Genomic DNA, 72,089 nt, shown 5'->3' with positions numbered 1-72,089 from the left:
CACTACGACAATATGACCAGAGGAGTAAACTGTGGAGGGGGGCACCGCACAAGGCTAAGAACAATTGAAGTGCTTTGGGGTGCCCCCTGCCCCCGTATATAAAGGAGGAGAGGGGAGGAGGCCGGCCCTAGGGTGCGCACCAAGTGGGGGGAAACCCACTAGGACTCCTAGTCCTAGTCAACCCCCCTTCCTTCTTTCGGAGGGGGAAAGGGGAAAGGAGAGGGAGAGGGAGAAGGAAAGGGGGGCCGCGCCCCCTCCCCTTGTCCAGTTCGGACTCCCCGTGGGGGGGGCACCACCCCCTTGCGGGCTGCCCTCCCTCTCCCCTATGGCCCATGTGGCCCATTACTTTCCTCGGGGGGTTCCGGTAACCTCCTGGTACTCCGATAAATATCCGAAACACTCCGGAACCATTCCGATGTCCGAATACTATCGTCCAATATATCAATCTTTACCTCTCGACCATTTCGAGACTCCTCGTCATGTCCGTGATCTCATCCGGGACTCCAAACAATCTTCGGTCACCAAAACACATAAGTCATAATATAAATCGTCATCAAACGTTATGCGTGCGGACCCTACGGGTTCGAGAACTATGTATACATGACCGGGACACCTCTCCAGTTAATAACCAATATCGTAACCTGGATTCTCATATTGGCTCCCACATATTCTACGAAGATCTTTATCGATCGAACCGTTATGACAACATACATTATTCCCTTTGTCATCGGTATGCTACTTGCCCGAGATTCGATCGTCGGTATCCTCATACCTAGTTCAATCCCGTTACCGGCAAGTCTCTTTACTCGTTCCGTAATGTATCATCCCGTAACTAACTCATTAGTCACATTGCTTGCAAGGCTTATTATGATGTGCATTACCGAGAGGGCCCAGAGATACCTCTCCGATACTTGGAGTGACCAATCCTAATCTCGATCTATGCCAACCCAACAAAACGCCTTCGGAGATACCCGTAGAGCATCTTTATAATCACCGTTTTACGTTGTGACGTTTGATAGCACACAAGGTATTCCTCCGGTATTCGGGAGTTGCATAATCTCATAGTCAAAGGAACATGTATAAGTCATGAAGAAAGCAATAGCAATAAAACTTAACAATCATTATGCTAAGCTAACGGATGGGTCTTGTCCATCACATCATTCTCCTAATGATGTGATCCCGTTCATCAAATGACAACACATGTCTATGGTTAGGAAACTTAACCATCTTTGATTAACGAGCTAGTCTAGTAGAGGCTTACTAGGGACACTGTTTTGTCTATGTATTCACACATGTATCAAGTTTTTGGTTAATACAATTCTAGCATGAATAATAGATATTTATCATGATATAAGGAAATATAAATAAAAACTTTATTATTGCCTCTAGGGCATATTTCCTTCAAAATGTATACTTGTGGCATTTGTTATGTTGGTGAAGTTGTTGAGACCATCGAGATGGTTTCGTCCGTGATCCAGAGCGATCACCTTGGCGTGATGATGTTCATGGTTACGAGGTAACCGAGATGGTAAGCGGGTCTGAAAGGCCCTGTTATGACCACTATCACTTCCTGAGTAGCATGCTAGTTCTTGCATTTAACCTGCTTAAATATCATGTTGTTGTTTTCCATTGTTGCTTTATTTGTGTGAGCTTGCGAGTACATTCAAAGCACTCACCTGGCATGTCATGCCAGTTTCAGGAGAAGTCATACCGGAGTTGGAGTTGCATCGTGCATCGCAGTCTAGACCGTGTCCACATCAGTGTCCCTGTGAGATGGAGTCCTTCTACGTCATCTTTCCGCTGCCACATAGCTTTGTCGTGATGTCGAGCCCCCTACTCATGTCTACTAAATAATGTACATATGTTCAACAGCACCGTGCACTACAAAAAAATACACTTCCGTGATGATACGTGTTTGTCACAGTAGGTCACGTTTTTTGTCATGCATGTACATCCTTGACGATTTTATGACAGAATCAAGATAGTCATACCTATGCTTTCGTAGAAGTGTTCCATGACAATACCAAAATTATCATCATGGAAGTGTCCACTTCCATGACGATAAATGTCGCGTCATGGAAGTGCTTTCGTCAAGGGTAACCGACACGTGGCATCCACCATAACGGGTCGCTGTTAAGCTATCGGGTTCCGGTTTGGATCCGACAACCCGTTAACAGCCCGGACCAATGGGGATTTTCCATGTGTAAAATCATCATTGGATGGAGGAAACACATGTCGGCTCCTCGGTGGGCCAGATGTCGTCCGTCCAATGGAGGAGACATGCCTATGATATGTCGACACATGGAAGGGCCCAACAGAGGCCCATATAGGTTAAAAAGGCTGGCCGAGTCAAAGGCCCATAGTATTTACTCAGGTACAAGTGGGCCAGCCCACCAATAATGGTCTGTTTAAACATGGCCCATTTACGGCCCAAAGCCAGATCTGGCCCGTTAATTGTTCGCCGAATATTTGGGCCCAATTACAGCCCAGTGACATTTCGGCCTGTTAGAGGCCCGATGGTGACATGGGCCCATTTCAGCCCGGTGTGTCTTTCGGCCTGGGAATGGCCTGTGCTGCCCATGGGCCATATATGGTCCGATGCAACATCCGACCCTTTAATGGTCCATGATAAAGGTGGCAATAGTTCAGCCCAACGTGACTTTGGGCCTGTTAATGGCCTTTCGTATAATTAGGCCCGTTGATGCCTCTACTAAGCTTTCAGCCTCTTAATGGCCCATGATATCAGTGGGCCAACTAAGGCCCGAGATATGTTTCGGCCTAGTAATGGCATGTCATATAACTGGGCCAAAAAAGGCCCGATCTAAATTTCAGCCTACTGAAGGCCCGTCGACGACTAGTGAAAATTGAGGCCCAACATGCATTTCGGCCTGCTAAAGGCCCATGGATTCTTCTGGGCCGTAACAGGCCAGCAGAATATTCAGCCTATTAATGGGCCAAAGCTACATGGGACCAACTAAGCGTTGGGTCCACTAAAGGCCCAACTAAACTTTGGGCCGAATATAGGCCCGTGTAAGTTGTGGGCTGATGTCTACTACGCAACTTTATTCTTGTAGACTCGTGTTGGGCCTCCAAGCGCAGAGTTTTGTAGGACAGTAGCAAGTTTCCCTCAAGTGGATGACCTAAGGTTTATCAATCCGTGGGAGGTGTAGGATGAAGATGGTCTCTCTCAAACAACCCTGCAACCAAATACAAGAAATCTCTTGTGTCCCCAACACACCCAATACAATGGCAAATTGTCTAGGTGCACTAGTTCAGCGAAGAGATGGTGATAAAAGTGTAATATGGATGGTAGAAATATATTGTTATAATATGAATAAATAAGAACAGCAAGGTAGCATATGATAAAACGGAGCGCAAAGGGTATTGCAATGCTTGAAAATGAGGCCTAGGGTCCATACTTTCGCTAGTGCAATCTCTCAGTAATGCTAATATAATTGGATCATATAACCATCCCTCAACGTGCGATGAAGAATCACTCCAAAGTTCCTATCTAGCGGAGAACATAAGAAGAAAATTTTTGTAGGGTATGAAACCACCTCAAAGCTATTCTTTCCGATCAATCTATCCTAGAGTTTGTACTAAAATAACACCAAGCTATTATTTCCTATCGATCTAACCAAGAGTTCATACTAAAATAACACCAAAGAAAATTCAGATTCATAATATTCAATCCAACACAAAGAATCTCAAAGAGTGCCCCAAGATTTCTACCGGAGAAACAAAGACAAGAACGTGCATCAACCCCTATGCATAGATTACCCCAATGTCACCTCGGGAATCCGTGAGTTGAGTGCCAAAATATATATCAAGTGAATCAATATGATACCCCATTTTCACCACGGGTATTCATAGCAAGACATACATCAAGTGTTCTCAAATCCATAAAATTATTCAATTCGATAAAACAAAATCTCAAAGGGAAAACTCAATTCACAACAAGATAGAGAGGGGAAAACACCATATGATCCGACTATATTAACAAAGCCCGCGATACATCAAGATCGTGACATCTCAAGAACACGAGAGAGAGAGAGATTAAACACATAGCTACTAGTACAAACCCTCAGCCTCGAGGATGGACTACTCCCTCCTCATCATGGTGGCCGCCCGGATGATGAAGATGGCCACCGGTGATGATCTCCCCCTCCGGCAGGGTGCCAGAATAGGGTCTAGATTGGTTTTCGTGGATGCAGAGGCTTGCGGCGGTGGAACTTCTGATCTAGGGTTCTCCCGAGGGTTTTTGGAGTATTTGGCAATTTATAGGGCGAAGAGGCGGTGCGGGAGGCCACCGAGGTGGGCATAACCCACCTGGCCACGCCCTAGTGGGTTGTGCCCCCCTCGGGGCTCCCCTCTGGCACTTCTTTGGCCCACTGGATGTCTTCTGGTCCAAAAAAGATCTCCAAAAAGTTTCGCTGCGTTTGGACTCCGTTTGGTATTGATTTCCCGCGATGTAAAAAACAAGCAAAAAACAACAACTGGCACTGGGCACTATGTCCATAGGTTAGTCCCAAAAAATTATATAAAGTTGCTATAAAATGATTGTAAAACATCCAAGAATGATAATATATCAGCATGAATACTTCATAAATTATAGATATGTTGGAGACGTATCATGGGCCTGGTACAAAGTCGAAGGCCCCAATGGCCTTTTAGGCCCAAGAAAGTTGTAGGCCGGCCCAATTGTGGCCCGCTAAAAAATAGGCCTCTTAGAGGCAAATGTTTCGGCCCGGTCAACTACATCAAAATTTCTCCATTTTTTCAGATAGCGAATGATGGCAGTAACTAGTAGGAATTAAGAACAAACCTACTCTATACAATAAATAAATTATGGCATAGTAACTTAGAATAAACCTACACTATACAATAAAGGATTTATGGTATATTACATCCACTGGGCATCGAAGTTCGCCACTAGTGATCATAAAGCGCAACAAAGAAGCTAATTACAAAAACTGGGCGCCATTGCAGCGTAACAAAATAATACCGAACCAAGACCACTTCCAAGATAGTTCAAGAAAGGTTAGCCTTGCGCGGGAAGTGCTGCGCAAGCTGCTGAGCAAGGCTGTGAGACCGGCCTAGCATGTCGGTCATAGCTTCCAGGTGTACTTGCTTAGCAATGAGGTTCTCATTGGTGTTCTCCGCAATCTTTCTTAGAGATAGGACTTCGTCGAAGTTGGGTTGCAGAATGGCTTTCTGTTAGAACTTGGGACTGAAGAAGTCGAACTAATTCAGACAACGAATTTTGTGAGCTTGTCTGACTGCTAGTCTCAAGTAACTTGAACACTGCATCAAGACAAGACTTTGGGGTTGTCTCGCTATCTTCAAGATGAATTGCCTCTTTGCTGCAATATATGTTGGGTCTGTCTCACAGCCTTCAGCAGACTTGTGCATGCCATCAGGCAAATCACCCTAAAACAAGCAGAGAGATGACAGGTTTTGCACGTGTATAAACAAAGATGGGTAACTGTGCTGTCAATTCCATCCAATTTCAAATTAGAAAATAAAGAGTAAGTTCAAAATATCAATAGCATAATTTGGCATTGTTCATAATGCGGGGAGCTTCACCACACTACTGGATTACCATGTCAACATAACAAGCATAGATGAAGGGCAAAGACGATCATTGTATCTATTTTGGTTAATGTGCATGGCATGTTGTTCATATCATCAGCCACATCAGTAAGATAAAACAGGAGATGACAAGGTGCAAACATGGGCTGCTTCACCACACACTGGATTATAGATCCACAAAAACAAGCATACATATAGGGAGTATTGAGTAATGTGTAGTATGAATAAGGAATTTGGTTTTACAAGTAAAACTTGGAACTTACGGTTGTTGCGAACATACATTTTGATAGAAACAGCAAACTAAACAGCAGTTAACGATAGGGAGTATGAGAAAATTAAACAACAGTTGAGGATAAAGGCTTTAGAAGGACTGACTTACATTAACAGTTAACACCGGCTTTATAATGCCCTTCTCCATGTCAAGGGAAGGATACCTCAAGAATTTCAGCACAGAATCTTCTTCATAAGCATTGCCTGTACTCTACATTTTGTAGAGAGTAATTATAGATATGATAATACTGGAAGGGATAGAGGATAATGAAGATAAGATGCAGATTGATGCTACATAATCAACTACCAATCCCTGGAAGTACAGGCGTTATAGGACAAAATGTACTGACAAGAGCAATGGGCTACACTTCTGCACTGGCATTGTCTGTGTATTCAACTTTTTGGTAAGATCAAATATAGATCTGATATTTTTTAGTAAATGGTAGGCGAGGGAGATAAGATGCAGAATGCTAGACAATGAACCAATTCCTCTTCCCATAATTTAAGAGTGTTTTGAACACTGGTGTACTGTACAAAATGTTCTTATATTATGGGACGGAGGGAGTAGCTGTTAATGTAAGTACAGTGATAGACGACGTTCAGTCCTTACAAGAGGACTGCAAAGCTAAACCTCTTCAAAAGTACTGGGTTGATTCTAAATTTATGTAAGAGTCCATACGGATCTTATAATGTCAACCAAATGGACGATAACGAGGCTAACATGTGCAGTGATGCTACATAATCAACCAGCTATGAAAATAAGTATGGTCATACAGGGCAAGAGGTACTCACAAGAGCAATGCAATCTGTAGTATAGTTGCGAGATTCTGTGGTCCCTTGAGAATGAATGTTCTTCTGCAAACAGTTTTCGTACAAGTGAGACGTTAAGGCACATGCAGAATGTAGTTCAAATTGTGATGTGATATCATAGACAGTACCTTACGCTACAGACGAGAGAAATGTGTAACAAGATTATTCCAGTCGCTGTCTGATAAATGTAGCACCGGAGACTTTACAGAAATTTCATTTAGAGGCTTGCCATCGAAGTGCGCTTGCCTCAGGTAGGAACGATACTTCATCAACGAGTGCTTGAAAAGAGCAACCAACCCTTGCTCGTCTTGACAATCCAGTTTGGTCCTCGCCTATTTAATAGAATGAAATTTTGTGTCTTCTGTCAGCAGAAACATATGCAGTAATTACCATGACTAACATTAGTACATTACTTACGCTAAGTTGCGGATGAAGATTGGAAATTGTTCTTTGTCTGTGGTATAATCTTTCCACGAGGGAAAGATGCGCACAAAGTTCCTGACAACAATATAAGCTTCGTCTTGTAAACTGGGAAGAAGTGGAACAGGAGTCCTATTTGCTGCAATTGGGGTTCTCTCTCGTTCGAAAAGGGATTTGGCAACTGGATTTGGTGTACTCTTTGCTGGAATGGGGGTTTTGCGTCGTAGAGCTGGTGCTATGTCAACTGGCATCATCATACTGTTTGTGGCAGTTGGGGTCTGGTGAGTTGGGGCATCAGAGATGGCCAGTGTAGTAGGGCTAGAGTCTGCTAGAGTTGTGGCCATGTTTTCTGGGTCTGGTGATATTGCAACTACACCTAATGGGCTATTTGATTTATCAGGTGTCACTACCTTTTCCAAATACTTTGTTCGTGCTCCTCCATGATCAGCAACCGCCCTCTACCTTTTGAACGTCTGATACACAAGAACAACATTTGAATGGATGAATATGGTATGATTACAGATGGAATATGTACTGAAAATGGATAGGCAGGGCGTATTCACATACACAATGTGTAAACTAAGCTAATGGCAGTGCAACAAAGTAGAAGCAATGCAAGCATCAGTTGCAAGATATGTGCGACCAATATAACCTTGGAAAGTTAGAGAAAGCACCTTCATGGGTGAATAAGATAGGGCATTTGCCTCTAACTCCTCCACTAGGGAGCTACATGGACTTAGGTCTCCCTCTAGCTCAGAATCACTGTTAGGATCATATTCTGAGCATGCATCTGTAGGTGGAGAGCGTTTGCATTGCATTGCATCCAGACTTGATTTCAGTCCCTTAATGCCAAGTTTGACAGCCATGGCATTGTTCTGCTTTATTCTTTTCATGCGCGCAAGCTCATAATCTTTATGATGCTGTTCAATATCTGAGATTCATGAAAACATAAAAAATAGTTAGATTATCTATGGAATGCATTGTGGATTCAACTCGAAGAGTGTCTCCCTATAAACCCCTGCATATGCAAAGTTCACCCCCAACCGTACTGACCAGACCACACACAGAAATACAAACCTCTTATGTCTCTATAACAGGCAGACACACATTTCAAAACTGAAGTAGGAACATTAGAATCATATCAAATTTGTATTTGAACAAATAAACTAAGGAATTATGAGCGGCATAATGTTTAGCTTCAAGGGTGGAGTGCTAGTAGTGCGACACAAAGCAAGTAGGCAGACTGTATTCCATGTAAAAGATCGTAGTCTATGTAAAAGGTGGAAATTACACTTTCTTTCTATACAATGCAGTGTTCATTGCCCACGCATGATGGAAGAGATCACACAGAGAAATACTATTCACTCATGTCTGTGGTTCCAGTATTTTGCAACAAGGTGGTCCACCCTAAAAGAATTTTGACAACAAATATGACAAGGCAAGCATAGATGTAGTGAATCAATCATTACTTGTAAGCTTACTAGGACAAGTATGCAGAATTGTAACTGCAGTAAGAGACCGTCCAAAATCTGAATCAAGAAGTTGGTCTAGCACTTATTGTTTGCAACTAATCAACGTAAATATTGGATATCATATCGAATGAGTAAGAAAGACAAGTAAAATTGTCAACAAACCTGGCCTGCAATAGTAATCTGGGTCAATGTCACTATGACCAACAATCCAAAATGACTAGTGTCTGTTCCTAGGGCCGGAATTTTGAAACCCTGTGTACTTTACAGGTACTAAAGATTACTGAAATACATCCGAACCATTAAGTGTAGGTAGCACTCAGTACACAACAAACCCTAATGACAGTCCTGTCTAATGAGTAATGTATCAATTAGAAAATGGGTGATGAGGAGTGGCTGCTGAGTGTTGAGGACGTACCTCAGGATAAATTGGGTTGGCTTAGTGGTTGTTGCACGCCTGAGCTCTGAACGGACTGGGAAGGTAGGCACGGCGGCGCGCCCGCGCAGTGGTGACGCTGTTGGGCGAGCGGCTCCTGACCTCCAGTTAGTCTGGCGTCTCCTCCTCGAGTCATGCCGTCCGGGGACAGCAAGTCGCCGGTGAGGCAGGCGGCTGGGGGCGAGTAGAGATCGAAAGCGCAGTAGAACAGAGGGAGAATCGGGGCCTGGGCTGACCCAAAATCCCAGGGTGGGCCGCGGCCCATAGTGGGCACCCTGTAGATACACACCCGAGCGGCGTACATGCATTTTCGAATCTAAATTAGGAACATTTAGCTGACCAATTAAACGACTCTGTTTTAATAATATTAGATTCGTATTTGAGCAACTAAGCTTGTTTAGCTTGGTGGAGTAGTGCTATTATGACACGAAGCACGTATGCTGATCGTATAGTCACTACTGCAGGATACTGCTAACGCGACACTACGATCAGAGACCCTTCGACGAAACTATGTGCAATGCAATAATCGTAAACGGTGGTGTAAAAGAACCGTCAAAAAGGTACAAAACGTTTGCGATGGCAGAGCCCTCAAACACGGTTCAGATTTTAGTTGCGTGTGTGATGTAGGGCATACGGTTCAGTTCGATGAACTGTTTGCGATGAGGCGGAACAAAAGAAATGGGCAGCTAGATGAAGGCTTGTGCGATATACAGCATACGGTTCACTCAGATGAACTGTTTGTGAAGAGGAGGAACAATAGAAACGGGCAGCTAGATAAAGGTGTGTGCGATTGAGGGCATATGCTTCAGAAGGATTAACTGTTTGCGATTAGGCAACAAAACAGAAACGGGTCAGCCAGATCAAAGTGTCTGCGATTGATGGCATACACTTCACACGGATGAACTGTTTGTGATTAGCCACAACAAACTGAAACAATTAGATAGATCAATGTGTGTGCGCTAGACGGGCACACACATTCTAATTAAAAGAAGCGGGCGCGATGGTAATAACGAGCGCGCATGGTTGTTGGAACAAGACGTGCCCTGACATTGCCTATTGCGGTGCACCCTATGGTGCAAACGTCACGTACGCGGCCGAGAAGGCGTACGTGCCCACGTTATGCCTACCGGGAATAGTGCCGCACTTATAACCGTCAGTAAATTTTGAGCCTGTGTCCCATCACATTCCAAATTGCAAACCTGTTCACACCGATCAAAACCTAAACGGTTTCCCACTTAGGAGCGTATTACTACTCGGTTATAAATACTATTGGTCCAAGATGACTGCACAATCCTCCTCAACTCCTCATCCACAAAAACAAACAAGTCATTCATCATCGTTCCCTTGCGTCTGCCATGGCCAGCGTGAGTTCTGGGTCGAGAGATTGCCATCAGGGAGATGCAAGCATGGAAGCAGAAGCACGAGAGATGTCCCGCCTCGCCGCGAACGCAGCCGGCATGTCCCGCCGCGCGGCCATAGCAGCACAGAGGTCCCGCCGCGCCGCTGAAGCAGCACGGAGGTCCCGCAGTGCCGTCGATGCAGCAGACTGGTCCGGCCGCATCGCGGAAGCAGAAGAGATGTCCCACCGCGCTGCGAATGCAGCAGAGATGTCCTCCCGTGCCGCGGCGGCCTGGGAAAATGTCTCGCGAGCAGGCAAGGACTCTTACAGGCACTCATGCGATCGTCCATAGCCAGATGGATCAGATCTCCGGCTGGGCGAGGTTGCAGGACGACATGAAAGCCTCTTTTGAACAGGCTACCGATGTCATCCGGCAACTAAATAAGAGCAATGCGAAGCTTCGGGCCGAGCGCGACCTGCTGAGGGCGAAGATCGTCGGAAGTGCGGAGCAGCAGGAGGAGACCACTGCCTTGTTGAAGAGGACCGACGTCATCGTCAAGAAACTTATGGACGAGAATGCCATGCTGCGCATCGAGCGCAGAAGGCTGGTGGAGGAATCCGTGGATGCTCTCAAGTAGCATCTTGAGGACAAGAAAGAGCTCATCGTCGCTAGCCGCGGAGACTAGTTCCCGCGGTCTACAACAACGCATCAAGAAAGTAGAGATCAGCGAGCCAGATCGTTGTCTTCCTTCTTATTTTGCCCTTGTGTATTTCGGGCGTTGCCGCATGTGGCTTTTTTAATTATGTTCCTAAATATGTAATACAATTATTATCCACTTTCATCATCCTTATATTCATCATGCATGCTATAAGTCGCAGTCGATGCTATATAGGTCCGTCGGATCTTACATGAAGATCCGTGCAAAACTTTCTTTTCAGATTTTCATTTTTCTCTCTTAAATCTCAGTCCAGTGAGACATATAGCCACGCCATAGAACAGGGGCTCGGGCGCCATTAATGGAGAAGTTGGGAGGGAGGTGCGCAGCGGGTAGAGGTCAAAGGGCTCTCCTCCCGATGAGCACATGCATGGGTCTGATCACACGCCTCTCGTACTCAAATAGCTACCCCGCACGACACCTCCTAGCAAATAAAAAGGGGACGCGTGGCGACACATAATTGGTAAGTAGAACGCCCACGGTTTCAATAATAGTTGTGTTTCCGATTTGTAACGTGACAACACTTGTTCCAAAATGACTTTGTTGATTGTTAATGTGTGCGCCTTCACAAATCGGACAGAAAAATTACCACAGCATGTTGGTGCCATGTCATGACACCATGCCAAGTTTCATGATTTTCACGCGTGTTTTGGATTTACAGGAATTAAAAAACCAAGTTTCTCAATCTTTCCGGCCGAGCCACGACGCCGAGATGTTTGAATTTCATTCCCATTTCTTGCATGGGACCTAGAAATTCACCCAAGGACACACATGTGATTTTTCAACAAACTTTGGTGCACTGGAGCATGTGCTTGTAGTTCAAATTTGAATTATGCACTTAAATGCCCAGAAACTCAATTAATGTATAAATGGCCAAACGAACCCCGAAAAATTCCAAAATTAAACACAACACTCCTGTTGTTCTATGTTGACAATAAGAGGCAACGGATATCGTTTCGTCCCCAAAGGTGGCACGTTCCCTACCGAAACCATCACGCTTGTTGTGAGAAGCTCTGGTTTGTGAGAAGCTTATACCCAAACCTGCCCCAAATGGGACAAATTTTTTACCATGGCATGCTGATGCCGCTCCATGATAGCATGCCAAGTTTCATGAATTTCAGACGAGTTTTGGATTTACTAGAATTTAGAAACCAGGTATCTCGACATTTTGCCGGCAATCAACAGTGTCCTGGTGTTTGAATTTCATTCCCATTTCTTGCATGGGACCTAGAAATTCACCCTAGGACACACATGTGATTTTTCAACCAACTTTGGTGCACTGGAGCATGTGCTTGTATTTCAAATTTGAATTATGCACATTAAATGCCCAGAAACCCAATTAATGTATAAAAAAGGCCAAACGAACCCCGAAAAATTCCAAAATTAAACACAACACTCCTGTTGTTCTATGTTGACACTAGAATTTTTTTGAAAGCAATAAGAGGCAACGGATATCGTTTCATCCCCAAAGGTGGCACGTTCCCTACCGAAACCATCACGTTTATTGTGAGAAGCTCTCGTTTGTGAGAAGCTTATACCCAAACCTGCCCCAAATGGGACAAAAAATTTACCACGGCATGTTGATGCCGCTCCGTGATAGCATGCCAAGTTTCATGAATTTCAGACGAGTTTTGGATTTACTAGAATTTAAAAACCAGGTATCTCAACGTTTTGCCGGCAATTAACAGTGCCCTGGTGTTTGAATTTCATTCCCATTTCTTGCATGGGACCTAGAAATTCACCCAAGGACACACATGTGATTTTCAACCAACTTTGGTGCACTGGAGCATGTGCTTGTAGTTCAAATTTGAATTATGCACATTAAATGCCCAGAAACTCGATTAATGTATAAAAAAGGCCAAACGAACCCTGAGAAATTCCAAAATTAAACACAACACTCCTGTTGTTCTATGGTGACACTAGAAATTTTTTGAAAGCAATAAGAGGCAATGGATATCGTTTCGTCCCCAAAGGTGGCATGTTCCTTACCGAAACCATCACGTTTGTTGTGAGAAGCTTATACCCAAACATGCCCCAAATGGGACAAAATTTTTACCACGCCATGTTGATGCCGCTCCATGATAGCATGCCAAGTTTCATGAATTTCAGACGAGTTTTGGATTTACTAGAATTTGAAAACCAGGCATCTCAACGTTTTGCCGGCAATCAACAGTGCCCTGGTGTTTGAAATTCATTCCATTTCTTGCATGGGACATAGAAATTCACTTAAGGACACACATGTGATTTTTCAACCAACTTTGGTGCACTGTACCGTGTGCTTGTAGTTCAAATTTGAATTATGCACATTAAATGCCCATAAACCCAATTAATGTATAAAAAGGCCAAACGAACCCTAAAAATTTCCAAAATTAAACACAACACTCTTGTTGTTCTATGTTGACACTAGAATTTTTTTTGAAAGCAATAAGAGGCAAAGGATATCGTTTCGTCCCCAAAGGTGGCACGTTCCCTACCGAAACCATCACGCTTGTTGTGAGAAGCTCTGGCTTGTGAGAAGCTTATACACAAACCTGCCCCAAATGGGACAAAAAATTTACCACGACATATTGATGCCGCTCCATGATAGCATGCCAAGTTTCATGAATTTCAGACGAGTTTTGGATTTACTAGAATTTAAAACCAGGTATCTCAACATTTTGCCGGCAATCAACAGTGCCCTGATGTTTGAATTTCATTCCGATTTCTTGCATGGGACCTAGAAATTTACCCAAGGACACACATGTGATTTTTCAACCAACTTTGGTGCACTGGACCATGTGCTTGTAGTTCAAATTTGAATTATGCACATTAAATGCCCAGAAACTCAATTAATGTATAAAAAAGGCCAAACGAACCCTGAAAAAATCCAAACATAAACACAATACTCCTGTTGTTCTATGTTGACACTAGAAAATTTTGGAACGCAATAAGAGGCAACGGATATCGTTTCGTCCCCAAAGGTGGCACGTTCCCTACCGAAACCATCACGCTTGTTGTGAGAAGCTCTGGTTTGTGAGAAGCTTATACCCAAACCTGCCCCAAATGGGACAAATTTTTTACCACGACATGTTGATGCCGCTCCATGATAGCATGCCAAGTTTCATGAATTTTAGACGAGTTTTGGATTTACTAGAATTTAAAAACCAGGTATCTCAATGTTTTGCCGACAATCAACAGTGCCCTAGTGTTTGAAATTCATTCCCATTTCTTGCATGGGACCTAAGTATGCACCCAAGGGTACATATTTTATTTTTCAACCAATTTATATGCACTGGAGCATGTGCATGTATTTCAAAATTGAATTATGCACATAAAATGCCTAGAAAACCTAGTTAATGTATAAAAATGTCCAAACGAACCCCAAAAATTCCAAAACTTAACACAACACTCCTGTTGTTCTATGTTGGCACTAGAATTTTTTTTAAAGCAATAAGAGGCAACGGATATCGTTTCGTCCCCAAAGGTGGCACGTTCCCTACCGAAACCATCACGCTTGTTGTGAGAAGCTCTGGTTTGTGAGAAGCCTATACCCAAACCAGCCCCAAATGCGACAATTTTTTTACTACGACATGTTGATGCGGCTCCATGATACCATGTCAAGTTTCATGAATTTCAGACGAGTTTTGGATTTACTAGAATTTAAAAACCAGGTATCTCAACGTTTTGCCGGCAAATCAACAGTGCCCTGGTGTTTGAGATTCGTTCCCATTTCTTGCATGGGACCTAAGCATGCACCCAAGGAAACAGATTTGATTTTTCAACCAATTTATATGCACCGGAGCATGTGCATGTAGTTTAATTTTGAATTGTGCACCTGAAATGGCTAAAAACCAGTTTAATGTATAAAATGTCCAAACAAACCCTGAATAATTCCAATTCTTTTACGACACACATATAGTTGCATGTTCACCGCATATAAAAAGGTCTAGCAATACAAACACCGTCCATTGCCGCTATGACCCCATTATGTAATTCAAATCAAGATGAAAAATCAAGTAGATCCCACACAGCTTATTATCACCAACCGTGTGAGATGTAGTACAAAATATCCTGGAGCACCGTCGGTGTATAGTACGCCTATGGCTTACGCGAGAAGGTGCGTCGGCTATAGTCCACAGCCGGCGTCTCAAGCACACTAGCTCGCTCCCCAAATACTCCCGCCTCTGCATCCCTCACAATCTCGAAAATATTACTGCCTCGTAATCTAAAAAATATCTACCGCCTGGAAGGTTTTAATGTTTGATAGCACACGATTAGTATGTGCGGACCGTGTGCGATATCTGTTACTCCCGCTCTGCTTCAGTCCCTTGATTCAAATTTTCAGTAGCCCCAGCATTTTACTCCCGCCTCTGCATCCCTCGCAATCTCAAAAATATCTGCTCGCCCTTGATCCAAATTTTCAGTAGCCCTGCCTTGTTACTCCCGCCTAGTAAAATTTTCAGTGGCCGCAGTATTTCCTCAAACACCACCTTGCCCCACCCCGCCCCCCTCCACATGCACCACACACTCCCCAAAACCTCCGCTCACATAGACACACACAACCCTCGAACCCATTGGTAGGTCCCCGCCATCGCCAGCGCCTCCATCCTCAACCTCTGCCTGTGTGCCGGGGAGCTCGAGGTGCCAATGGCCAAAAAGAGGTTTATCGATGCCTTTTCGCCCGACGCCGACGAGGTGGCCGCCGAGGTGTCCCCGTCATCCTTCGTTGGCTTGATCCACCATCGCCGGTCCCTCGATCCGCCCGCCGCCACGCCCCTACGCTGGTTCGAGGACTTCCCCGTCCTCCCTCGGACCCGGCAGCCGACGAGGTCCTACCTTGGGGTCCGGCAACGGCGGTGGGGGACGTGGGTCGCCGAGATTACAGATCGGGAGACCCACACCCGCCGGTGGCTCGGTAGCTTCCACACGGCCGAGCTCGCGGCCATGGAGTACGACCGCTGGCAGGTCCGCTACCACGGCGTAGCGGCTAGGCTCAATTTCCCCTTCGGCACACATCCGGTCGACCTCGTTCCGCCGGAGCCAGGGGTGGTGAGCTCGGCTATGGCGCAGAAAGACCGCGAGGCGTGGGAGCGCCTCGAGGCCGCCAACGAGGCCTACATGCAAGAGCTCCGCCGGCAGCATCCGGAGCTCGTGGAGGCGGAGTAGGCGATCTTTGCTGGCGCGGAGGGCGGCGAGGTTATTGCGCTCTCCTCCGATGACGAGGTCAAAGGCGGCGCGGAGGGCGGCGAGGTTATCGCACTCTCCTCTGATGACGAGGTCGAAGGCGGCGGCACGGAGGGCGTTGAGGTGGGCCTCGAGGACGAGGAGATTGACGTCGACGAGTGGAGGAGTGCCTTCCCCAACGACCCCGACAACGGCACCAGCCCGGACCCGGCTCGCGGCACACCGTACATGACGAGGAAGCGTTGGCTCGACCTCTACTTCGACTGAAAGTAGTTTAGCTTAGTTTAAATTTATGTTTTATGTTCGGTTATGCAAAACTATCTATGTTTATGTTTAAATGCATGCTACTTTCGGTTGAACCTGCTTTGAACTTGATCAAATTGAAGCTTACAACGTTAAGTTTAGGGGATCGACTAGAAAAGGCCAAATATATATATATATATATATATATATATATATATATATATATATATCCACTAAGGGTTTTAGTCCTTTAACTTTTAAAGGATCGGCTAGAGATGGCCTTATGACTTGTTTATTTCAGTTCTTCACAATGTGATACTCTATATGTGCAACTATTTGCCGTGCAGTTCAATTTCATCAATAACAGTTTCAACAATACCACTATGAATTACGATATTTGGTTGTTGTTAAGGATATTGCAGTTAACATGGCTTTTTTTTACAATAACTAGTGTACTTTAGACCTACACAATACCAGTTTGAATGACTATTTGCTTGTTTCTAAATGTTATGCCTGATGCAGTTAACACACCTTTCCACTTCTTGTTTTGATTAACTAGCGTGCTTAAGCCTGCACACTGAAGCTATCATTTGTAGATTATGTTGTCTACCATGGATATATTTGTTTGATGTTTAGCCTGTTGTGCTTAACATTCCTTTATATGTACTCATGCAGGACAATATTGAGAACAATGTTGTTTTTCATCGAGGTTAGTTTCATCGCATTGCTTATATGTACTCACTGTTCAGGATATCGGTAGCTGGTGCCATATAGCCTCGGGCTGATAAGGGATTAATCGTCGAATTGGACATTTCACTGAATATATATGTAACCCATTTATCAGTAGGTTAACTAGGGTCATATTTAATATATCTGAGGCTACATAGCAACATACATTGTACTGAATGACTAAATATGCAATCCCAGGCTACATAGCAACAAGGAAGAGTGTTACCTTAATGTTCTGATGATGTCTAGATATACATGTAATAACATCTTATGTAATGGGATGGAGGGAGTGTTGTACTACATCATTTTTCAATTGTTGTTTAGCTTCTAATATTAACTTGGTGCTTTTAGGTACATATATCATTGCCAAAGTTCCACACTTCGACCCTTTCTGGGGCCATGAGATATTCATGAACCAGCATCAAGTGAGGAAACTGATAAAGATTGTTACAAAAATGGGTCCAAAGACGTCAATCGAACTATTTGTTTACACTTTATGCAAGACAACAGTGAACTGCAGGATGGTAAGTAAGAACCCTGTAGCCTTCTTTTTATAGCCCGTAATGAGTTGTGTTAGATGACAATGTCTGAATCTTTTTTCTTTTGCAGTGGATCCTGAAGCAGTTTACTCAAGATTACCTCTCAAACTACATGATTGGCGGCCGGCCATCACAAGGGGTTGGACTAGAGTCTTGCATGCCTTCTGCATCCAGGAGAGCACAATAGGGCCATTCCGCTTCACCTTGTTCAGCAACCGGAATGTCTGTTGCCTCTTTCTTTATAATCATGAACTGTTTGTGATGTGCCAGGCATCGAAAAACTCACGTGCCTGGAATCTGCCTGGAAAACTCCCGTGCCTGGAATCTGCCTGGTTTTAGGTAAAACCACAAAACTCCGAGTGCGATGGCAATGCGAGCACAAACGAGTAGCAAGGATGAAGCGTCTGGGATATTCAAGATTTCGGAAAAGGTTATATAGGGACAACTGTATGCATCAAGGCTCCCTATCCCCGACGGTTTCTGGGTCGTGTGGGAAGGACCCCTCTATCACCGTCACTCACTAGGCGACGGTTCCAAATGCCGTCGCGGAAAGGGGTTCAAAACCGTTTGTATAGCACTAACACGTACCAGTGAGTGATAATAAAAGGGGGAAACCCTAAGCATTTTTTTAGCAAAATAGGGTTTCCCCTCCGATTTCTATTAAGGAAACCACCACAGAACCAACATGATTAATTAAACCCTAAGCATGATCAATTAAACCCTATTATGACTGTGCCATGGCAGATTTAAAGCTGCAAACCGCAGAAATGCTATTTAGCATCCATTGTTTGCTTCAAACTAAGAACTAAATTCTAAGAGCTGAAAAGAAAGTACAGTAACCATGTTACGATCTATTTTTCTGGTTGAGATCAAAAAGTTGAGCAAATATGAAATACCACCTCTCTTGCGGTGCCGTGTAGGCATCGGGAGTGCGATGGCTGATGGTGGCGTTGAAGAAGATCTGCGACGGTAGGCGGGTGCATCGGGGGATAAGTCTCGTTGCGGTGGACGAGAAGGTCGTGGGAGCGGCCCCGGCAAAGAGGACGTCGGCGCTGATGAAGCGAGAGGACACGATGCAAGGCTCCTGGTCCATCGCCGTGGATGTGAAACGTTCATCTCTAGCAGTGGACGACGCGGTCTTGGTAGGTGCTCCGGCATGGTGGAGGATGGTGGCGATGGATGGGATGGAGGACGGCGACGATGGATGGGGTGGCAGACGGAGGAGGCTGGTGTGGGGATGGTGTTCTAGCGCGGACGGTGTATGAATGGGAAAATAGAGGGATAGGTACATGGAACCATGTTTTTGGGACGCGCCTGTCTGAACTATGGGAAAGTTACAAACTTAGCCCCCGTTTAAAATTTGGATATCTCGTCAGTTGGGGATAGGACGGTAATCTCGCATCTCCCCAATATTTGCCCAGAGCGATTTCGGGCGAGGAGAGGGTGTTTTGGCGCCCACGTTTGACGCCCACGGAGTATGAATGGGGCTGACAGGTAGGGCGGTTGTGTCACGTCTGAGTGAAGTTACAAACCTACGCCTATTGAAAATATTTGCCTACATCGATTTCGACCGAGTCGAGTTTGTTTTGCCGCCCACCGTGTATGAATGGGGAAATGGAGGGAGAGGCAGAGGTCTTTCGGACAAGCTTGAATCAAATGTGTTTTGCCTCCCATGTTTGGCGCCCACCGTGTCGGAATGGACTCAGAGGCGATCGTGTCACGTCTAATTGAAGTTACCAACCTACCCCTATTGAGAGCAGTGGAAATCGGGCCGATGGATTGTCCGTGTAAGGGGTAGACAGTAATTTCCATCTCCCAAACACTAGTTTAGAGCAGCCGACGTGGGAGTGGACATTTTGCCACTTCTTTCGAATTTTGGGACAATAAGCATCCACGTTTACCCTGGCAACTAAATTCGAATCCATTTTGTATTCCTATAAGAATCTTTATAAATCATTCTATGTGTTTTTATATATCTTCAAAAGCACGACAAAGATGTATTCCACTGTCATATATGAATAAGATTTACAAATGCCGATACTCGAATTCAGAAGCTAGAATCCAGTTTAAGGTGAATTCGAATATTTGAAACCACTTTATGTCCAACTTAAGTGTAACACGCAGCATAATGTGTACTCCCATTTAGATATGTACACAAGCGATGTCTCAAGATTCAAAATACCGAGTCAATCAACCAATAATGTACCAAACTAACAGACATATGAACACTTATAGAGTATATGGATCAATAATATCAACTAACATACATAAGCCAGGCCGCTGTACTTTTTGTGCTAGAAGAGCATCCTTTTTTTAGCAAAGCTAATATAGCATCTTGGCCCTTTCAGATGCGTGCCACTTAAGGACCATCTATACTACTATTATTGCTGAATGCACATTCACCCGATTGCCATATTTGTAGGTCTGGCACAACAATCAAAATGAAATGTCTCAGAGTCTTATTAATTAATACAGACTTGTGCTCAAAAAAGAATTACAAACCAAAAAACAAAAAACAATTATTACATGATCTCTAAAACAAATGGTTTGATCGATTACATGAACAAACAACACAAATGTTCATCAACGATGGAAAGAACATTTCACCTATTATTTACCAAGTGGGAATTTAATTTCCTTTTTTCCTTCAGGACCTTAACAATGTGGTCAATCTCAGCTTGCTTCGTTTTGAAATCCACCAAATATTTAATGGTTGTCTTGAGTACTGCTTGTGATTGTGCTGTTTGCTTCCTCAACATGTCAACTTCATCTCTAAGTGCAGAAGTAGAATCTCTTTCTACCAATAGTTTAGCCTCTAGAGCATCAGCAGTTGGCAATTCATGATGCACGATTGGGCCAGTACCACTGCTGTGGGATGATACAACGTCCATGGGGACCTCGCTCTTTGATCTTGGGCTAACCTGTTTCCCATTAAAGTTCCGACTGAATTTTGAAAAGTTGAAGTTAGCAAAACATCTCAACTGGGAGTTATAACAGCAAACCAGTTAAACAAACAAGGAATTAAAGAGTTTCAATTGGATGCTGAAAAGTAGTTATTAACATCATTATAACCGGTTGCAGCAGCAAAGCAGTTAAACAAACAAGTTTTGAAAAAGGTACCTGTTGTGGCATTGGAGTTTCTCTTGAATCCTGAAAAGTTGAGTAGCCAGTAGCGTGATTAGAGCAACCGGTTGCAGCAGCAAAGCAGTTAAACAAACAAGTTTTACAAAAGGAACCTCTTGTGGCATTGGAGTTTCTCTTGGATCCTGAACAGTTGAGTAGTCAGTAACTTGATTAGAGCAACAAGTTACAGCAGCAAACCTGTTACACAAATATATTTTTGAAAATGTACCTGTTGTGCAATTGGACTTCCAATTGGATCCTCAAAACTTGAAGTTGGTAAGATGATTACAGCAACAAGTTACAGCAGCAAACTAGGTAAACAAGGAAGTTTCTGAAAACATACCTGTTGTGCCAACGGAGTTTCAGTTGGATCCCACAAACTTGAATGTTAGCAATCATAAATAAAGTGTTACAAGAGCCATAAGAAACTAACATCAAACTAGTAAAACTAACCAGTTTTGGCAACGTATTTAATTACACATGAACTAGCAAAACTAATAAGTTCTTGGCAACGTATTAAAGTAACAAGTCGGTACCGTTTACCAGCAACACAGACATATGTAAATTTCTTTGATGTAAGCAAAATGATTCCAAAACACACACATATATATATATATAGAAACTCTATTTTGGACCCAGGGTCAAGAATTAGTAATTTCTTGCCCCGGTCGGACGAACCACGCCACGCCCCACCCGAGTTTACTCCTCCCCCTGCCGAAAGGCAAGCAACGTACACACTTCCGTGCCTGTCCAACGTAATTTTTATTTTCAGTCAAAATAAAATTACACCGACGGTTCGTTCCTAATTCCCACATCCCACAGCTCTCGCCCCCATCTTCCTCGGAGAACCTTCTCTCTCCACATGGCTGGATGCGAGCGGCTGCTCCGATCAACATCGCGACGGTTTCGGCGAGTTGATTCGGCTGCGGGAGGATTCGCGGCGTGGTGGGTGGCCTTGGCGGCGTGCAACACTTGGTGGCCTGGTCAACGGTAGGCTACACGGCGGGCGGAGGGAGAGGAACGGCTCGCCCACCTGCAACCTCGTCTCCAGCAGGAATCGAGTAGGGCCATCGCTCCCCCACCTCACTCTCCACCAACAGGCTGCTAGTACTTGATGATTGCCACTCGTACGTGAGTACCACACCAGCCACCTGCAACGAGATCCCCTATCTCCAGATCCAAGTTACCTGAATTTCATATGCCTCCCAAGGTTAGAGAGATTTTGATTTCGGTCCAATTTCCTCGACATGTGACCCTGTTTTTAAAATACATAGAGAATTGTGACCCATCTTTGTTACTGTAAGCAGTCTCGATTGTGAATATCCCCAATTGCGTCAATTTTTTCTTTCTTGCATCGAATTGTCTGAACCAGTCCAATTTTTGTTATGGTGGATTAATACTGGGTTAGATTCTATGATTCTGTGATGGACTTAAACTCAATGTGAATGATCTGATGTAGGTAGATTCAGTTGCAGGAGCTCAAGTTTCTGTTCTTGGTTGGATCAATCAAAATCTTGTTTATGTGATGGTATTATGAAAATAACAAGTGGAGGCTTCATATTGCAGGCAACAAGAAGAGCACGCATTAATTATATTCTTATAACGCTGGTCTTGTTTGCTTTCAAAGTAGGCTGCCCATGCGTTTTTACAACACATACTCATGACAAATGGTTCGGGGTTCATTCACCCATTCATCTTTTCCTACTAGCTTTTTCTCATCATTGTGTGTGAGGGAGCTAGTTCTCTTTGTCTTCATGTGCTTGACGCATGGGGTGATCTTGAGCCTGAGTCCAGCGATCTTCTTTTTTTAGTTGGTTGTGCTACAGATTTTTGTTTCAGGTTTGGGGGTCTAGTACTGTTTTTCATCGCAGAAAGGCCTGCTAGTCGTCCATACATACTACGGGCTTGCTTTATTTGCAATTGCTCTTTTCTATGCAATTTTTATCAATGCTGCCTTTTCTTCTTCAAGAATTGTGAAACTGTTATTAAAATCCTACTTGTTTAATCAGATGCCTAGTTGTTTATTTTAATTTCAGTTGACTGTCTCATATATTATTTTTGAAGGTATCACCACGAGAAGGAGAAGCAAGGGGAAGCTACATTTCCAAGCAGATGCCAACTGTTGCAATTGGAGTCTATAACTTGTTCTCATGGTATGCACAGTCGTTTATGTACTTTCCTGGGTTTACATGCCCATATATTCTATGCTAGTTCATCATAGCCGTAACCATGGTTTGACTGTTCGTTTCTATTTACCAGCAGTCATGTATTAATCATTTTTTAATTTTTTCTCCATCCTAATTGATCTTGCACTTATTGACTAAATAGGTGAATGGATATTTTATCTTGTATGCTCTGTATACAAGTACTATGTACTTCAATAAATACTAATGAAAGTACAAAATTGACATGCAAAAAAATTGGCTCACCTTCTGTGTGTTGCCAAGGAATAATTTCTTATCCATTATGTGATGAATTCTCAAATTTTCTTTTCTGATCATGCTCATTGTTGCTACCCAAATATAAAAGTACATAAAACTTGGCACATTTACTGAAACAAAAATTCTATCTGTCCAATATCTACTTTCTGGTAGAGCTTGCAGACTTAGCATGTATTTTACCGAAAAAGGGTTGCCCCCCGCTTTATATTATAAAGCAAACATCACCACATACATCCGAGCGAACCGATACAAACACACCCACCACGACACATAGCACACACCCAAGGCAAGATACAAAGGTGCCGGGCACCGACACACCACTCGGACGACAACCAAGCAAACTAGAGATGAACCAAGAAGAACTACTTGGAGCCACCGAGGAGGGGTGAGACGGACAAAGACGGAGCAAGGACTCCAGGACGGTGCCTCCCAAAAGGGTACGACCACGGATAGCCGCCACCGTCCGATCCGAAGATCAAGTTTTCACCCGGAGCCACACGGAGGAGTGGGAGCACAGCGACGGAGCCTTCAAGAAGGATACGACGTCTGTGGACGCCGCCGTCATAGAACAGCGCAAAGCCATCGTCGCAGACCCGGCCACCGGCGAGGAGGACCCCTAAGGACCGCCACTGACCACCAAGAAAACTCACCAGGGAGCCCATCTGCGCTGCCGCCGTCGTCTAGCCGGCGGGACGCCTGGATCCCTACTAGCACGCCCACCAGCCACCGCTGCTGCGCCTCCACCACCACCAGCCGCGGCCACGGTAGGAGCGGACGCCCGCAGCCCGCGCCGCCCTCGGCCCGCGCCGCCTCGGCCCAGATCTGGCCGTTCGTCGCCACCGGATCCCACCGCGCACCACTGCTGCTGCAGCCCCTTCACGCTGCCGCCCACAGCCCGCGTCTCCGCCGCCGTCTGCTGCCGCCGCGCAGCCACGCCCCGAGCCAACGTCGCGCCGCCGCCCGACCCTGAGGCCCGCGCCCGCCGGGCCGAGCAGGGGAAGGAAAGTGCCCCGCCACCGCCAGCACTGGCCGGGCTTTGCCCGCCAGTACGTCGAGGCGGCGGCGAGGGGAGGGAGGTAGGAGGAGGGGGGGAGCTGGAGGCGGCGCTAGGGTTTCCCCCCGGCGCTCGCGGGAGCGTCACGGGAGGGAGAGGGAGAGGGGGGATCCCTGATGGTTTCTGTCTCGGCACTTGGTATTTCTTCCATGCGGGGTGTTTGTGTTAATGCCTGAGTGGGAATTGCTGCAACAGCAGTGATACACTTTGGGAGAAATCTGGGATAAAGGAAGGTGCAGGCTCAAAATTTCATTCACTAGTTAGTTTTGAAATAGTTCCTGACCGTAGTTGTTCCAGAATCCTGCTTTGTTGCATTTATTACTAATAAGCAATCAGATTTGCGGGTTCCTGCTCTATATTGGAGCTTGAATATTTAGCACCTCTTTTGGCACATTCTGTAAACAAACAAAAAAAACATGACTTATGTTTACCGCATAACAATTAATCCCATAGGGAAGGTCCATGTCATCTTTTTTGCTTCAGATTATTATTGCCGTAAGGCATTGATCTTGTTCATCTTTAACCTATTTACATGTCTCTTAGAGCTATCTTTTAAAATATGATTAATTACTTGTAAGATGTGTATTCCTCAGGTGATTTACGATTTTAGTGATTATTTGTGTGCTTGTCCATTAAATGATTATCCAGTCTGCTATTGATAGCCCATCGTTTACAAAGACAGTTTATGGGCTCCAGATTTATTTCTATTAATCTTGTGCTTCTAGGAATTGGTGGTGGCAGTCGTCTCAAAAAGACAGTGAGTGCAAGGCGCTGGTTTCCTATGATGTTCTGTTATGCAACACCGTTTTGCTTTTCATTCGTCGTCCAACAGATCAAAAGTAGTCTCAGAAGTAATGAAGGCTGTGCTTGACGCCTGTAAATTATCTGATTGACGAATTCTGAATCATGTGGTCCTGTGGAGACATTTTTCCAAGTTCCCTTGATATACTATTAAACCTGGTAGGTATAATTGTATAAGTACACCTATAAGCGTCATCTGATATAGTGGATGCTCTCAGTCAATGACTATACTTATTGTCGCCTTTGTTGTATGCTCTTCCCTTTCTTTGCAACCAGTGGCATTGTTTTAGTTCTGGATCTTTCTTAAAAGAGCAAGTTGTATATGTCTCCTAGTAGAGAAAAGACAAAGCCGTATACTACCTCTGTACCGAAATACTTGTCGTTAGGGAAAACAAGTACAAGTTCCCCAGCAACAAGTATTGTGGCACCGAGGGAGTATTACACTGAATTTATCAAGCAAGCATGCAGTTCTTCTATGACTACAAATGTTTTGCAATAATATATAGGAAGGAATCCACGCATTACCACTACATTAGTTCATGACTATGATGCATGGGAAAGGAACTATGGTGGTACTGTTTATGCCATTTATTACATGTAATTATCAGCAAATTATAAAACATTGGCAATCCGAAAAAACAAAAAATTGGAATTTCCTGTACGTTCAACTTTTGCAAAAATGCCTATGTAATCTTACGTTGGCTAGAGTGGTGGGGTGAGGTAATCTTACAACTCATGCACTGTTTCTACGTTAGCTAGTGGGGAGGTAATACGTTAGCTAGCTAGTGGGCAGGTAATCTTACGTCTCATGTAAGTGATTACGGGAGGCTGGTTGGTTTGCGGTGGCGCACCATCTGGCTAGGGTGAGGAATAACAATATATATATATATATATATATATATATATATATATATATATATATATATCTTTCCCTAATAATAAAGCGGCTATCACTTCTGCCCGCTTGCTCACCGTCGTGGTGGTTTTGCAGAACAGTCCTTCTGGTTTTTAGTAATCAACCCGTAGTCCCTTTTTTAAGTGGATGAGAAAATGTTTCGTTTTTATAAAAAGGACCCTGCATTGTTTAGTATTCAACCCGCAGCCACGTCCTATGTAAAAAACAACAACTTTTCTGCCTATACAGAGCCGCCGAGGAGGAGGAGGGTTCTGGCGGCGGCCGTAGACGCGGACGTTACGGAGGGGACGGGATCCAGCGACGGCGCTCCGGATCTGGTCTGGAACGGCCGGATCTGATCTGGAGCGAGGCGTCGGCGACTTGGAGGTGGAGGACGCTCGAGCTCTCCTTCTGGATCGGGTCAACGCGGCGGCTCGAGCGGCTGGGGGCGGCGCGGGTGCTCGATGCAGAACGGCGGCAGCGGCTGGATCTGTGGCGACGGCGGCTGGAGCTTGCGAACGGCGGCGGTGGCTGCAGCTGTGGATTGCTAGCCGCGGCTTCACTGGGGGAGCGCAGCTGCATAGTCCGTCGCTCGCGTCGCTGCTTCGCCGGGAGGAGCACCGGCTACGTCCCTTGCCATCCCCACGGTCGCCGCTGCTGCTCCAGACGTTGGTGATGGAGAATCGCTCCTTGGTTTTCGTTGCCGCCAGATCCCCAATCGCTACCTCGATCTCGCCATCACCAGCCCGGCAAGGGCTTCAATATCCTCAGATATCCACCAGCGAAAAAAGAAGAAGCTCTAGCCCATGTGGTTGACGGCGTCTCTTGTCTTATTTGCTTAGCGTATTTATGTTTCATCAGGATGCAAGTTGCTGCTTGAGGAGTGTTAGAATTTGTGAAATACCGATTTTCTCTTTGCCCCAACAACATTACTTTGGTACACTCAAAACGCCAGTTGCCAGAAGTAATATGTGCTTCCTTTTCACCAAAGAAGATTTATACAATCTGATCATCTATACATTGGACAGATAAACAATAGAAAGGGAACTCAATCTGATATATTTTTTGTTCAAGTCCAGATATAGAAACCATAGATTGGTAAATGCATCTAAATTCTAAACTAAAATTATGCTTAATGTGAGAGGAAAGCGAGGTTTTCGCTACAGTACTGATGGTTAATATCAAGTATAACAGTGAAACTGCACTACTGTTTGTTCGTCGTGTTATTCAGTTAAAGGTTAATATCTCCAAACTTCATTTTATCTTTTTGTAGAAGCTCTCGCCTAACAACTTATTTTCTAGGACTGTTAGTATTTAACAAATTTGCATCTTGATGTGGCTAATCGGTGAAGCAATTCCACTGTAAACATAAGTGCGTATGTAGCTCTTTTATTGCTACTAAAATTAGTCTGCTCATTAAATTTAAATGCAATATCAATTCACTCTGAAGAGGCTTATCCTCTTTCACTAACTACATATTCGTTTGACCTGTCAAACAATCCTAAGGATCCCTTTAAATTGGTTCTAAATGTTTATGCAGCATCAGTGTTATATGGTACCAGAAAACATGTGGAGAGAATACTTAGTTCCGTTGAGAAAACAATAGCTGAACTCTTCTAGGTTTTGTTAGATCAACTGGCTACTTTGACAGATTCTTGCGTGGCTGTGACGGGTAGGTACCATGCCCTCTCCCTCATCCTTCCTGTACTCCCCTATCTCTTATTTGCACACTCCCCACCCAATTTTTTTCCTTATTTGCACATCTGTTATAACAGCAATGTGACATTATGGTATGATATTTGTAATCATCCACTAATATGGCACCTTCAGTTCCAAAGTAAATAGATTTATTTGACTCTTTTTTGTTTACATCCATCGTGCAGACAATGATTAGAGGGAAACAGTAGTGATAGCCTGACTTATTGACTTACTTGGGCTTGGTACAGCGCTGCCGTATACTTAGAGACACTATGCGATGCTAGATTTGGTATGATGTGATGGTGGCTGTGAATCTGGCAGTGAAGGAGGTCACGACGGAGCGGCTTCTCCATCATGGTTTGTAGCACTCGATACCCATACAATTAATTAACACTCAATTTTCTAGCACTCGATACATCATGGTCTTCTTGTCTTTTGTTGTTTGGTTGGTGTAGAATCCGTCACCTCTTACCAGGGGGCTTTAGCTTCGAACCTGACTCTTTTAGTAGTTTGATTGTTGCAAGCGTGGAATTGATCGCAAGTACTTCTACAGATCACAACATCTATGGTGTCTCAGTCTCAAGTTCATAATTTCTGCATCATTTGAATTGTATACAACAAGATACATAAGTAGTAGGTCTCCAGCCGACACAAAAAGGCAGACTTGATCTATTTCAATTCGTTAATACATCTATTACAACTTTTTTTTGATAAAACATCTATTACAACTTACTACATCAAGGACTGATGTACTTTCGATATTATTTCTTAATAAGATCAAATTGGAAGAACATTGATGGAACATATTCTTTTATACTCTCCTTGCTTGATGTATTGCATTTGACTGAGATGATCTGCTCGATGCAGGTTTGGAGCCGACCAAGGAAGTTGCAGTTATACAGAGTGTGAGTGCTTCAGACTTTTGAGAGCTCGAGGAGGAGGGGCGTGTGGAGGTTGTTGCCGTCAGTGCCTGCCCCAGCGGTCTCCATTGCCTGCTCCGGCCAGATTCAGTCGGACCTATCCTATCGGTTCTCCATCGCTTCACTCTGCTTCATGTGCATCTGGGCAGAGGAGACGATGACCCGACCTGCCTGGTCGCTCACCACTGCCTCCCAGTCTCTGTTCTTCACCAGTCACACGTACTCTTCCTTATGTGGTAATATATCTCAAGGCATTTTCTGTTGTTATATGGAATTATTTACTTACAATTATTTTGTGGGTCCTTGGAGTTGTTTGGTTGCATTCTATATAAATGACACTCCGACAATTTTTTTATGTTCATCTAACAATGGAAAAGATTCAGACCTTTGATTCCGTAGAAATGATTTTATTGCTCGAGTACAATATGTGTTTACCAAAGAACATGAAAAGGGCAAGTTTTTCTACATTGAAACTTTCATTAGGTAATTAACTCTTGCAATTTTCTTCTACCAAGCATGGATCAGCTCCTGTAGTAGCTATGTTTAATTTGCAACTGAGTTTACTCATGGTTATAGGATTTGCAGTAAAAGTGCCGTCATCTATTTGTCTATGTATATACAATGGAAGAAAAATCTGGAGGAAAAATCTTTAAGGCCTGTGGCGATCCACTGATTTGTGTTCTATTCCATTTTCACTGGCAAGTTCCGTTGAGAGAGTTGATTAAATCGATCTAGCTAGCTCAGGTCCACGTAGATGAGCTTATGAACGGCAGGGAAATTAATTAATCAGCAGCATCCATGCTTGGATTTGGGTCAACATTGGAATGATTATCTCTGATTTTTGTCGTCGGTGGCTGAACAACGCATCTCCTCCTATCATCGTGCTGATCTTTGCTCTATGTCATCTTCTCTGATTTTTGTTGTGCTGCTACATGTGCAGGTGTTTGAGGCAGGAAGGGTGATTAGAATCGATGAGGAGCAGCAAGAAACAACAACTATTGCCGGCCTAGCTGCTTATAGGGACAACCACACGGTGTATTAGTGTCTCGATCTAATTCATTTAACCACACATATACCTTGGATGACCAGCAAGAAAAATTTAACCATTATACCTGTAATATCAAGTGGATTATCTTGGGTCTCTCACTCTCTCCAATCCATGGATGATATGTGTGGCCCAACTATTAGCAATCTTGCAGGTGTAGCTAATACAATAAGTTTGCGTTTCACTTCAGAATTCAGAGGAACTGAACGTTTATTTTACAGTTCAAACCAATTACTGGTCTATTGCAAAATGATAGTCTCGTGGTACTATAGGTTATCAAAATATAATCTTCACCATGGCCAAAGGTAAAATTCGTTTAGGGTATTAGTTTGTTTCTTCCACCAAGACAAAGAGCTGGTGGCATAAGGCGATGAGATGGGCTTCTACAGCTCTTTATTTGGCAGTTCACTTCTCGAATCCCTTCTCTGTTGTCATGAAATCTCGGCAACACAAATTTGTGATCTTGCCAGGTAATCATGCTGATTGAGAAAGAAATGGTACCCAGGACTATGTACTGTACTAATATTCAGAAAAATGTATGTTTGTATCTCTTTCAGGTCCATGCTAGCTATTTCTTTGAACGACATTCCGACAATATGTGCAAAAGGATGATGCCCATGTGGGCTAAATTTCTCTTTGTAGGTTACAAAAATTGGTCTTCTGTGGGTTACAAACCAAAGCTTGCTTGCATACACTCTGATGCTCCAGTTAAAGATGGAAAACTATAATCTACTGTGATGAGTAAACATCAGTTGCTGAATCCATTCTCTTGTGAATACTACTGTATCTCTCTCATCTCTTCTGTTGAGTGAGCGTTTGCGATGGGACAAAGAGCACAAGAAGTGTACAAATGAGCTAATGTAGGGCGGCTGACGATCAGACGATTTCGGGTCCGTGATAGCTATTTATCATTTTGAAGCTATTCCTTAGGACACATGATTACACTACATTACAAGTTAAAAAAATGTGCAAAGTTGAAGTTGGTACTAAAGCGGATTGCTTTTTTTGATCTGCAAAAAAATTTCAGTCATAATATGTGCCTTTCAAGTAGAAACACAAGATTTGTTTCTCCCGTTGCAACGCACGGGCCCTTTCCCTAGTGTGTGTCTATATATAAGTTAAAAAGACGGTGTCCCTTATATAAACCTGACATTTGTCTATCTATGAACATGCAAACATTACTAGTGCTACAAGTGATAACAGCAAACCATTTAAACAAACAGGATATCAGAACGTAACTTACACGTGAATTCTGCTGCACCCTAGAAGTACATATGACTAGCTATCTACGTGCTTAAGTAGCTATTTAAGTTCAGGTAAACAGGTAATTCTTAATAGTAAGTATCAAACACATAGATAGGCGCGGTCTATAATAGGATTAACAGGCTATGGCATTATGTAGTCAATAGCAAACTAAATTAAGCCAAACAACATAATTGAACAATTTGCAATAAGTGGCTAACTAAAATTCCGAGAAGCAGGTAACTGAACTTACACTAGCTCTTTGTACAAGCACACTGCAACTTCTTTTTCGCTTACAAGGTTCTACGAAGGAGTCCATGTCATCAATTGCTTGGATACGCAGTCCCAATACTTCTTTCTTCCCAACTGCATTGGTAAGTCGAATGGTTAATCTGATAAGATGGTGCGTCCTTGATATGTTATATGAGGACGGGTTGTCAGACTGTTGTAGCCACACACACACTGGCTTTTACTGTATATTTCATGCGATTACATTTGGCATATCAGATCTAAGCAATCTACAATAGGATGAAAAGACTGGCATCCTTCACATTATTGGCGAACTCAGTTCATACAAACAAGCAATTCAACCATTCTGTGGGTAAAGCAAAAGCGCCACTAGAATAATTTTCACTACCCCAATCGTACACGCAAAAAGGGGCGACGCCACCGTAGGGGCTGGTATGGGCGGCCGCCTCAGGTGGCTGGAAAGTGTGCACCTAGTTTGAGTCGTCCAGGTTAGCCCAGACTAGTTTTGTTCGTCCCAACGCACGAGCAGGCAATGTAAAAAATGAAGAAAAACGTTTCAATTTGGATGGGCCAATAACGTAAGTGCAAGGCAGCCCTATAGCAGGCTCGCGGTCTAAGCGAGCGCCTCCCATATCGATCGACAGCAGGAAAAATCCCAATTCGTTCGCTCCAGCCTCCTGCCAGGTTCGCTCCTAACCTAGCCGCTGCTGGACAGACCGACACAGCACTTCCTCGTGCCCTCGTTGGACGCCGGTCACCGGGCTTCAAGCGAATGGAAGGACAAGAAGATGAAGATCCAACCCTGGGTGTAGCCTGCGTGGGAGGCAATGTCGGCAGCACGGGCATGGCATCGAGCTTGCGCAAACCGACAGTCGCAGCTTGCAAGAGCAGCATGCGCTACGAGCAGGTACATCACATCCCTGATTATATCTAATTCAACGGTTCAATTTCTGGCCAATAGTTAAACCTGACGGTGTTGTAAAACTGCTTGTATGTAGGGAATCTATGAGAAAATGAAACCAAATTTTCTTATTTTATAACTCTCCCAATCAATACTGAACTAACTGAACCTGATGTATCTAATCAAGTTTTCGGTGCAAACATACAAGCTCATGTTGTTCTTAAGCCCGAAGTGTCTAATGAACAGACTGCTAATGAAGGATTTGATGCAAACATTTTACATGCTCCTGGTGATGAACATATAGTGTCTAATGAGGGATCGAATGCAAGCATTTTGCAAGCTCCCATTGAAGGATTTAGTGTCTAATGATGATCTGCTATGTTGAGAGAGACATAGAGATTTGCAGGCATTGATGACAAGAAAATCTATAATACATAAATAGTTCATCCCCACTATGATATTTCTCTTGACATGCAGCCCATCCACATCAGCAATATTGCCACATCAGCATTTAGTTAGAGGCTTACATGCAGGGCCCACACTGCCCACCACGATAGGAAACATGAACGTCAGCTTCACCATTAGCATGCGTGTTCCACTTTCGACTTATTATGAGCCACGCAATCAATTAATACAGTATGGAAACCGAGGCGAGCGAGTTGGCCTTCTCCGCTTCCTCTCCCTGGTCACCGCTTATTCTTCCCCTTCCCCTTCCCCTCCGCTCGGTTTTCCCAAGCCTCCCCGTCCCCCGAACTCTTCCTCCCGCTCCAAAGCACTGCTTGCCGTTCCGGGATCCCTGCAATTCGTCGCCGATAGGCCTTCTGATTGTAGACACATCCGAGCTCCGGCGCTCGCGTTGGATCCGTTCATCCTTTACGTGGAAGGAGTCCATCGATGCGGCCATCCTCGCGCACACCGTTGGTCTGCTTCTGGCTCTCCTGACGCGGGCAACCTCGGACGCGCCGCTCTGCTCCGGGTTTCCTCGCGCTGGCGTCCTCGGACGCACAAGACGCGCCCATCACCATCGCGGCCCGATTCCAGTGTAACGGCCGTGCCTGACCTGGCCATCTCTGTGAAGCCAAGCGAGTTGTGCGCACGCGTTGCTCTGCTCCATGCCCTCCTCGCGTCGACAGTCTCAGACGTACCATGACCATCCCTGTTGCGGCCACGTTTCCAGCGGATGAGTTTGGGAAGGAGAAGGTCGCTGGCCTCACAAATGCCCTCTTTATGTTGCTATGAACACCCGCAAGCCCAACTGAAAAAGAGCATAAGCATCTCTTCTCCTTGCGATTGGCCCGTCAGGCCGTCAGTGCATGCACTTGTTAGCTGTTGTATTTTTGGATTTCTGGTGGTGCTTTGGAGGATTAATCTTCTGTCTTTTTTGATGGATTTCCATGGTCTGCACAGCTCCGATGAAGATCAGTACCAATGGTGAGCTCGAGCCTCCCATATGTTCTGGATTTCTTTCTTTGTGATTAGATTAATTTCCTGTTCTTATGTTGTGTTTGTACATTTTGTGCCGCTTGCTGGTATTTCTGAGGTGCTTGCTAGCTTGAACTTGGGGAGGACGGCGACCTACGGACTACAACAACAACGCTTCTGCAGTTTAAGGTCAAGTGCTCCTGTGTTGATCTTCAGTTTGTTATTTTCCCAGATGTACATGCTGGAACACTGTGCAGCCCAATTCTATGTTGTTCTCCGGATAAGTATAAATGTCTGAGAATGAATTAGCGCTTCTTGATGTGCAGCCTAATCCTAATTCTGAATTTCATATAAAACCATCTGGCAGGTTTGGTACGTACGAGCCCCATCTTTTACAATATTTTGATTTTTATCTGCACTACACATGCATTGCATTTGATTCTGCATATCTTAGATAGCCAAATCATGTGATTTCTTATATGTGCTACACAGCCTAACGGGTAATCTTTCTGCACCCATACGAACCTTCTTAAACATTGGGTTAATTTTCTGAAAAAATATTGGGTAATTATTCTCCTTTTGCGTGGAAAAAATAAATAGATTAATTGACTTCACAAAGTAACAATTTGGTCCACTGTTTACATAAATTTAATTGTCACTACTTGTATTTCCATTGTAGGAATCATATGCATGGGTCCTCTCACACAAGTGATTTCTTTTGTTGGGAATAAAAGAAACATGTGATTAGTTAATGGTTACACCAATACATCCTGTATATCAGGGTTGTGACCTTTCATCGCAAAGTTGATCAAAGTTTTCAATATTGGGTACATACAATAGCTGATTCATTGTATGCTTCCACCCATTAGTTTGTAAACACTTTCTCTCAGCGCCGGAGATGGCTTATGAGAATGTTACTTCTTTTTATAGTGGAACACTTGAGGAGGATAACTAAATTGCTTCATGTATCTATATTACATGTTATGTAAATCTTTTTCCTTGAAAAAATAGTTCTATAAGCCCAATTTTTTTATTCGTTTTATATAATCATTCCCGCGGCAACACGCGGGGTATCTTCTAGTTATAGTACATTTTCCTGGCTTGAGGAAACGTCGAGGCCACCTACCAGAAAGTCCCCGTATCATGACAGCGTAGCATAAATACTTTTCTAATCTGTTGTTTGAAACTATTGGCATACTTGTTCATGATAGATATATTGATATGCAGTTTGCGCACCGGTTATAGGTGCAATTACACTTCGATATTTTCAGCCAGAGAACGAATAATTCAAGTAGGTACATACCATGTTAGTAGTCCTTGTACACCATGTTTCATTTTGTGTTTTTTGGCGCGTACATCATTTATTGTTTTATAATCTGAAACTACTTTGGATCATTAGCTGGTTTTCAAAGTGCATGTAGCTTCACATTTCTCAAGTTATATTGATTTTTAGAGTGCAAGTGCCTTCGTATTTTTAAGTTAAATTTTTGCCCCTGGTAATTTTAATTCGTGGATCCGCCACTGCACACAAATCATACACGTAGGCCAGTACGAATTAAATGAAATGCAAGGACTTATGCTAGCTCGTTGTACAGGCTCATTGCAGCTCTGCTTGTGCTTGGGATGTTCCATGTACAAGTCCATGTTACCACTTGCTTGGATGTGCAGGCCTTGTGCTCCTTGCATCCCCCTCTGCATTTTTGACACGAAAAATGGTTAATCAAATACGAGGAATCGACCTTGCTGTTGTACTGGAGGACAAGTACTTACAAGGTTATACCGGTGTGCAGGATGTGTACCAGATCCCGTAGCGCTGTCATGCTTCGCTAAAAAATGGTTTTGCTTATTTCAGATGATATCTTCAGAAGAAATAAGAGTTAATGTCAGAGTTGCATAGGCGTGTAAGCTAAGAGAGTAGTGAAAGGATATCCAAACATCGTCGGAATAGTGCACAAGGGAGTGATATGTGGATACCTAGTTCGGGCGGGCATTTGGCCATGCTCGCCTAGCTAGAGTGCGGGTCACTTCAGAGCCGTTGAGGGTGTTGCGATGGTGTTGGCTGACCGCGCACGGATGCAGATCTTGAGTGGCAGCGGAGCTCTACGATGTGATGGACGAGACCGTGGTGAAACCCCAACGGCCTCGGGGGGGGGGGGGGGGCGGAGGTGCGACGATGTGCTCGGTGAAGTAGCCCCGGTGAGGTGGGAGACCGCGTCAGTGAAGCGCACCTGATGCGGTGGAAGTCGGTGTCTGTGAGGCACGTCGGTTGCGGCGGCCGACGTTGTCGTGGACCACCCGGTGTGGTGGACGAGGGCGTAGATGAGGTAGTTCCGGTGTGGGGTGAAGCGCGACCGTCGTCTTTGTCGTCGTCGTCCGGCACAGAGGTGGGGAAAGAGATGAGACGAGGGGCGATTCGAACTTAGCTTGGGTTGGCGGCAAATTAGGGATTTGAGCGCTCTGGACACGGAAGGGGACGATGGAGAAGGGAGATTTTGCAGGGCTAGAATTGGGGCCGCCAGATATTTCAATCCGAAACGTGGAAGCGCGAACTTATTTTGTTGCCGTTCTTTTTTTGGGGGGGGGGGAGGGAGGGAGGGGGTGGGTTGCTGGGTGCTAGCGTTCGTACGACACACGCGGCCACCACGACACGACCCTGGTCTGCCTGGTGCGCCTACATTTGAGAATGCAAACGAATCTTCTTTCATTTGCAAACGAATCTGAATGTATTACCATGCCCGTGTTTTCCTTGCAAATAATTAGTCATTCAAAACGAGATACTAGAAATTAATTAATGAGGAGTTATTTGAATTATAGTGTGTGTCACATAGCAATCTCCAATTCTAACGTGGATTTCGTGGTATCCACGCTGCTTTTTTAATACAAATTCATATGTATATGATGAACACCATGGTAGTGAGAAACTTTGGATGGATTCAAACATATGACCTACAAAATAGCACAACAATCGAGTCAATGTCAACTTTTCAAACCTAGTATGGCACGAATTCCAAATAATTACGGAAGCCATATCCATGGTCCTCAATTCAAATCTTACAATGTACACTAAATTGAAACATCGATATTAAGTCTCGTACTATCCACATTCAAATGTTGTTTTTAGCCACACCCCCATCGGCACACACGCTACATACTTCCTGTATTGATCAATCTTCCTCTCCTAACCACATTAGGAAGCTATCGGTTTCTGACACACGTTCATTCTTTTTCTCCATGTTTTGATCTCTAACTCTCTCAACCACACAACCCCCTTTTTCCACTATGTTACCAAATGTATCTACCTCTCACACCCGCCATTGCACTCCATGCCAAACTCTCTCTCTCTCTCTCTCTCTCTCTCTCTCCCACCCTCTCTCGGTAGATACATGCATTGCCTATCTAGACCCCACCTCTCGTGCGCACGCACGCACGTTGTCTATCTAGGTCACTCTCTCGAGACTGTCTCACTCTTTCTTCCACATGGTGGGCCACAATCGCTCAATCTCGCTCTCTTTATCTAAGTCTCGATTAATCTCGCTTTCTTTCACACACAAATGATATATCTCCCTGTTCGGGCCTCGATCGACACACACTATACTCTCTCACGCAGATTGTTTATCTAGGTCAGTCCATCCAAGCCGCCCACTCTTTTGACCTCATGGCGGGCCACGCTCGCTCAATCTCTCTCTCTCTCTCTCTCTCTCTCTCTCTTTGTATGTCTCGATTGACCTCGCTCTTTCTCGGACATAAACGATATATCTCCATGTTTGAGCCCAATTTCACATATTCATATTGTATACTCTCTCACGCACATTGTCTATCTAGGTCACTCTCTCCAACCCATCACACTCTTTCGATCGCATGACGACCCACACTCGCTCAATCTCTCTCCCTTTATATATGTAATCGATTGACCTTTCTTCCCCCCACGCACAAAATATATCTACATGTCCGTGACTGGACCATCTCTCAAGCTCTATCTTACATCCCTCACCCTTCCCAAAAGCTCAATCGGACAATATCTCTCTAGAGCATATATATCTTTTCAACGAATGCCGGACCACACTCACTTTGTCTCTTTATCTATCCGTGTCTCGATTGACCTCGCTTTCTCACGCCGTATCTTCCACACATTGAAGCTACCACTCCATCCCTCGCAGAGCCGGAGCTATTTACATTGCGAGGGGGACTCCAACCTTGGTTTAATTTGTGAAGGCATTTATTCCTGTGGGTTTAGATTATATTTTCGTAGCATTCGGCCCACAACTACTCCAAACACCGTTGCAACCCCCGCACCTCCCCCAATTGATTTCCCTCTGGCTCGGTCATCGCTGTCTCGCATGTCATTTCTCACCTTCAACGTCGCACCATGGTATTTTTGTAAAAAAACTCTGTTGTTCTCTTTAATTATTACAAATAAGCTACAAAACTACACACCGATAGTCCACCTGTAATGGAACAAATTTTGACCCACAATTTAAAGTGCTATGAACCACACATCAAGGGCCCCACCTGTCATGGAACGAATTTGGAGCCATATATAAATTGGGTTTTTATCAGTTTTGCCATCGGTTGTACTACACTACTCAGTTTTGCCACTAAAAAGTATCACCGCTAAAAAATGCCACTGTTCCGTTAGACGCGTGCACAAAAAAACCATTTTCACCGTTAGCGTCATGTTAAAGGACATTGACCGAAGGTAGATGACGAAAATACCCCTACCCCGTTTGTCAACGAAGCTCTGTTTGTTTGAACTGTGGGCCCACCTGTAAGGCGAGCATGAAAAGAGAAGACGAAAATTGGAACCAGGGGGTTTCGAACCCAAAACCACAACCTGGACAGGCGCGCGTGCTAACCAGCTGAGCTAAGCGAAAGTTTTGATATAGAAGGAAATATATATCATATACGCTTTAGGTAAATAATATTCAAACCGAATAGTATATAATATCGTTTCTTGTTGATCGCTACTCTGTTTCTCCAGCTAGCTAATTCATGCATCACACACTAATTGACAGCAACAACAAATATGATAGCAAGAGCATACTTTCTAAATTTCTCGGAAAATTTCAGCCCGGTGCCTGCCCATTTTTCTGAGAACAACACAAACGCGGCAAGGTTTACAAACTTCACATGTGCAACCTTTTTTACTTCTAGTATCTGTAATTCCGTATCCATCCTGACCATCAGAACACGTGTACCAAATTGCACGCGAGTATCACTAAGGCACCAATCAGCTACTACAAATTCTACACCAGAAATTCCATCTCTACAAGCTACTATGAGCAACACCCGCACCACACTAAGAATTAGCATACTCACCCTGTCGGAATTTTAGAGGCTAATGCACCTCTCCGATTCAGGACTGTTGTCCTCGCCATTGCCATGGAACAAATCACTTCAAGGCATCACGGGAGGTGGCGGAGCTAGACTCGGGAGGAGCTGCGAAGTCAGGCGGGAGAAGCGCCGGAGCTGCCTGCCTCAAGTGGAGGTGCTGGGCGGGAGGCAGCGCCGAAGCTGGGCGGGCAGTGCGGCGGCTGCAGTGAGTGGAAGCGCGCCGGAGCTGGGCGGGAAGCCTGGCAACCAGCGGTTGCAGTTAAGGATCGACGAGCGGCGGTTAGGGATTGTGCTTCCGGCTAGGGAAACAAATACGAGCAGGTTAGATATTGGATAAGGTCAAGTACATCTATTCCTCAAACAAATGCTTCAATTGGATGCGATGGTTAGCTTGCCCGCTCACCACACTCAGGTCTCTGGTTAGATCCACCTTGCTGTGCTCTTTTTCCTAGTAATTTCTTTTCCTACTCCTTGACAAGTTGGGCCCACACCATGGAGAGAGATCTTGCAAATGAGACCAGGGGCATTATAGTCATATAACATGGTCAACGTCCGTTGACCTGACGGTAACGGTGAAAAAATTGCTTTTTTTAGCACGCGTCTAACGGAACAGTGGTGTTTTTTAGCAGTGAAAATTTTTAGTGGCAGAACTGAGTAGTGTAGTACAACCGATGGCAAAACTGATAAAAGCCCATAAATTAAAAATTAAAAAGGATGAGGATCGAACATGCGACCAGGGCCTTCAAGCCGCACTTCAATAGGCAACATAGTACATCAACGTTTGCTGTACCCCCCTTTGTTGATATAATGTTTTTATATTACCACAACCTATTTAATGAATCTTCTAGTAAAAAAACCTATTTAATGGATAACATGTTTTAATATTATTTTTAGTACATTAGTGGGACTGGCTTGTTAGCACGATCTATTCGCCTTTACTTACTGGTGAGTTCCATGCCTTCTCTCTCTCCTCCCCTTCTACATTTAGACGCATGGCCAAACACGAAGAACTCGCGGGCGATGTAGCCGTTGACCATATCTGGACCATATCTGGACACGTTCACAAGTTACGGAACCAGTTTCACGTACTAGTAGTACTAGTCAATGTGTATGTGCAATGCACATTAATTTGGAAGTATATTAAGTGCATGTGGATATTAAGTAGGATATTATTTGCATGTTATTATGTGATTAGCACTATTTTTGGCATGAAATTAACTGCACGTTAAACGTGTTGAGCGCTCGACATTGAAGCAGTCTAGGTCGTTGGATTGACATGATTTGATGGCCGAGATGAATTGGATCTGCCCCTTTGGTATAGATGGTATAGATATAGATTATACATGTAACAAGTTTAGGAACAAAAGTGACCGTGACGGACAAGTTATCTAGTACTATTTATCTACTACTCCGTAATAATTAAATGCGTTGATAAATAGATGTATCACCTAGTGCTCGAACAAGGGGACTGGTTGCGCCCTACAAGTATTTGAATTGACTTCCCTAAGAAAATATTTTGAATTGACGTGGTATTTAATATGAAATATTTGTGATGAGAAGGAATACATGTCGCTTGCCGATCTTTTATATTTTATTTGATACGGCTCTAGCAGAACATTCAATTGATCAAACAATAGATTTCATACAGTCTGACTCCGATTTACATTCATACGACGATCGATCTAAAATAAACGGAAATGATAAACGTTCGGATTTTAAGCATGGAAATCTGAATGTTTTCTGTGGCAAATTTAGATTATGCGGCGGTGGCGGTGGCGTCTTGCGGTGGGAAGCGCCTTCTCTGCCGTGCTCTGTGTGTCGTCGGGCCACTGACCGACGGCAACGGCGGCGTCTTGCGCCATTGTTGGCGTACTGCTGGACGTTGGCTCTAGCTTCAAGGAAGGCCAGAATGTTCTAGACTTCGGTCTCCAGGAGCGAGTCAACTGGTGGGAGGAGGCGACCGGTGTTGGTGCAAGGAAGCGGTTGACGGCGGCCATCCATGCCGCCGAGGGGGCACTGGCACCCGCGCGGGGACAAGCGCTGGCAACGGCCTGGCGGAGACATTCGTGTGCACGAGCGCGCGCATTAGTGCAGGCGCAGGCGCATGCGCTGGCAGGTGCATGGGCGCGTGAAAGTCGGCGGGGACCTCGTGGAACCCCTTGGCATCAAACTCGGCGATAATGTGCGGCTCCCAGCCCATCAATGCCACGGGGATGGGCACTGGCGTAGTCGGGGTGACGGGAGCTGGAACGGGAGCGGGGCCAGGCACGACGTCTTCCCGCAAGGCCAGTTCAAGCTCGTCCCAAAGCGCCTTATGTTCTTGAGACTATGGCTGGGTGTCTTCCTCAGGAAACTGGAAGACTAAGGGCTGACCATCGTGATGCGGCATGGCGTACGGTTAGGTCAGGATGGTTGGAGGTAGACGACAGGAGAATCGGAGAGGAAGAGAGAAGATTGTTGCGATACTGAGTAGTGCGGGGGTGATTTTAAACTGCAGCACCGGCGCCATTAAAAGTGGGGGCAGTTGGGACGAAGGTGGGCGGCGGAGCCTGGTAAAGGGCTCGCCTCCTAGTGAACCTGCGCAGCAGCCTGCTCGCACACCTCCTGGTCAGCCGACGCAGCGGTCTTCTCGCACACCACGCGTTGACTCACACGCTTGCTCGGACGGCACCTGCCGATGAGAAGCGGGACTCGTGGCGGCATGTAAACGCCCACGGTTTGAATAGTGAAAGCGTTTGCCTTAATGTGACAGGTCTTTGTTCCAAAATACCTTGGCTCTTCATTTGTGCAAGTTCTCATAAGTAGCTTGTCTCAAATTGAACAAAAAAAATTACGACAACATATTTGTGCCATATCACGAGACCATTCTCAGTTTCATGAATTTCGGGTCACTTTTGGATTTTCTGAAATTTAAAATCCAAGATTCGAAACAATATCATAACTTGCATCATGCAATAAATTTTCAAGCGATACATCTTTACTGTTGTAGATGTTAATATTTCTTAAGAAAGGATTTGGTCAAACATTTTGCTTAGTTAGGCTTCAGACAAGTTATATATGCAGAGTAAAAGGATAATCCCTCCGTACCAGTGCATTGCCTGATATATTAACTCAAGTACTAGGCACGAACAAACGGGGCTCGGTTCTGTGCTCATCCTGGTGTAGTACTCCTATTAGTACGGCAATGGAGTTGACGGGTGACCTTGGGTAGCGGCGACCGAGGGAATTGAGCCGTGCTCGGCATGGTAGGTAACGTTGTCTAGTTACTAAAGCATCCCTCCATTGTTCATCGGTAGTCATTATGGACCGAGGACATGAGGGGAATTTCCTAGGGCTGGATTTCTAGCCGCCAGATATTTCAACTCGAAACACGGAGGCTCGACTGATTGGGGTTGGCTAATGTGCGTATCACGCAGGCCACCAGAAGGACACGAGCCCATTTTTTTAGGATCAACACGAGCCCGGGTCTGGCTGGTATGCCGTTGGGTGATACCATTTGAGAATACGAAAGGAATCTTTTAAATTGCCAAACGAATCTATATGTATTACAATGCCCGTATTTTCCTTGCAAATAGTAATCTCAACGTGGTAATTGATTTATGACGAGTTCTTGAATTAGAGTGAGTTTGTGATATAGTGATCTCAACTGGATTTCACATTTCATTGTATACCTAGTAAGTTTTTCATTGCAAATTCAAATTTAAAAGATGAAAGGTATGGTGGTGAGAAAACTTTGTATGTATCAAGCATATGACTACACACACACACACACGAATACAACAACAATCCAGTAAGTATAGTGCATCTATTTTTCCAAACCATGCATGTATGGCACAAATTCAAAACTACTCCCTCTGTTCCTAAATATTTATTTTTTAGAGATTTCAACAAGTGACTACATACGGAGCAAAATGAGTGAATCTACAATCTAAAATATGTCTATATACATCCGTATGTGGCAGTCCATTTGAAATCTCTAAAAGACTAATATTTAAGAATGAAGGGGGTAAAATGTAAGACATGCATGGTCCTCAATTCAATGTTTAAAATGAACAGGAAAATGAAACATGAATATTAAGTCTAGTACTACATACATGCAAATGTTGTGTTTAGACGGAGCTATGTAGATTGTCGGGGGTTAACCCCTCGACCTTAGATAAAATTGTGAAGCTCTATTTAGGATTGTTTAGATTATATTTTTTGAACATTATATTTGTCCCCACCCTCCCAAACACCGATTGGTTGTGCACCCCCCCTCCCCGGAAGAATATCATGTGCCCCCACACCTTAGATGCTATATGCTGATATGAGTTGCTTGGAGCTTCTAGATCTGAGATATAGTAGCTCACATGATGTCTTAATATTTTTATAGGAAACCTTAATTAGTTTGAGAATTGCACACAATTTGTACAAAAACTACTCAGATGCCCTTGGCTCCCATATCCAATGACCTCGAAGCTCGTATCACCATAGCATCTAAGATGAAGGAGGACCTCATATTCTCCTGTATGTAAGAATATCATGTGCTACCACACCTTAGATGCTTTGGTGATACAAGCTCTTCGGAGCCGTTGGATCTGTGATCCAACAACTCCTTGGTGGTTTGAATGTTTTTTTGCAGAAAAGCCCCCAAAGAGTTCGGCCACTGCTTACAAGCATAAAGACTGCTCAGACGCCATTGGATCTCAGATCGAATGACCTCGAAGCTCGTATCACCATAGCATCCAAGCTACGAGAGCACCTGATGTTTTCTCGCACGGGAGAATATGAGGTGCTTCCGCACCACAGATTCTATGGTGATACGAGTTCCCAGAGATCTAACGGCTCACAGTAGGAGGCTTGAATGTTTTCGCAATATACGTCTGAGAGAGTTTGGGAATTGCTCAGAAAGTACAAGTACTACACATGTGGTATCTGATCACAAATCATACGACCTAGATGTTGGTATCACCGTAGCGGCTAATTAAGCTACGGGGAGCACCTAATATGATCAACTAGGAGCCGTTGTATCCAAGATGTAGCGGCACACACGAGGCCTGAATGTTTTATTTGCAAAAAAACATGGAGACACTACAAAAAAATACACTTCCGTGATGATACGTGTTTGTCACAGTAGGTCACGTTTTCTGTCATGCATGTACATCCATGATGATTTTATGACAGGATCAAGATAGTCATACCTGTGCTATCGTAGAAGTGTTCCATGACATTACCAAAATAATCATCACGGAAGTGTCCACTTCCATGACGATAAATCGTGGGTCATAGAAGTGCTTTCGTCAAGGGTGACCGACACGTGGCATCCACCGTAACGGGTCGCCGTTAAGCTATCGGGTTCCGGTTTGGATCCGATAACCCGTTAACAGCCCGGACCAATGGCGATTTTCCATGTGTAACATTCTCATTCGTCGACGAACCACGTGTCGGCTCAGCGTTGGGATAGATGTCAACCGTCCATTTGACAAGAATTGCCAATGAAATGTTGACACATGGGACAACCCAATAGAGGCCCATATAGGTCTAAAAGCCAGCCCAGGAACAGACCCACAAGATTTCGTCAGATCTAATGGGCCGGCCCGTTAATAGCCTAACATTTTCTGGACTAAATTATAGCCCACATCAGATACGGGCCGTTAAATGGCTGCAATATTCTGGGCCCAGTTTACGGCCCATGTCAGATCCGGCCCGTTAACAACCTGCTATAGTTTGGGCCAAATTACGGTCCACACCTGATATGGCCTGTTAACTGACTTTTATTTCTTGGGCCAAATTACGGCCCATAACAGATACGACCCTTTTAACAGCTACTATGCCATTGGGCCCATTGGCGGCCTGATTTGCTCTTCGGCCTCTTCATGGCCCGTTTAACAGGTCGGCCCGATACTAGTTTCGGCTTGTCAGCGGCCCTGTCTATATATGGGCCTCTTTAGAACCGGTTTCACTTTCGGCCATGTAAAGGCCCGAGTTGCACCTGGGCCTAATTATGGTCTGTAGTTACTTTCGGCCTCTTAATGACCCGTAGTCTTCGTGGATACATTCTAGCCCAAACTGCCTATAGGCCCGTTAAAGGCCCTTGAGAGTGTTGGGCCTAATTTAGGCCCGTTATACTTCCGGCCTGCTTCCCGCCCGTCATGAAATTGGGCCAGCCAAGCCCCAAGAACATCGTGACTATACAACAAAGAAATTACAGCATATTACATTCCCTCGGCATCAAAGTTCGCCGCCAGTGATAATAAAGGGCAACTAGACAGCAGATTACATAAACTGGGCAGGTCGCCACCAGTGGAAGTTAACAGGCGGACAAAATAATAGACAGAACCGACAACACTTCAACACAGTTCAAGAAAGGTTAGCCCGGCCCAGGAGCTGCAGCGCAAGCAACTTAGCAACCTGATGAGACTGCGCTTCTTTGGCGCTCATATCCACCAACTTAAGCTGCATAGCATCAATAAACGTCCTGTACTTATGGTTAATCTTGCATAGAGATTGGAGTTCCTGTCGGATTTGAGTGGAAGCATGTATTTCTACTTGAATTTCAGATTGAATAAGTCGAACAGATTTAGGCGGCGACTTCATCGAGCTTGTGTCACTGAGTAAGTTTGACACTACATCAAGATGTGACTTCGTGGTTGTAGCACTACCCTCAATATGTGTTGCCTTCTCTGAAATATGTGTTAGAGGGACAAACAATGGGTTCGTCTCACTATCATTGTGGCAGTTCTTCCTAGCAGCAGTGTTTTCACCATGAAAGAGAAACAAGTAGGTAGATAACATGTTTTGCACGTATAAGCATCAACGCTGTCAATTCGTCTCATTTCTTTGTCAGAAATAAAGAGACACGATTTAAAATAGCATTAACATAATAGGCATTGTTCATAGTTAAGACGACAGGAAATGGCATTGTGCAGGAGCGGCTAGCTTCACCAGACCACTGCATTACAGATCAAGAACACAATCATAGATGTAGTTCTAAACAACGTATAAGCATGAATGGTGAGTGTACTGTCAATTTATACCATTTTAGATTGGTAAATAAAGAGACATGATTTAAATAACATTAATATAATATGGCATTGTTCATAGTTGAGACATAGCAGGATATGACATTGTGTTGTTGTTGGTAGTCTCACCACACCACTAGATTACAGATCAAGAACACCAGCATACACATAGTGCTAAAGAAGATAACTTGCTATGCTTAGTTTAATTCACATGGTACGAATAAGGAACTAGATTGTACAACTAAAGACTGAAATTGAGAAGGACAACATTATGTTTATTTTCTTCTACTTTATAAACTTTGAACAAGAAATTTGATGCAGACGAAAAAATAAACATCATTTGCACTCATAGCTATCCAAATATACACAACAAAGTTTGAAGGCTCGAGGAGGACAAACTTACATTAGTACTGAAGAGAGGCTCTATAAAGGCCTTGTCCATATTGATGGGGGGCAATTCAAGAAGTTTACCGCACACTCTTCTTCAAGAGTATTGCCTTTATTCTAAATTTTGTTAAGAGTAAATATAGATGTGAATAGGAACAAATGGCGATTATTTAACTTAAGATGCAGAGTAGAAATGTAAATACAGCATACAGGCAGAAGGCACTAACAAGAGCAATGCGGAGCTAAACTTCTTCAGTAACATTGGTTTTATTCAATATTTTGGCAAGAGTAAATGTAGATCTGATGTGTATAAAAATGGAGGACAAGGGAAAATAAGCTGCAAGTGTACATGAAGAACTAGCTGACAAATATAAGTACAGTGATGAAGGACAGCAGATACTTACAAGAACAATGCAGAACTAAATTTCTTCATAAGCATTGGGTTTATTCTACATTAATTTAAGCATTATTATAGATCCGATAATTTGGAGAGAACAGTGGATAAGCAAGCTACAATGCACAATGATGTCACATAATCCACCAGGTATGAATGTAAGGACAGCGATAGGACAATAGGTACTCACAAGAGCAAATCAGCGACCAGCATAGTTGCGACATCCTAGGTTTTGCGGCGCTGGTTCTATCACCAATAGACGTTGGGTGCTATGTGATTTCTCCGGTAGCACCACCTTTTTCAAGGACTTTGCTTGTACTCCTTCAGGTTCTGCAATCACCCTCTTCCTTTTGGATGTCTGAAACACAAGGACAACATTTGAATGGAAAAACATGGTATGACGACAAATGGAATAGGTGTTGATAATGGATGGGCATGGCATCTTCACATATATCATGAGTAAACTAAGCAGATGGCGGTGCAACGAAGCAAAAGAAATGCAAGACACCTTATGCAAGATATGTGCAACCAATAAAACCTTGCCAAATTAGAACATGCACCTTATTGTGTGAACAGGATAGGCCATCTGCCTTTGACTCCTTGAGCTCAGAATAGTCATTAGGATCATATTCTGAATACGAATCTATAGGTCAGGAGCATGTGGGTTTCATTGCATCCACAATGGACCTCAATCCCTGATGCCAAGTTTGTTACCCATTGAACTGTTCTGCAATATTCTTCTGATGTGCGCATTCTTATATTCATTGTGATTATGTACAATATCTGTAAAGCATGAAAACACAAATAGTAGTGAAATTATCTTTGTAATGCAGATGATATTGTAATATAATAGAGGCTCCCTGTAAACCCTTGTGTGCTATCACTGGATTCTGATGAGAGAGCCCATGTGTGCTGTAATATGGTGAGTAGATTAATATAATCTGGCACAACTACACACAAAAATAGGCTCCCTATTGGGGGCCCCAGATGTAAGGATAGTTGGCAGATGATAGGTTCATAGTATACCGTATATAATTTTTATTGCCAAACCATGATAACGAGAGCGTAGAGCCAGTAGGCAGATCGTAGTGTAGATAAGAGGGGTACACCATAACCACCATAAATAAATAGGGAAAGCGGAACTGGCTGGAAAACACAGGGTTTTGCCGCTACTGATATGCAGCGTATCGATCACCTACAGGCCAGCTCTATTCATCTGAAGGCGCACAGCTGTTACTATCAGTTTAGTCTATCAAAGACCGCGCGGCTCTCACCATTTCCGGGGTATTATGGCAGACCAACTATAAGTGCGAAATTATTTTGCAGAACCGGCCCAATAGAGCTGTCGACTGCAGATGTCCCTGCTCCCCTTCCTGACAAGGAACATACTATGCTTACTAAAGAAGAACAGAAGAGGAACATGTTAAAGAACAGAAGTGGAAGCATATTATTGGGATTCCCCTTCTTTCTATACAATGTTGGTTGCCCACCCATGATGAATCAGAGCGCCCAAAGAAATGCAATTCCATGATGTCTCTCTATATGTGGCCACATGCATTTGGAAACTCAATTGGGAGCTAATGTCAGTATCATATCACATTCATATTTGAAGAACCTTAGGGCGTATGATTGGTGTGTTATTTAGCTCTAAAGGGTGAACATCTGCTAGTAGGACACAAAGCACCTACGCAGGTTGTAGTGTAGATATAATGGGAAAACCCTAAGCATCAGGAGTAAAATCAGCAAAGTGGAACTTGCTGGAATATATGTGCTAGTATTGCCAGTATGGATAGAAAGGCTTCGGATACCAGCTCTCTTCAACTGAAGGTGCGGTACTGTTAATATCAGTGTAACTCTCAAAGGCGACACGACTCCCCGCATTTCCTTGCTAATCTTATAGGATTCAAGTGGGCAGGTCACTACAATCCCTATTCCTATGTTTACAAAATCCTACGAATCAAAGAGGCCCGAAGAGTTCAAAGTGTCCATCACAACCGACCGTATAGACCTCTACACCGCAAATGTCCCTGCTCATCTTCACTACAAGGAACATATTGTACTACTATCATACTCCCTCTGTTCCAAAATATAAGTCTTTGTAGAGATTTCCACTATGGATCACATACAGATGTATACAGATACATTTTAGAGTGTAGATTCACTCATTTTGCTCCATATGTAGTCCATGGTGGAATCTATACAAAGACTTGTATTTAGGAACGGAGAGAGTACTTATTAAAGAAGAGCAGAAGAGGAACATGCTAAAGAAGAGCAAGCAGATTTTGTATAATAAAATGTTCGTTGCGCAGTGCCCACACATGATGAACCAGAGCGCATTAAGAATGCAACTCCCTGCTGTCTCTCTATATGTGGTGCACGTGCTTTTCGAAAGTAAAGTAGGAACATTAGCTGACAAACTAAACGTTATCTGCTTTAGTAATATCAGCATCATATCAAATTCGTATTTGAGCAAAAAGTTTGGCATTATGACTGGCACGTTGTTTAGCTTGATGGATTTAGGAGCAGTGCTAAGCAGCTATGGTGATGGTACTGAATATAAAGGCATGTCTGCATGCAAGTTGCGTGACTTTTGTCATTTGGGTCAGTCGACCATTTCAGGCGGTTGGATGAAGATCCTACATCTCCTAACCCTTCTTCTTCCTCGTCTCTGATTCTTCCCATACAAAACACCGCACGGGCCACCGGCCGAACCACCGGCCCCGACCACCCCCCGCCCTCCCCTGAACCGCCCCCATTGCCTGTGTTCCTCCGCCACCCCCACCCACGCCCCCACCCGCATCGAGTTTTCTTCGTTTGGCGAGGCCCCACCACTGCCCCCACAACCACCGTCCCCACCCGAGCCCCTTCCTTCGCACCAGTGAACTCCGGCGAGCTCTCAAAAATCGACTGACCCAATTTTGAAATTTAGTCTACTGTCATTTAACTAGTCTGGAATATAAAAGGGGAAACCATAAGCATTGGGAGTATAGTGTTGAGCGTGCCATGGCGGATCTGAAGGTGCAAACCGGACAAAGGAAACTTCGCAACCAATGTTTGCTTTCAACTAAAAAGTAAGTGATGGACAAGAAATCAGAGTAAAGCAGTGGCAATCTATTTTCTTGCTGCGATAAATAAGTTGAGCAGATACGAAAGAGTACCGCCTCTTGTGCAGCGTCGTGTATGCATCTGCTGAGAATTTGACGGTGCTACGGTAGCGATGGCTGTCAGTGGCGTGGAAGCAGATCTAGGAGGGTAGATGGTGGCGGCAGGGCACGATGGACGAGACGGTCGTAGGAGCGGCGCCGACAAGGTGGACGACAGCGGGGATGAAGCGAGAGGACGGGATGCAAGGATCCCGGTCCGAAGCCATGGATGAGAGAGGTTGATCTCTTGTAGTGGATGACGACGTCGGGGTATCATCTCCGGCATGGTGGAGGAGGACGGCGGTGGATGGGGTGGCGGACGGAGGAGGCTGGGGTGGGGAGGGTGTTTTGGTGCCCACGGAGTACGAATAGGGAAATGGAAGGAGAGAGGAAGGGGGGAACCATGTCTTCAGGGCGTGCTTGTCTCAAATGCAAGGAAATTTACAAACTTAACCCCCCATTTAAAATTTCCTACATCAAGGCAATATTAGTCGGTTGGGGATAGGACGGTAATCTCGCGTACACCAAATATTTGTTGACGAGAGTTTGTTTTGGCGCCCACCATGTATGAATCGGGGAGGGAGTCAATTTCTGTCGAGGAGACACTGTGTTTTGGCGCCCACCGTGTATGAATCTGCATGAGAGGCGGTTATGTCACGTTTGAGTGAAATTACAAACCTACCCTTATCGAAACCTATAGAAATCGAGCCGATAGGCTTTGCGTGTCAGGGATAGGCAGTAATTTCCATCTCGCAGATTTTGGTTTCGGGCGGTTACTGCGACTTTCCCCGCTTTGTTCAAATTTTTGCAGAGCATGAGTGCACGTTTACCGTGCCAACTCAATTCGAATCCAGTTTGTATTCTATTTTTGTTCGGGCAGGATCCATTTTCGATTGGAATAAAATTTTATATACATTATTTTTTATATATACTTTCAAAAGCACAACACCCTTTATACATAAAATATGGTTTACAAATGGCATGATATCAGATTCATAAGGCTGTATCCATCTTAATTTGGATTTTCAAATATTTGAAACCACTTTATGTTGAAATCCAATGTATGCATTCCTCGCTAACTGTCTCCAATTAATGTGTGTTTCATGCGGTTTTTTTACTTCTCAAACATGTATAATGTGTTTCACACATGCAACATATAGTGTAATCCCGTTTAGACATTAATTGCATATTAACCATGCATTGTCTCTAATTAAAGAATCTATGGATCACTAATATTGATAAACTATATAACATTACACGTGTCCCCGAATTCAAATGAATATGCATGTTTGATACACCAATTTGCGTTATGATATTATCGATGTCGTGATATCTAGTTTAAATATTTGAATCCCCTTTAATCCAGATATTCGTCTCATATAGCTATCACTCATGCTTATATAGGAGTATCTCTCTAGACCTATACGCGTTCATTGTCTCCCGGGTATCTCTCGTGCTACCTGTATGTTGACAATGATCTTTTATCTTCGTAACACACTGACGGTACTCTCTCCCTCGACCTTCATCACTCTATCTCTCTCTAAGTATATCTCGCTCCCTGCTATGTGTCTCTAACTATGATTCTCCATGTGGAATCTCTTTCTCTCACACAAACACAAACTTTGTCTCCCGGGGTCTCATTTCTCTCTACTATTCCCTGTGTGCCACTCGCACACCCCCTCTCACACAGAGATGTATTTCGCTCCTTAGGCATGAGAAGATACGACTCTTCCTCTTAAATATCTCTTTCTCACACACAAACACAAACTCTGTCTCCCAGGGTCTCATATCTCTCCACCATTCTCTTGTATGTCGCTCACACACACTCTCTCTCCCTAGAGATATCTTGCATTCCCTCATATGTCTCTCTAGCTATCACTCTCGTTGTGAAATATCTTTCTCTCTCGCAGACACAAAACTCCGTCTCTCGGGATCTCATTTCTCTCTGATATTTGTTTGTATGTGACTCACATGCACCCTCTCTCTATCTCTCTCACACCCACACACATAACTCAGCCTTCTGATCCACTCGATTCCTATCTCTAACACACACTAGCTAGCATCTTTATCTTTCTATTTATTTGTTTCTCCAACCTTCTTTCTCGCCCTCACTCTTGCTTCCTATCACGCACACTACATATGTTTCTCTCTACATGCATTCCTGTGCCCTCTTTTTATCTTTCTCTCTCACACACACACATAACTTCACCCTCTGAACCACCCGACGGTTATCTCCAACACTCAAACTAGCCAATGCCCCTCTAGCTAGCATCTCTATCGATCTCTGTATCTATCTGTAGTTTCTTCGTCAACATTTCTTTCTCGCACGCACTCTTGCTTCCTATCACACACACTATATATGTCTCTCCATACATGCATCTATAGGTTGATATCTTTTGCACAATCATTGTGTCTCGCTCCCTCTGCTCGCCATAGATGCATGCTCCAGCCCACGCCACTATCTCTTAAAGACAAAAACACATGCTCAATTATCGGGCCTTCTTCCCTACACTCTCACATGCATGCATATTGTCATACCGATCCGTCTCTCCCATGTCATTGATCTTATGACTTATGTCTTCTTTCTTTTATCTTGATCATGCGCGCGCACACACACACACATCCCAAGTATACATGTATACTGATACGTCTCCAACGTATCTATAATTATTGATTGTTCCATGCTATTATATTATCCATCTAGGATGTTTTATATGCATTTATATGCTATTTTATATGATTTTTGGGACTAACCTATTAACCTAGAGCGCAGTGCCAGTTTCTGTATTTTCCTTGTTTTTGAGTATCGCAGAAAAGGAAAACCAAATGGAGTCCAAACGGAATGAAACCTTCGGGAGAGTTATTTTTGGAATGGAAGTAATCCAGGAGACTTGGAGTAGACGTCAGGGAAGCTTCGAGGAAGCCACGAGGCAAAGAGGCGCGCCCTACCCCCTGGGCGCGCCCCCACCCTCATGGGCCCCTCGTGGCTCCCCTGACCGACTTCTTTCACCTATATATATCCATATACCTTAAAAACATCCGAGAGCACAATAGATCGGGAGTTCCGCCGCCGCAAGCCTCTGTAGCACCGTAAAACCAATCGGGACCCTGTTCTGGCACCCTGCCGGAGGGGGGAACCCTCAGCGGTGGCCATCTTCATCATCCCGGTGCTCTCCGTGACAAGGAGGGAGTAGTTCACCCTCGGGGCTGAGGGTATGTACCAGTGGCTATGTGTTTGATCTCTCTCTCGTGTTCATGATTTGGCACGATCTTGATGTATCGCGAGCTTTGCTATTATAGTTGGATCTTATGATGTTTCTCCCCCTCTACTCTCTTGTAATGGATTGAGTTTTCCCTTTGAAGTTATCTTATCGATTGAGTCTTTAAGGATTTGAGAACACTTGATGTATGTCTTGCATGTGCTTATCTATGGTGACAATGGGATATTCACGTGATCTACTTGATGTATGTTTTGGTGCTCAACTTGCGGGTTCCGTGACCTCGTGAACTTATGCATAGGGGTTGGCACACATTTTCGTCTTGACTCTCCGGTAGAAACTTTGGGGCACTCTTTGAAGTTCTATGTGTTGGTTGAATAGATGAATCTGAGATTGTGTGATGCATATCGTATAATCATACCCACGGATACTTGAGGTGACATTGGAGTGTCTAGGTGACATTAGGGTTTTGGTTGATTTGTATCTTAAGGTGTTATTCTAGTACGAACTCTATGATAGATCGAACGGAAAGAATAGCTTCTTTTTATTTTACTACGGACTCTTGAATAGATCGACCAGAAAGAATAACTTTGAGGTGGTTTCGTACCCTACAATAATCTCTTCGTTTGTTCTGCGCTATTAGTGACTTTGGAGTGACTCTTTGTTGCATGTTGAGGGATAGTTATATGGTCCAATTATGTTATTATTGTTGAGAGAACTTGCACTAGTGAAATTATGAACCCTAGGCCTTGTTTCCTAGCATTGCAATACCGTTTGTGCTCACTTTTATCATTAGTTACCTTGCTGTTTTTATATTTTCAGATTACAAAAACCTATATCTACAATCCATATTGCACTTGTATCACCATCTCTTCGCCGAACTAGTGCACCTATACAATTTACCATTGTATTGGGTGTGTTGGGTACACAAGAGACTCTTTGTTATTTGGTTGCAGGGTTGTTTGAGAGAGACCATCTTCATCCTACACCTCCCACAGATTGATAAACCTTAGGTCATCCACTTGAGGGAAATTTGCTACTGTCCTACAAACCTCTGCACTTGGAGGCCCAACAACGTCTACAAGAAGAAGGGTGCGTAGTAGACATCAAGAAGTTTCTGGCGCCGTTGCCGGGGAGGTGAGTGCTTGAAGGTATATCTTTAGATCTTGCAATCGAATCTTTTTGTTTCTTGTTTTATCACTACTTTAGTTTATAAAAGAAAACAAAAAATGGAATTGAGGGTGCCTCATATGCTTCATCTTTTTAATATCTTTCATGAGAATAAGGATTCCGATAATTGTGCTCAATTGCTAGAGGAAGAATGCATTAGAATGTTTGGCACTAAATCTTTGAATGATGAGCATGATTGCAATGTTGTTAGTATGAACTCTTTGAATATCCATAGTACTAATGATGATTGCACTAGTCATGATGAAAATGTCTCTTATAAGCATGTCAACTTTTGTGGAATACATAGAGTTTGCATGTACACACCAAAGAGGGAAGATAGATTTTGCAAGAGGCATAAATATTTAGAAACTAAATGGTTGCAAGAGAGGCTAGATGCTTGTGCTGAAAATTTAAAATTTCTTTGCCATCCTTGTGAACTTTGCAATGAACGTGATCATTTAAATCCCCAATGCAAATTGTTTCATGATCGTATCGTGTCCAAAAATTGTGATGACTTGATTTCCCTTGCACATCATAATGAACTTAGTTTGCTTTTGGGTTATGAAGAAATGAAACGTATAACTAAGGATATGCCAGAATTTGTCCTTGATAAAGTTCTTGATTTTGATCTAGAAGAATTTTTTATGTATTGTGCGGTGAATTGCATTGAAAATCCTTATATTGCCAATTACATAAAGAAAAGAAAACAAATAGAAGATGAAGAGAATACTAATGAAAGGGAAGAGATTTCCCAATATCCTCCTATTATTTCTTATGATGAATCAGGTAACGAGGAGGAGCTTTCTATTCAACCAATCTAATTAATAAGGAGCTCAAAAAAGAGGGTTAAACCCACACATGATGTGAAGAAGAAAAAGAAAAGACAGAGAAGCAAAGGTGAAAAGGTATCCCTCCCAAATGATGTTGCTCCTATTACTCATTGTGATGATGATAATTGCTATACTATTGGTGCTATCCATACTATTAATGATGAGAGTGATTATGCATATGATATGAAAAGGCCCAAGCTTGGGGATGCTATGTTTGATGAGAATGACAAGTTTGAGAATATATTTGCTGAAATTAATGTTTGTCCCAAGCTTGGGGATGCTATGTTTAATGAAGATGATATTCTTTGTCTCCCAAGTTTTGATATGCAAATTTATTATGATGATAGCATGCCTCCTACTTATGATGATTATATTCATGAAAGTGGGTTTGGAAGAGTGTCAACTTTAGGAAGTAATGATCCCACTATTTTGGAGGATGTTGAATCTTATTGTGATAATTATGAAAGTGGATTTGGAGAGGTCATGACTTTATTTAGTAATGATTCTACTACCTTGGAAGAGGTTTCAATTGATTATGATGAGAACAAAGTTGCTACCTATGATGATTATTGTGATGATACTTATGCGATAAAAAGTAGTGATGATTATATTTCTAAAACTTGTCATGATTATGATTACCCTTTTTCTGAACATTACTCTTTTAATGTGGAAACAATTTATAGTATTCGAGTCTCTTATGATACTCCCACTATTCCGAATGAGAAGAATTTTGCTTATGTGGAGAGTAGTAAATTTTCTATGCTTGTAGATCATGAAAAGAATGCTTTAGGTGTTGGTTATATTGTTGAATTCATTCATGATGCTACTGAAAATTATTATGAGGGAGGAATATATGCTTGTAGGAATTGCAATAATACCAAGTTTCCTCCCTATATGCTTAAACTTTTAAAGTTATGCTTGTTTTGCCTTCCTATGCTAGTTGATTAGTTGTTTGCTCACAAAATCCCTATGCATAGGAAGTGGGTTAGACTTTTTGCTAGTCATATTCTTCATGATGCTTTCTTTATGTTTCAATTCTTATCTTTTATGTGAGCATCATTGAAATCATCATGCCTAGCTAGGGGCGTAAAACGTTAGCCCTTGTTGGGAGGCAACCCAATTTTATTTTTGTTCCTTGCTTTTTGCTCCTGTTTAGAAATAAATAATCTATCTATCCTCTGGTTAGATGTGGTTTTATGTTTTAATTAGTGTTTGTGCCAAGTAGAACCTTTGGGAAGACTTGGGTGAAGTCTTTACGATCTTGCTGTAAAAAACAGAAACGTTTGCACTCATGAGATTAGCTGCCCTTTTTTACTGGAGAGTGCTTTTAGGTTGATTCTTTATGAAGATGATTAATAGACAAATTCCTCAGGTCCACCAATTTATTTCAGAATTTTTGGAGTTCCAGAAGTATACGTTTGATACAGATTACTACAGACTGTTCTGTTTTTGACAGATTCTGTTTTCTATGTGTTGTTTGCTTATTTTGATGAATCTATGAGTAGTATCGGAGGGTATGAACCATAGATAAGTTGGAATACAGTATATATTACACCAATATGAATTTAGAATGAGTTCACAACAGTACCTAAGTGGTGATTTATTTTCTTATACTAACGGAGCTTACGAGTTTTCTGCTAAGTTTTGTGTTGTGAAGTTTTCAAGTTTTGGGTAAAGATTCGATGGACTATAGAATAAGGAGTGGCAAGAGCCTAAGCTTGGGGATGCCCAAGGCACCCCAAGGTAATATTCAAGGACAATCAAGAGCCTAAGCTTGGGGATGCCCCGGCTGGCATCCCCTCTTTCGTCTTCGTTCATCGGTAACTTTACTTGGAGCTATATTTTTATTCACCACATGATATGTGTTTTGCTTGGAGCGTCATTTTTTTTGCTTGATATTTGAATAAAATACCAAGATCTGAAATTCTTAAATGTTAGAGAGTCTTCACATATTTATATATTTATTCAACTACTCATTGATCTTCACTTATATCTTTCGGAGTAGTTTGTCGTTGCTCTAGTGCTTCACTTATATCTTTTTAGAGCACGGTGGTGGTTTTATTTTGTAGAAATAGATGAAATCTAATGCTTCACTTATATTATTTTGAGAGTCCTAACCAGCATGGTAATTTGCTTTGGTTATGAAACAAGTCCTAATATGGTAGGCATTCAAGATGGGTATAATAAAAACTTTCATATAGAGTGCATTGAATACTATGAGAAGTTTGATACTTGATAATTGTTTTGAGATATGAAGATGGTGATATTAGAGTCATGCTAATTGAGTAATTTTGAATTTGAGAAATACTTGTGTTGAGGTTTGCAAGTCCCGTAGCATGCACGTATGGTAACCGTTGTGTGACAAATTTGAAACGTGAGGTGTTCTTTGATTGTCATCCTTATGAGTGGCGGTCGGGGACGAGCGATGGTCTTTTCCTACCAATCTATCCCCCTAGGAGCATGCGCGTAGTGCTTGGTTTTTGATGACTTGTAGATTTTTGCAATAAGTATGTGAGTTCTTTATGACTAATGTTGAGTCCATGGATTATTCGCACTCGCACCCTTCCATCATTGCTAGCCTCTTCGGTACCGTGCATTGCCCTTTCTAACCATGAGAGTTGGCGCAAACTTCGCTGGTGCATCCAAACCCCGTGATATGATACGCTCTATCACACATAAACCTCCTTATATCTTCCTCAAAACAGCCACCATACCTACCTATTATGGCATTTCCATAGCCATTCCGAGATATATTGCCATGCAACTTTCCACCATTCCGTTTATTATGACACGCATCATCATTGTCATATTGCCTTGCATGATCATGTAGTTGACATCGTATTTGTGGCAAGGCCACCATGCATAATTTTTCATACATGTCACTCTTGTTTCATTGCCCATCCCGGTACACCGCCGGAGGCACTCATATAGAGTCATATTTTGTTCTAGTATCGAGTTGTAATCATTGAGTTGTAAATAAATAGAAGTGTGATGATCATCATTAATAGAGCATTGTCCCAAAAAAAGGCCAAAAAAAGAGAAAGGCCAAATAAAAAAATAAAGGCCAAATAAAAAAAGGGAAGGCCCCAAAAAAAGAAGGGACAATGCTACTATCCTTTTTCCACACTTGTGCTTCAAAGTAGCACCATGATCTTAATGATAGGAGTCTCTTATTTTGTCACTTTCATATACTAGTGGGAATTTTTCATTATAGAACTCGGCTTGTATATTCCAACAATGGGCTTCCTCAAATTCCCTAGGTCTTCATGAGCAAGCAAGTTGGATGCACACCCACTTAGTTTCTTTTTGTTGAGCTTTCATACATTTATAGCTCTAGTGCATCCGTTGCATGGCAATCCCTACTACTTGCATTGACATCAATTGATGGGCATCTCCCTAGCCCATTGATTCGCCGCGTCAATGTGAGACTTTCTCCTTTTTTTTCTTCTCCACACAACCCCCCATCATCATATTCTATTCCACCCATAGTGCTATATCCATGGCTCACGCTCATGTATTGCGTGAAGGTTGAAAAAGTTTGAGATTACTAAAGTATGAAACAATTGCTTGGCTTGTCATCGGGGTTGTGCATGATGAGAGCATTCTTGTGTGACGAAAATGGAGCATGACCAAACTATATGATTTTGTAGGGATGAACTTTCTTTGGCCATGTTATTTTGAGAAGACATGATTGTTTAGTTAGTATGCTTGAAATATTATTATTTTTATGTCAATATTAAACTTTGGTCTTGAATCTTATGGATCTGAATATTCATGCCACAATAAAGAAGATTACATTGATAGATATGTTAGGTAGCATTCCACATCAAAAATTCTATTTTTATCATTTACCTACTCGAGGACGAGCAGGAATTAAGCTTGGGGATGCTTGATACGTCTCCAACGTATCTATAATTTTTGATTGTTCCATGCTATTATATTATCCATCTAGGATGTTTTATATGCATTTATATGCTATTTTATATGATTTTTGGGACTAACCTATTAACCTAGAGCCCAGTGCCAGTTTCTGTTTTTTCCTTGTTTTTGAGTATCGCAGAAAAGCAAAACCAAACGGAGTCCAAACGGAATGAAACCGTCGGGAGAGTTATTTTTGGAACGGAAGTAATCTAGGAGACTTGGAGTAGACGTCAGGGAAGCTTCGAGGAAGCCACGAGGCAAAGAGGCGCGCCCTACCCCCCTGGGCGCGCCCCCACCCTCATGGGCCCCTCGTGGCTCCCCTGACCGACTTCTTTCACCTATATATATCCATATACCCTAAAAACATCCGAGAGCACAATAGATCGGGAGTTCCGCCGCCGCAAGCCTCTGTAGCACCGTAAAACCAATCGAGACCCTGTTCCGGCACCCTGCCGGAGGGGGGAACCCTCGCCGGTGGCCATCTTCATCATCCCGGCACTCTCGATGACGAGGAGGGAGTAGTTCACCCTCGGGGCTGAGGGTATGTACCAGTAGCTATGTGTTTTATCTCTCTCTCGTGTTCTTGATTTGGCACGATCTTGATGTATCGCGAGCTTTGCTATTATAGTTGGATCTTATGATGTTTCTCCCCCTCTACTCTCTTGTAATGGATTGACTTTTCCCTTTGAAGTTATCTTATCGGATTGAGTCTTTAAGGATTTGAGAACACTTGATGTATGTCTTGCATGTGCTTATCTGTGGTGACAATTGGATATTCACGTGATCTACTTGGTGTATGTTTTGGTGATCAACTTGTGGTTCCGTGACCTCGTGAACTTATGCATAGGGGTTGGCACACGTTTTCGTCTTGACTCTCCGGTGGAAACTTTGGGGCACTCTTTGAAGTTCTATGTGTTGGTTGAATAGATGTATCTGAGATTGTGTGATGCATATCGTATAATCATACCCACAGATACTTGAGGTGACATTGGAGTATCTAGGTGACATTAGGGTTTTGGTTGATTTGTGTCTTAAGGTGTTATTCTAGTACGAACTCTATGATAGATCGAACGGAAAGAATAGCTTCCTGTTATTTTACTACGGACTCTTGAATAGATCGATCAGAAAGAATAACTTTGAGGTGGTTTCGTACCCTACAATAATCTCTTCGTTTGTTCTCCACTATTAGTGACTTTGGAGTGACTCTTTGTTGCATGTTGAGGGATAGTTATATGATCCAATTATGTTATTATTGTTGAGAGAACTTGCACTAGTGAAAGTATGAACCCTAGGCCTTGTTTCCTAGCATTGCAATACCGTTTGTGCTCACTTTTATCATTAGTTACCTTGCTGTTTTTATATTTTAAGATTACAAAAACCTATATCTACAATCCATATTGCACTTGTATCACCATCTCTTCGCCGAACTAGTGCACCTATACAATTTACCATTGTATTGGGTGTGTTGGGGACACAAGAGACTCTTTGTTATTTGGTTGCAGGGTTGTTTGAGAGAGACTATCTTCATCCTACACCTCCCACGGATTGATAAACCTTAGGTCATCCACTTGAGGGAAATTTGCTACTGTCCTACAAACCTCTGCACTTGGAGGCCCAACAACGTCTACAAGAAGAAGGTTGCGTAGTAGATATCATATACCTCTCGCACATGCACGTTCAAGGTCTCCTATGTCTCCATATGTAGTTAATTACCCTCAGCCCTAACGCCACATCGAATCGTTCTCTTCTTGTGTGCACATAACTTCCGCCAGGATGGGTAAAACACACACTCACACTTAACAATCTCCTTCTAGCTACCCCCCTCTCACTATTCCCCTATATCCCTGAAACCAATAAGACTATCCCTTTGTTTAATTCCCGCCTACATGCACCATCGATATATAGTAGTCTTCCTCGGTGTCTCTCGAACAAACACGTTCTCTCGATGTCGACTCCTCTCACGCACACACGCCTTCTCTTCCCTCTCTACGAGCCTTTTCTCTCTCGCACCCCCTCGTTGGTGGCCTCTGCCATACACATCACCTCTCTACGATGAAGCCACACACACTTAAATTACATTCGCGACTGAGGACTCCACGTCACACACACACACACATGCACACGCACGCACCCACCCACCCCTCCCACACACACTAAGACTCCATCTCACACACACATGCTCTAGGCGGAGCATTTGTTCCTACCACCCTTCGTCCAACCTTACACGTATGATAAATAATCACCTTAATTTACTTGTATAACATGGACAAATTCCACTTTACTTTAGTAGTTAGCAAACTTATCATCTCTACTCTTATAAAAACCAAGTTGGTGATGATGGTGTGCCTGCCATCTTTTAATATAGACCGTCCGACCTATATCTGACGGATAGAAAGCAAACTATGACAATTTTACAAAAGATACCCGCACCTCTCTCCACATTTACAGACAAGGCCTTGCCTCGTTCATCCTTATCTCCCACAACCTCATTGCTGAGCAATTAAAAAAGGAAGTCTCTGGAACAATCTAGCATGGTGGCCGCTGCCGCCTGCCGGCGCCATCCATCCCCATGCCTCCGCCCAGTCCGACCACCAGTCACCACCACGCTCCACTCCTCCTCACCTTATCTCTCATCTTCCATTTTTTCGATGAAATTTTCGAGATACCATTTTTCTGATAAAATTCTTGAGATATCATTAGTTTTTACACATGGGATTACTCCTGCATGGGTCAATCACAACAGGTTTTTTGTAAAAAATGCATCTTGATGTTCTGTGCAATGCACGACCATCTTGCTAGTAATTATATAACGCAAATCACGAGCAGGAAGTGACATTTTTTTATACAACCACGTTAACATGGCCACGTAAATCACTAGCTAAAGTGTAATACCATTATACTTATATCCCGATGCAAAAGGTTGAGTACATATCCGAAGAGTAGAGTCGCACACACGCACTCTGTCTCTCAGAATCTCACACACACACCAGTTACGTGACGCCCCCTTAAGCAGACACGTAAGTTACAATTTGTGCACCCGCGGGTACACGTGATGGTGCACATTTATTTAAGCCGGACAGCGAACCCAAACAGTAGCTGCATTCATTCCCCTCCCGCCGCCTCTTCTCTGGTCGCCGTCGCCCGGTAGCCATGGCCCAACCGGAGTGGCGCTTTAATCTGGAAATTTTAGTGGTCATGCATGCATCTTTTTGTGCTAGCACTCCTATATAAGGGTTGACTGGTCGCTTCCCGCCGACGTGCGTGGGCGGTGGAAGAGGAAGGAGAAGGGAAGCAGGCTATGGAGTAACATTTTTACCACAATTTCTTAGGAAACTGAGTGCAATAATTGAGTAGTTTTGCAAACTACCAGTACTACACCTGAAACGGTTCAAAACCAATACCACCACCACGCCCGCGTCTGACCGCCCTGGCCGACCCAACCCCCTCCATTGCCGGCGAGAGCTTCCACGTGAAACAGTCAGCGTCGCCCCGAAGCATCACTGCCACATTAATGCCCGGCCAGAGCGGAGGCGACCTCTCACTGGCGCGGGCTTTGAAGCAGCGCGACGGCCGAGAGAGCGCCGCTTCCCGGTGCACGTGACTGCTCCGCGTCGATGCTGTCCATAGTTTGGATGAGTCTCCATCGTGGGGAGCCACACTAACTGCGATGATATGGACTCCCGTTGCCCGCAGTTATGGATCGTTCCATCTATGAAGAACACGTGGGACTGGAACTACGAGACGGACATGTACCTAGGAGAGGACGTACGAACTTGAGTAATGTAGCGCAGTAAGTGAAGTAGAAAGGCACAAATAGTATGAACATGCGTGGCATATAGGCATTTGTCTCTTACTAACACTAAATGTTGTACGTGCAATGCACGGTGATGTTATGGAGTACGTGCCTAAGTACTCTACTACTACTATATTAATTGGAGGCACATATTAGGTTTTATATTTGTTTACGTGTATGCCCCGAGACCTTCCGACTAGACGTGTCTTTCTCTCCAGGTTGCACTTTGTATCGTTCATACCACTAGTACTACTACGTGTGGTCTCCGACCCAAAAGTGGAAGAAGTGGAGACGCTCTACCACGCTGTTCATGTCCCACTCTTTTTGCTGATGTGTGGGACATCCAGCACGTGTTGTGTTTGGCACTCCTTCGTCGTAAGAGTTGAAACGCTAGCATTCATCAGAAATAGAAAATAAATATAAATCAGCAGTGATACTATACCACGCGGTTTCCTTGCTCCTCGATATCGGAAAGAGAATACTTTCGTTCGCCAACATGTGGGACGTCGACCATCCTGGTCCACTTGCCATGCACGCAGAACTCCAAGGGAGAGTCACCTCGGTTGTCGCGCCGTAGTAATAATGACTAATGAGCCATCAAATCACAGGCCCAACCTTTACCACTGTGAAGTTGCTCGGACGAAGGAACCATCATGACTTCGTTGAATTCCGCTTCTTGAAGAAAACTACTGTACCAGCAGTACTGCTAGCTACAGTAGTTACTCTAGCAGAGGCCTCCTTTGGTTCATAGGATAGGAATTTTATAGGAATATGAAAATCATAGGAAGTGAGATGACATGCATCTCAATTCCTATGGAGAAAGAGATGCCATTTGATGCAAGGATAGGAATTTTTCCATTGAGTCTAGGCTAATGTACTGGTAGTTTGCTCTAAAAACTACAGTAGTAACTAGTACTGGTACATACTCGTAATTAATTAAACAAACGTATGGGCCACACAGACACACACACACACTAACTACTAGTACTACTATTTCTCACATGCTGGATGCCGTCGTTCTCCTTCCCAGCTTTGTCGGCGACACCCCACCGTGCTTGGATCTCCGCCGACCTCTCCACTGCAGCGTGTGCATCCTCTTCTTTCTTGTGGCGGCGGGCCTCTCTTTTCTTGAGTGCTTTCTGACTTTTCCGCTCCCTCTGTGCGGCTTTGGCCGCCTCTTGCTCTACCGCCCATTCGGCCTTGGCAGCTTCAAATTCCGCCCACGTAGGTGTGAGGTCGCGAGCGGCGATGAACTCGGCACGGCGGGATGCCATTGCTTCCCCACCATTTTGTGTGCGGTCGTGGGCGGCGAGGAACTCGGCGCGGCGGGATGCCATCGCTTCCTTACAGGTTAGTGTGCGACACGGTGGCATGAACGATGCTTGGTGAGAGCTCTGGGGTGGAGTGGCCGGACAACCGTATAGTGCATTGGTTTTTCAAGAGCTCAAGGACAGAAGACGAAGGAAATTTGGAGTCCCCTTCAATCCTGGTCATTTATTACCGAGTAAAATGCATTGGCAGTCTTCGAACTTGTCTTGATAGCTCACTTTGATCATTGTAGACGAGATATGGTGATTATACGGTCACTGGCTCAGCTTATAGCTCCGTATTTGTCTGGTTGACCAGTCAAACAGTCCGCATGCGCCTCATCAGCTCGTGTTCTTTATCTATCTATCTATGCGGGCCTACCTGTTAGTGGAGAAAGAAATAAAAACCAAAATTATGCGTATGTTAGGAATCAAACCACGGACTCGTCGCTGCAACGCGCACTCGTCAGCTAAATGAAAATGAAATACTTTGCATTAAATGCACAAACCGATTTTTTAATATTATACATGATGCACACATTAGCGCACACCGTCCATCGAGGCAAGTAGCATGTACGCGTGCAGACACCCACACTCACGCTATCAAACCATGCTAATGCATGCACGTCGCCCTCTCAATCAAAGTCCTGCTCATGGCGCAACGCAAACGGCAAACCCGTCACCTGCGCGCCCCGGCGGTGCCTGACATTACTGTTTAAACATTTGCTGGAGGCCTCCGCAAACACTGCGCATGTATTCACCTAGCTCAACACCAACGGTCATACTCGTGACTCAGTGCCTTGCTCATGTATATCATCCATCACAATGACAATCTATAAAACATCCTAGCTAGAGAGGGTACTATGGTACCTATATATGGATCATGAGCGACCGATCAAAGTGGCACTGCACACGAGTGTGTGTCTGATCGATTCGTCCATTATTCGTAAGTTATTCATGGTTGTGTGGTGTCTAATGGTGGTCGTCGAAGGCTAGCTGGCGACAAGAGCGGTTGCATGGACGCCTGGTTGTCAATACGTGCCGCATACGTTTCAAAGGCTCGTCATCTATGAGTTCACATTTTACCACCACGCCAGCGTCTGACCGCCCTGGCCTACCGAAACCCCTTCCATTGCTAGCGCGTGCTTCCCGCCTGAAACGATCACCGTCTCTCTAGAACATAAATGATGCATTCACGAGACTTAACTGCAGGTGCAGTTGGTGTGTCACTGACATGCGGGCCAGATGCCTGTTGGGCCCACATGTCAGTGACCCAACTGCACCCGCAGTTAAGTCACTGAAGCAGCATTCGCATTCACGCCCGGCGCGACCTCTCACTGGCGCCGGCATTGCAGCAGCGCGACGGCCGAGAGAGCGCCACCCGCGCGGCATCGCGGTGCAAGCGACTACTCCGCGTTAACGACACCACGGCCATCCTTCCGTCCGCCGCCCACATTAATGACACGCGGCTGCCGAGGAACCTACTCCGGCGCCAGCCGTCCATCCGTCTGTCGTGGCTCATTGCCATTCGCCCGCTATATTAACTTGAGCCCCAGCTCCTAGCCATAGCCAAAGACCCACACACATTCTCCTCCGGTCCCTTCCTTCTGTCGGCACCACTCCAACCATGGCCTCCTGGCGCTCCAAAGCTCTCTCGGACGTATTGTCGCAGGAGCAGACGAAGGACATCAGCGGCTCCGCTCTGGGCGCGCTCCAAAGCTCTCTTGGACGTACTGTCGCAGGAGCAGACGAAGGAGATCGCCGGCTCCCCCCGGCTGCCCTCCGCCACCACAAACACGAAGCCGGCGCGCGTGCGCGGGCGCAGTCAGCAGCGAGGAAGAGTAGTACATGGTAGGTTGCCGCCGCTCTGGTCCCGTGAAGGCCACCGCTCCTCCACTCAGTCGACGCCAAGCTTGGTGGGATAAACATCGACGGCCGATTAGCCGCTTGACGGTGATGTGGAGGCGGAAATCTTCAGAACCTTGTGCTCCGAAGGAGGAGGTTATCGAGGTGGATGAGCTGGAGGCAAAGGCAATGGCCGGCTTTCTCAGGGTTCATGGCCGAACATGGTGGTCGGGCGCCAGCGATCATTTAGATTAGGTTTACAGTAGGTTTTAGTACGGTTTGTGCGAAATATGTAATGAATTTCGTCTAGTTTATAGGAAAAGTTTTCGAAATGTAATGAATTTCATCCGGTTAATTTGAAATTTGCTTTGTTTGCACGGATTTCGTCCGGTTAGTTCTTATAGTTGTCGAAAGGTATGCGGGCAGCATTGGATGGCATCCTCTGGCATCAGTGTCCTCGGACAGATGCCGGTGTAAATTTGTGGGCCAGCACTGGAAATGCCCTAACTATCATGCGATAATCGCTAACAGTGCTCCATTATTTTGCAGGGAACATTTATCCCTCGATCGAAATCAGATCCGCCGTGTTTCGCACTCCTTCCACATAAGAGTGTAGACTCTTGCTTACATAAAAATGGAGCAAGTGGACGGCACTGTAGCACATCATATCACTCAAACTAGCCCGCCTAACGCGCGGGAAAGCCCCGCCCTCGTCATTTTGTTCTGGATTTCTATCGATCGATTGCACGAAAATGTTACGCTTTGACAGTTCAAAAGGAAAAGGCGGTACACTTATGACTCGTACGCGTCGCGTTCGCGTCGCACCCCCGACAGTCCGGCTCGCACGCCGCTCACTAGAGGGGACACGCGTTGTCTTGCATTTTCACTGACATGTGGGACTGCAATTGAATAAACCGTCGATAGCCGAAACCTAATCGCTCGGCGGGCGTCGGCTAAGAAGAGAGAGACGGGGGAGGGAGAAGAGATCGCCCGCCCGCCTGCCGCGCACGGACTCCAAGAAATATATGCTGATAATGTGAGGTGGGCCATGCAGCAGTCCAGACCTCTTCCAAGCCCGCTTCTGACCGCCCTGGCCCACCAGAAAACCCCTCCCCTCCCGCGCGCGCTCCCCCCTCAGACGCCAGCTGCCCGCATTCATAGAAAGTAGTACTAGTAAAATGCTGGGCTGTAAGCCCGCTTATGTGGAGGAGAGAGAGGCATTGACAAAGTCAAGGAGTGGGCTCTGCAAGAGCCCGTCTCTACATGTGCTCCTAGGTATAAAAAACTAATTCTAAAAAAAAGAGGCATAAAAAACAATTGTGTCTAAAAAAGAAAGGTAAAAAACATTTGAGAGGAAATAGATAGAGAGAAAGTGAGAAAAAGTTGTAACCTTATAGCCAACCTTATAGTCAACACTATGGTAGTATTGCATGAGGAAGGAGAGAGTGGTGCACATGCCAAGTTCACTAGGCTGCCGTGTGTCACACTCCTCTGTCGTAACGGTGGAGACAATAGCTTTCATCAAAAATAAATAATGAATACTCGTTGCTCGTCCTCTATATCGGAAAGAATACTTTCATTCGCCAACATGTGGGACGTCGACCATCCTGGCCCACCTGCCATGCACAAAATTATCCTGGTCCACCCCGGTCGTAGCGCAGGCCCAACTTTCCCACTGTAAGTTGGTCAGACAAAGGAACCATCATGACTTCGTTGAATTCCGCTTCTTCAAGAAAACTTATTGTACCTGCAATACTGCTACCACACGCGAAGACTGGACGGCATTGTACCATGTCATATCACTGAAACCCACTAGGCCAAACTAGTCCGCCTAGGATTTGTACTCCCTCCGTTTCAAAGTTAGTACTAGTACAAAGTTGAGTCATCTATTTTGGAACGGAGGGAGTACGTCTCTGTACTGCTATGATTTTGTGTTCTGAAAAAAGTATGTCTCTGTACTTTTGCTACGATTTTCCTACCCTATGAACCAAATGAGGCCTGAATGGATCTGTGTCGACTATTATCTGGTCGATCGCTAAGCCTACAATTTTAGGAGCTTGGGCTATTGGCCAATCGACGACGGATCAGACCTATAAGCGTACCACGAGCTCATCAGCCCCAACGTTTCTCTTCGGTGAGTGTTTTGCAAGTACTATAGCTCGCACAGTAGCTAGCCTACAAACACCAAGAATCATCAAACAAGCCCTGCTGATATGATAAATAGTTCAAACTTACATCTAAGCATGCCATATATTACATCAAAAGCTGGTGAGGATACATCTGTTTCCATAACTCGAAGAGGGTTCGCATGATTCACTATCAAACAAAAGTAGCAAGTACCGCCCACACAAGACAATGCACTAGCCCTAAGATGGTTTGATAACACGCATCGTTCTGGTAATTAAACACAATGCAGACTATCCTTAAGGATTAGCGTGACCAACTATTTCTTGTCATCGATCTCTTGGGCAATGGCCACAGCACGGACAGCGGCATGGGAATTGATCTCTGGGGCGATGTCCACAGGACGGACCGCGACATCGGAATCGATCTCTGGGGCGATGTCCACAAGATGGACAGCGGCATCAGAATCGATCTTCGGGGCGATGTCCACAGAATGGACCGCGATATCAAAAACGATCTCTGGGGCATTGTCCACAGGACGGGCCGCGACATCGGAATAATCAAGGACGTCCACCGACACCTGCACAACCCTAAAATATTAGCAAGCACATTGCAAATAATCAAAAAGCACAACTATGGTAAGCCATTATTTTTTACCTTGTGCAGCTCACCGCGGGATCCCATCCCTCCGGGGGCCATCTCCTCGTCCTTGATGGGGGCCATCACCTTGCCAGGGGAATACTGCTTCTCACCGACGACTATCTCCTCAAACTTGGCCTTGAACCTCACTTAGGTGGCCATTAGAGTTTCTGGGGTAGGCACGGTGGGGCCCTTGCCGTTCTTCCAGCTTTCTTTGAGGAGTTTGTCCGCCAACGTCGTCAATTCTTTGGCCAGTGGTTGTTTCTTGGAGTTCTTCGTCTCCATGGGTTGGCCCGCCAACATGGTCAACTCGTTGGTTGGTGCTCGCTTCCTGGAGATCGCTGTCTCCAGTGGGTTGTTCGCCCCCAACTCTTTGCCTAGTGCTCCAGGATCCATCAATGAACTGACAAACAAAAAGCAATCGAAAGGAAACCACAATCGCAATGAAAATGGGAACAGAATAGGTTGTGAGAATCGGTCGGTGCTTCGCAAAAAGAAGATTCTTGGAATGAAAATATAATAGCATCATTGATTCTCCCACCTTTCCTTCATCGGTACAGAAGAAAAATAGCAGAAGTGAGTAGCCTAGAGTGAGGTTTTCTTCAATAAAGGGGAGAAAGGGCTTCAACGAGCATTCTAGTGAAATGATGGTTGCTTCGTCCAGTCCAACTTTGAGGCCACTTCGAGGCCACTTTACCACTGCTGGTAAAGGTGTGGGTTTTGTGATATGACGGCTCATGATGGCCACACCGGGGTGACCGATGAGTCTCGACTGTAGCACCTCACTATAATTTGGTGGATGGCACGCGGGCCCGGATGCTTTGATGTCGCGCATGTAGATAGAGCGGCTAGTCATATACTCAATATTGTGCACCGTGACCAAGGCGGAGAGGAAAACGAGAGAACTACATATTTATTTATGGTGTAGATTCACTCATTTTGCTCCATGTGTACTCATTTAGGGTGTAGTCTAGTCACTTGTTGAAATCTCTAGAAAGGCAAATACTCCTTTCCGGTTTACAAGGCTATACTAGCAAGTACTACAATTGTGGGCTCACATAGCAATTTTGTCTCATGGAAGAGCCTGACTATATGCGTGCTCCAAGGCTCCGCACCACGTCCCACCCCTACACAAAGACTGCCATGCGAGCGTTCGCAACTGCCACGTTCGGGTTGCGCTTGGCTCTTCGCCTCTTCGAGAAGACGAACAATGATGTTACTACTACTTCTACAGTATCAAATCCACTGTTGCATGTACGTCCACCGCGTGCGGGAGGGATAGCTTGTTGTAGTATAAGCAAAAGCCTGTCCTCGTCTGCGAGCCACCGCGTGCATGGGCGAGGGAGAAGGCGTGTAGTAGTAAAATCAAGCTTCTCCTCGTTGTACAAGTTGACACGACACATCATAGCACTTGCCCCACATGCTTGCCTCTAAACTTGGCTAAAAGACCCGCAGTGTACAATATATTTGCTGCAGCCTCCAACATTTACCCCACTACAAATTAAAAAATATATTCCTGTCTTGACCAGATGAGCGTGCAAACTACAATCTCCAGGATGAGAGGTAGGGCCAGAAGATTATTTTAATCAAAAAAATTGCTTCGAGACGGCCTCATAGCATGGAGCCGACCCCAATGATTTTAAGCTTAGAGGCATGGTACATGCTATCCTAGACTACTCTACACATGAAACTGCCACACGAGCGTCCGGGCTGCGCTTGGCTCTTCACCTCTTCGGGAAGTCGAACAATGATGGACTACTACTGCAGTGGAGTACTACAGTATGCTTCCGGTCATCTGACACCGAATGAACTGCTGCATGTCCACCGTGTGTGGGAGGGAGAGTGTGTAGAGAAAGCTTCTCCTAGTCCTTCAAGCCACCACGCTCATGCACTACAAAAAAAGACACATCCGTGACATTTTGGGCTGAACAAAAAAAATTGTCATACTTATGACACTTCTATGACGATAATTGTGACAAAACCCGGTATCATCATAGATGTGTTGGGCTCCTACTTCTATGACAAAAAATCATGACATAAAATGGGCTTTTCGTCCTGGGCGGGCCGGAGACGCAGCTGCATGACATTCTTTGGGCCGTCCATGACAGAAAAAACCGTGGTAGAAGCGAGGGTGAGGAAAATATCAGGGTGTTCCCGGTTACGGTGGGTGGTCGGGGCCGAGCGATGCGCGTTTCTCTCGTACACGCACACGCATGGGTGCGAGGCGTTGGGCTCTAAGTGAACCCGAGTGAGGCGTTGGGCTCTAACTGAACCCGAGCGATTGCACTGCAGGCTACGCGTTACTGAACCCGAGCGACTGATCGATGGCTGTTAAATGAACCCGATCGAGCGATTCCTTCGCTACTGCTGCTAACTGAAGCCGATCGATGCTGCCTCTGGATGAACAGTGAGCGTTGCTGGGGGGGTTTGGATGAACAGTTCCCGGTGGGGGTGGATGAACAGGACACCGTGGTGTTGCCTCTGGATGAATAGGACCCCGATCGATCGAGCCGGTTGGGGCTGGATGAACAGGACCCCGTGGAGGGATGGATGAATAGGACCACCCCGTGGAGGGCTGGATGAACAGTAGACGGTGGAGGTCTGGATGAATAGTAGCCCGTGGAGGGGTGGTTGAACAGGAGCCCATGGAGAGGGCTGGTTGAACAGTAGCCGGTGGAGTAGCGCGCGGTGGAGGCTGGATGAACAGGAGCCCGTGGATGAACAGTCGCAGGAGGAGGTCGACGGTGGATGAACAGTAGCCCGTGGAGGCTGGAGGGGGTCGACGGGGGAGATGAACAGTATCCCATGGAGTACCGTTTTGCGATACGCCACACCCCTCCCGATGAAGGACCCCATTTCGACCGTAGCGCTCCAACACAAGTCCGTTTCCTCCGTTTTGCGGTACACCACACCCCTCCCGATCAACAGGACCCCCGTTTCGACCATAGGAGGTTCGTTTCCTCCGTTTTGCGATACGCCGGACCCCTCCCGATGAAGAGGATCCCGTTTCGAACGTGGCCGGTCAAACACAAGGCCGTTTCCTCTGTTTTGCAGTATGCCAGGCCTCGTTTCCATCGGCTGTTCCGTCCAAGCCCTCCCGATGAACACGACGACGCATTCCGTTCCGACCCAGCCGGTTGGCTCCCCATGAACACGACGACGACGCAGTTTCTCCGTTCTGACCCAGCCATGTACACGAGCCCTGGCCGTACGTATGCTTGAGTAGGCGTTCGAGACCCCGCCCGTATGTACATACGCGGCCGTATTTTCTTTCTTGCACACTGGTCGCTGTACGTATGTGTACATGCTATGTGCGCGCCTCTACATCGACCAGTATGTACGTACACGTCCGCGACCAGAATGACAACGCTACGTACGCTTCGACCAGGTGGGTCCCGACTGTCAGGCACTTCCTTCCGTGCGAAGATGTAGCTAGTGGGTCCCAGCAGTCAGGGGGGCGAATCATTTT

The 72,089-nt window shown here is 44.5% G+C and overlaps 3 long non-coding RNA genes across 5 annotated transcripts; all 3 read left to right on the top strand.

The window, feature by feature from the left end:
- Window positions 1–21,609: 21,609 nt before the first annotated feature.
- On the top strand, window positions 21,610–25,396 carry LOC109758328 (uncharacterized). Its single transcript, XR_002231780.4, has 3 exons — window positions 21,610–22,059; window positions 22,914–23,002; window positions 25,070–25,396. It is a non-coding gene; the product is annotated as an uncharacterized lncRNA (long non-coding RNA).
- A 2,416-nt stretch (window positions 25,397–27,812) lies between these two features.
- Window positions 27,813–29,804, top strand: LOC109758327 (uncharacterized). The gene is made up of 3 exons (XR_002231779.4): window positions 27,813–28,095; window positions 28,606–28,894; window positions 29,599–29,804. It is a non-coding gene; the product is annotated as an uncharacterized lncRNA (long non-coding RNA).
- A 3,604-nt stretch (window positions 29,805–33,408) lies between these two features.
- Window positions 33,409–34,542, top strand: LOC141026250 (uncharacterized). 3 transcript variants are annotated; one of them, XR_012187998.1, is made up of 4 exons: window positions 33,409–33,526; window positions 33,636–33,706; window positions 33,844–33,889; window positions 34,197–34,542. It is a non-coding gene; the product is annotated as an uncharacterized lncRNA (long non-coding RNA). The 3 variants fall into 3 exon arrangements; XR_012187997.1 differs by lacking the exon at window positions 33,409–33,526 and having other exon boundaries at window positions 33,603–33,706; XR_012187996.1 differs by lacking the exons at window positions 33,409–33,526; window positions 33,844–33,889 and having other exon boundaries at window positions 33,584–33,706.
- The last annotated feature ends 37,547 nt before the right edge of the window (window positions 34,543–72,089 follow it).

Source organism: Aegilops tauschii, chromosome 6 (assembly GCF_002575655.3).
Source record: "Aegilops tauschii subsp. strangulata cultivar AL8/78 chromosome 6, Aet v6.0, whole genome shotgun sequence".
Classification (NCBI taxonomy): Eukaryota; Viridiplantae; Streptophyta; class Magnoliopsida; order Poales; family Poaceae; genus Aegilops; species Aegilops tauschii.
The sequence above is the reverse complement of the archived record's forward strand: the minus strand, read 5'-3'. Positions and strand labels throughout refer to the sequence as shown.